The following is a 70737-nucleotide window of genomic DNA, read 5'->3' as shown; positions in this document are numbered from 1 at the left end:
ACCCCAGTCCCGCCCTGGGAACCATAGCAACAGCCGCAGGAAGTCTCAGCGCCGCCGGAAATACGCGCCCCGGAGCCGGGGCTGGCCTGCGACTGGCGGGTTCCGGGCCTGCGCGTCGGCGACGGGTGAAGCCGGTGCCAGTCTCGCTCTCGCTGCCCGTCTGGAGGATTCCTTCCCTCCTCTGTCGCCCCCTGTAGGCTAAGGGGTGGGACCGCTGATGTGCGGGACCTGAGGCACGACTGCCCCGGTCACCCCGGCCCCCCCACGCTCGGGACCTGTAGGAACGCGCTGTCATTCTCCTCCCGCCTCTCACGTGGCGCACTCACGGTCTTCCTCTCAGCCCCCCTGTCCTCTGATCCTTCCTGGCGAGCTCAGCGCCCACGAGGCTGGCCAGGCCACCCCCGGAGACGCTAGGGCCTCGGGGATCTTCCCCTCCGCACCTGAGTCTCCCCCGCCCGCAGTCACGCCCTGGGCCCCAGGGGAGACCGCGCTCCTCCCCGGTGTCCGGTGACGCCCAGGCGCCCTGCCTGTAACTGAGCACCTGAACATCGATGAGAAAAACCTTAAAGCCCTACTGAATTATCTTCCAGGGGTCCACGACCCTGAGAGGATTGCTTCTCACTCGACTCCCGTCCTACCTGTGCCTCTGACTAGTGTACAACCCTCCTCCATTCCAATCACCTCTCCTGACGATTCATCGAGAAGACAGTAGCACTCGGGGGGATTCGCAGAGCTCCCCAAATCCAATCTGCCCGCGCCTGCCCGGGCATTCCCTGCCTCCCTCCTGCACACAGTGCTCCTCACGGAAACCAGCCCCTCACCTCACCCAGGATCCCAGGCCTCCCACCTCCTAAGGGTCTTTGCTCCTACAATGATCACTTCTCTCTTCTGAATCTTCAACTGCTCCCTCTATATCGGGGCCTTCCACAAACAAAATCGGGCCCGGGGGGGGGGGGGCGGGGGGCGGGACTCACCTTCTTCCCACATGTGTCCTTCAGCAGCTCCTGGCACATAATGCGTCGCCCTTCGATGCAAAATTGCTTCAACTGCAGAGAACATTTGCTCCTCAACTCCCTTTGATAGCGCTTCTGTCCCTATCACGGCAATAAAACTGGTCTTGTCAAGGCTGCCGGTAATCACCACATTGCCTAACTCCTCTATGCACATCTGAGCCAACCTCCTAGGTGTCTTTGGCACAACTGACCATTCCTTTCTTTAGCTTTCTTTTTATATAATATCTTTTTTTGAGAAGGAGATATCATAGCAACATAATCTCCTGGTGTTCCTGACAAAGTACAAATTCCAAAGTAGGCCCTTTTTGACCTGGATATAGTGTGGCCAGCCTGGGGTCAGCACAATAGATAAGCCAAAGAAAGTGACCCATTCTAGTCACAGGGGGTAGGAGGTCGCCAGGGGCAGTGGCAGACAGAGGCAGCCATTTCAGATGAGGAAGGCGTGTCAGAGAAGTGGAGAGGAGCTCCAGGCAAAGGAGGGATTTACCCCAGGCATGTTTGGGCCCCAAGGCAGTTCACTCTGCAGAATGACCCAGTAGCCGCTTTGGGCGGAGGGATGGCAGGAGTTTAGGAATTTAGCTTTCTGGAGCTGATCTTGGTGTATGCTGTGTTGTGAGTGAGACCCCAGGGGGCTACATTCCCTGAGGGGGGTATGTGGGAAGTGGCTGATTCAAGAGCCCGGGGTGCTACCGTGCAGGAAGTCTAACCTGGTTAGGAGCTAGGTGACCCTGCAGCTGAGGCTGTGCAGTGGACAGCCCTGGCCAGGGGCAGGGTGGAGGATGAGACCCAGACTCAGAGGGGTCTGCAGGTGCCTGCACAGGTGGGCTGAGGCTGGGTGAGCCAGGGAGCCAGCATGAGAGACAAAACGCAAGTTACACCAGCGACACACACGGCTGAGCGGGTCAGAGCCACCAGCAGGACCTGGGAGACAAGAGTCATCCTTTCCCTAGAGACCAACGAGAATGCGGCAAACAACATAAGACGTCACAGACCCCCTGTCCCCATCTCCAGGGAGACCCATTCCCCATCTCGGAAAGGAATAGGGAGGTGGGGTGTGTTTATACAAACGGACCGGTCACATGACTGCAGCAGATGACACCAGATTAGAGAAAAATCCCATGGGGTTTCCCCCTTACTATCCAGTCCAGAGGGCAGACACTCACGATGAAGACCCGATCAGTCTGAGTGAATAAATGAACCTAAAGTCCCCGTGGGGTCTGAGGGGCACGAGCGACTGTGTGGTCCCTGGACACCGTCTCCTCCGGCTCCTCTGCCTGCCGTCTTATCAGTCCACGTTAGAGGGGGATTGGGGCGTCCTAGCCTCCTCTTCTCCTTTAACCCAGGACAACTTGAACCCCGCACGCATGGACCTCAACAACAGAGCACAGCACGAGGAGAGGACCAGACAAACGGACACACGCTAGAGTAACTGATAAGAGTCGTCGGTGAGGTGAGCAGGGCTTCCTTGAGGCCCGTCATTGCTGTCCCCACACGATGCCAGGCTCCCGTGTCCCTTAGCAACACAGACACCATGTCCCAGGGTCCGAGCCCTACAGCTGGGAATCAAAAAATGTTTCAGAGCCAGAAAAGGATGCTTGCAAAAAATGCAGTAAGCCAAAATTTCTTATTAAAAGAAGGAGGCCTTTTGCTTCTTATTTCTTTTGAAGGACAAGAATGCCAGTTTCCTCCCAAGAGTTGAGGAATGGGTGAGAATTCCAGGCGTTCCTGACAGATGCGGAATTGTCTTCCAGATCTCCTGCCCATCAAGCTGTGGTTTGTCAGGTAACCTGTTCTTCAAGGCAGAACCTCCCCATTTCTCCTAGATGTCGCGTGCCCTCCAGGGGGACACTGCCCTGGGTCCCTGGGGGAGAAACAATGAAAGGCTCCTAGTCAAGGACACGTGTCTGGGCAAGTTCACTGTTTTGGGCCCTTTGAGTGTGTTTTCCGTCTAGGAGAACCCATTGGATGATAGAAGCAACGACAGCAGTTAGCAGAAACAACATCAGCAATAACATTCTTTCTTCATATGGAGCTGTATGATTTAGAAACATTTATATAACCATTGCCCCCTTTGGTTCTCGAACCTCCGAAAATCATGCCTTCTGCCCCCACTTTCTCCTGATGGAACAGCAGCGCTCTGAGGCCCTCGAGTCTGACAAATGCCAACCGGGGACCAGGCCCAAAGAGGCTACCAGGGCTCTCGTGTCTCCACCAGGATCCCGAAAGGGGTCACTTTGGAGGAAGGGCTTGGTTCTCCTCTTGTCACAGTCACGCCCCATCTGGTCTCCTCTCCTCATGGGGGCTCCCTCTCAGATCGGGCACCCTGACACCCACCGCCACCCACACAGAATTTAAGGAGCTTTGCAACGATGGGGTTTCCTTGACAAGGACCTTCGTTTCCTGATAGCGCCGGGGCTGTGGCCAGGTAGTCACGGCAGGACTCTTCTTTTAGATTGGACCCCGCACCTTCACTGGGGAGCACACAGCTGTTATTTTATGGTGGCCTGATACGGGTGGCCCGATGCACGATCACAGAACCTCCAGACTCGGGCCTCTCCTTGCACATGCAAACACCCCCCGGGCACTACAGCCCTGGCATCCCCTTCCTGGTGATCTGAGGACTGAGACTCTGATGTCCCAGCTTTGCAGAGGCATAATCACTGGGGAGTTCTATGACGTCGCTTTGTGGCTCAGCATGTCTGATCCTGTCCTGAAGGGCCCCAAAGCACGGCCCCTCGCCCCCAGATATGAGACATCGAGGCCGGTCTCACTGCCAGGGCTGAGTTTCACAGAGGCTTCCGATCCATCCTGGGTGGGGCCGCACACAAGGCCAACCTCTCCTAGCTCCTGGTAGCTCCCCACGCTTCTATCGCCCTGGACGAAGAAACATCTTTGCACCAGACATGCGACCTGATCACCAGCCCAGCCAAGGTCCCACATCCCCAGCCCCGGTCACCCCAAACCCGAGCCCCTCACGTCCCCCCTATCACAAGAGGGCTCTGTGCCCTGCCAGCGGCCTCTTCCTCCCTCGGATACCTGCTGTGACCCTCTCCCAACCCCTCCCCTGGGCGTCAAGCTTTGTTGACTTAACTCAGTCTTGGACTCTCCCCCGTTACCACCCATTTAGGCCTTGTGCATGGAAGATGTTGTGTCTCCCAACCCATCGCACCATGGGCCACAGCGATGAGACCCGGGGCGGGAGAGGGATGACGGAAGCCCTCCCGCAGCTCCGCAGGAGCTTGGGAACCACTGCTCCTCGATCCTCAACTTAGGAGAAACACGCCTGCGGCTGGTGCCCCTCTCCATGACACGGTCACCTAGTGAGCAGTCCTCGCGATCATCACGGATTTCTGGCACCTGCTTCCTGTTGCTTTCCTCTCACATTTTGAGGGGCCAATGACACACCCTGAAAAGTCAGCAGCCCTTTGCTGTGACCACCCTGTGTCTCTGAGGCCTTTCAAGCCGAGCTTGTCCAAAGTGTAGACTACACCAGCATACTTAACTGGGATGCCTCTCCCTCCTTCCTCGATGTACCCCACCTCCGTGGAATGCTCCCCAGCTAAAATCTCTGGCTAGTTCCGCCTTGCCAAACCGAAGTACCTCATGCCATCTTGGCCACAGTCGACATCCCTTCATTCAAAACACTCTGCTTTCTCGGCGTCTGTGACAGCCGCCCCCTGGCTTTCCTCCTCTGCCTCAGACTATTACTTCTGAGTCTCCTTCTTGGTCCTTTCTCTTTGATCACCTCAAAAATCGAGTTTTTTTCCTGGCTTCCAACCTCTTTCCTGGGCTCTTCTCGCTCCATATGTGATCCTGGGTATGAGCACTGCCAGCCAGAGCGATTGGAAACCAGTCCGGCCTGTTTCTGTCCTTAGCCCCTGGTATGAGGATGGCTTCCGTCATCATCAGCCCTACCTGGGAAATGTCAGCTGAGCCCCGCAGCCCCCACAGGCCGTGGCTTAGAGGGCACCTCCACTCAGACGTCCACGAGCCCTAGAAACCAGCAGGAGGACCACGAACCCGTGTGCCCTGACTCATGGGTGGACACTGTCACCCACACAATTCCTCTAACCTGCGAAGGCTCCTAGGTTTGACCTCGCTCACCCCACGACTCCCCTGCAATGCTCCGGAAAGGGCCAACCACGACCTCCACGTCACCACGGTCTCGCAGAAAGCCTCCGTGAGGGCTTTGTTCCTGGCACAGACACTCGAAAGGCCTCCTGAGTAGAGACGTATGCCCTGGAATGGGGGCCCCCCCACTAGGAACTCGGAGGAGAAGACCTGGGCACTGTGATGTATGTGAGAGGGTACAATCCTCCTCTTCTCCCAGATGTCACCAGATAACACATAACTGGATGCACGAGGACATGGCGGTAGGAAACCGCCATTCGGAAACACAGAGGTGAGTATCCAGCAGAGACGGCTACAGAGCAGCAAGTGTGGGGAGGCGGGTCTGCGTGGCTGCGCGTGTAACAGCGCGCCGCTGAATTTCATTTTGCATCGTACATTTCCTAGTGCCTTCAGGGCTTTTATCTAAGCACAAGAATTCATTTGATCATACCAGTTAGGGCAATGTGAGAGAACGCCACTGGACACATTTAGCAAAGAAGCGTAAGAGCTGATTCATCCACACCGACTGATGCAAACCTGAGCCGTCTTTGATTTTGAAAGAACTACTGTGCTGTGTCTCGTGACGGCACCTACCAAAGAGCTTGCCCGGCTCTGAGAGTCACTCGAGCATCAGGGATCGTCGCGAGAAATAAGAAGTGGTGTGCTTCATTAGCAGATGCAGGGGTTTCACATCAACATTTTGAGTCAGGAAGATTGAGAATGAACCGCAAGTACGGTGTAAGATTTCAAACACACATTTACAGTGATTTGAAACTGTCCTTCTCCCTTAGCCCGAGAAACCTGTCTTGGGACGGCAGGGGACGATGGAGACCTGCCTTCCCCTGTGAAGAGGGGCCTCCAATTTCTGATGTTGGTTTCCCTCCCTCAACGATGGTTCCGTTTCCGCAGCTGCAGCCCAGGCCGCCTTCAGGAGAGGAGCTGTAAAATGATACTCGTGCCAGGGCCACGCTCCAGACCTGCTAAGGGGACGGTGTCCGGCATCTGTCCCTTTAGGAATGCTCCCCGGGAGCTCTGATGCACAGCTGAGGTTGAGGGACATAGGCACACACTCCACTTCACCTGTCCTGTCCTGTCTGTCAATACAATCTCAGACCGTATAGCCCTGTCTGTTGTTACTGAATGAAAAACACTTTTCATCATATTCCTTGTTTTCGAGAGCTGTTTGTGACATATCTATTCTGCAGCCCTGTGTGGAACAATTTCAAGGCCTCAGGGGCGTGTGTATGCCACGACTTCCCTGTTCCTAGTTGACAGCCCGCAGGCAGCCGGGAGGGAGAAGGGCCTCACAGCTGGAAAGGGATCTGCAGTTCCGTTGTCTTGGAAACCGCACTCAGCTCAGGCAGGGGCCCTGTGGGTGAGGCACCAGCCCTCCCCACTCTCCATGTCTTGCTGCCACCAGAGGTGGAAGCTGAGGGCGGAGGTTGGTTACCAGGGAAACCGAAGCTGAGCCCTTGGGATGTGTGAATAGAAAAGCAGGCAAGCGGAGTTCAGGGCCAGGAGGGATTATCGGAGCCGCCCACAGACGTGGAAGGGTGACTCAACAGGGATGTGCAAGCGCAGGGTGCCTGCGCACACACGCCGGCGCACACACACGCGCGCACACACACACACACACACCCACGTGGACACGTGCACTGACCAGCACTCCTTCTGCCCAGACGTGCACAGCGGCCCTGGCCGGTTGGAGCGTCACGTCCACACTCGGGAGGCCGGCGACGAGGCGGGAGACGTAGGCAAGACCTAAGACCACGAAAAGGGTGGGGAAACCTTACTGTTGGAAAGCAACAAACAAAAACAGAAACAGAAACACAAAAGACACGGCGGCATACCTTTTCGTCCATGACTTACATTCACATTTGCATTGCATTTTAAGAACAGCTTTACTGAGGTCTAATTTCCAACCATGAAACGCACATACCTAAAGGGCACAGTGAATTTTAGTCAGTTCACACAGTGGTGGAACCCTCACCGCAGTCCCGCCGAGAGCACTGTCATCACCCCAGAAAGACCCCGCCTGCCCACCGGCAGTCGGTCCCCATTGCTACCTCAGCCCCAGGCCAGCACAAGCCTACTTTTGACTGTGTAGATCTGCCCTTTCTGGGCATTTCCTAGAACCTGACTCAGGCAGTAAGTGGTCTTTTGTGTCTGGCTTCTATCACTGAGCGTAACGTTTCTGGGATTCCAACATGCCGTCCACGTATCAGCACTTTGTTCCTTCCTGCTCAGTAACGTCCTGCTGTGTGGCTGTGCCACATCTTGTGTAGCCCTTGACCTACCGGGGGACGTTCCCACTGTTTCCACCGTGGGGCTTCACGCATATCGCTGCTGTGAACATCCCAGTGGGTGTCTCTGTGTGGGCAGGTGTTTTCCTTTCTAATTTCTCTGTGCTTACACTTCTTTTCCTTGCATGCTTGCAATGGCCAGAACCTGCAGCGCGATGGTAGACAGAAGTGGCGGGAGCAGACACCCTCACCTTGCTCTGGATGTCAGGGGAAAACAATGCATTTCTCCACCAGGAAGTATGATGTGAGCGGGACTATCTCGTAGATACCCTTTATAGGTTCAGGACCTTCCTTTTCTGGACATGGTTTGTTTAGTGCTTCTGTCGTGAACGGGTCTTGGATTTTGCCAAATGCTTTTCCTTTGTCTGTGAAGACTGGCTCTCATATTAATAGAGTGTATACCTAGACCGTGTTTTGAACGTTGAACCAATCTTGCACGGCTACGATAAACCTCACTTGGTCACGTTGCACGACATTTTGTACAGGCTGCTGGATTTGGTTTGCTAATATTTTGTGGAGATTTCGTGCATCCATACGCATAGGCGGGATGGATACTGGTCTACAGTGCGCTTGTGAAGTGTCTGTCCGGCTGTAGCGCAGGGTAGTAGGATTCCCAGACAGTGTGCTCGGGAATGGGCCCCCCTCGTCTACATTCCAGAAGAGCCTGTGGAGGACTGGGAGTATTTCTTTTGCAAACGTTGGGTAAAATTCACTAATGAAGCCAGCTGGCCCCAGGCTCTCTCATGGGATGGTTTTTAATGTACTCCTTGCTTTTCCTTACTTCCTCCGGGTCTACCCAGATTTTCTAATTGCGTATCACATTGGCACCCTCCTCCCTCCCCACATTTTCTGACCCCCCGGTGCCTTTGGTTGTGTCTCTGGTTTAGAATTTGAAATCCTGGACATTGCTGGATTTCAGCTTCCTGTCTGCAACCTGGGATAGTATGGTGTCGTGGCTGTCACCCCCGCGTCCCCTCCTACACTGCACACATGGGAAAGGGGGCCAAGTCGTCGAGGTGGGCGTGTGGAGGGCGTGCTGCCTCCCCCAGTTACACCTGCCCAGCCATTCTCCAGGCGTCCTCTCGCAGACCACGGGTCACTCTGCAGCTATGACCTCCCTCAGCAAAGCCCCAGTGTCCACATTCTCCGACCCAGAGTCTTCTCACTCGTCTCATCTCCCGGCAACTCGGGCCATGCATTTGGGTCAATCACCTCACCTCTGACACGTCTACGTGTGTCTGCTATGGTTCGAATATTTTTGTCCCCTCCAAAACTCAGGTGGAAAGCTGATGCCTGATGCCACAGTGGGAGGTATGGCCTACCGGCAGGTGCTTCACTCATACGGGTGGTGCTCTCATGAAGGGATCGATGCCACTTCTGTTGAGGGCTGGGAGGAGTGGGGGTACCCTGTCTGTCCCTCTTCTGCCCTGTGAGGACACAACGTTCATCCCCCCTCGCCCTTCGGCCTTCCCCCACGGGAGCACACTGCAAGAAGGCCCTCGCCAGACACCAGAAGCCGCTACCTTGATCTCGGGCTTCCCGGCATCCAGAACTATGAGAAATAAATTTCTCGTCATTATAAATTACCCAGTGTCTTCGTCTATTTTGTGTTGTTGCAACAGAACGCCGGAGACTGGGTAATACATAAGGAAAATGGGTTTCTCTGGCTCACGGTTCTGGTGGCTGGCACGTTCAGACTGAGCATCTGTACCTCCTCACGGCCTTAGGCTGCTTCAGCTCACGTCGGAAGGTGGAAGGGGAGCCGGCGTGTCCCAAGAGATCACATGGCGAGAGGAAGCCAGAGAGGGAAACTGAGGAAGGGAGGCTGTTTCCAACAACCTGCTCTCCTGACACAGAATCCACTCCTGGAAGAGCGGTCACTGCCTCACCCCAGCAGGAGGGGGCTTCAGAGGATGCTCATCTCTTCATGAGGGATCCACCCCCATCACCCTAACACCTCCCACGGGGACCCCCCCTCCCAGCACTGCCACACCGGGGATCCAGCTTCAGCACGAGTTTTGGGGGAACACACAAACCATATCCAAACCACAGCACCTGGTCTGCGGTACCGTTACAGCAACACAGAACGCACTGAGACAGCGCCTGGTCTCTCTCCCTGATGAAATGCTCAAATCACAAGGGCAGGAACACCCTCTGCTATTCCTCTTCCCTTCCCCACGACAGCTAGTACAACACAGAACGGGGGGAGGCAAAGTGAGCGAACTGAAGCCGTTACGATTGGTTCAACGATTACTGTCACTGGCAGCGTGGGTCGGAATCGACTGGGGAGGTCGCCAGCAAGCAATTCGGTGTTTGGCGAGTCAGACCAAGGCCTGTGTGTCTCTGGGCACCACTTCTCGGCTTCCATGAAGCCTCTGCAACGTGGGGATGCGTCCACCAGCCCCGCTGCATGGCGGCAGGGATTCAACGATGTGTCTCACTAGGATGTGGTGCCACCAGCTATGGCAGGTCCGCTGGAGCCCCTGGCGCTTTGCCCTTCACCCTTCAGCCTCCCGGAGATGAACCGGTGAAGGGCGCCAGCTCTGACTCCGGCCTGCCTGGGTGTGCACGGCACTTCCACCTCCTACCGCCTGTGTGACCTTGGGCAAGTTCCCTGCCTCTCTGTACTCTGCTTTCCAAATTCCTAAGAGGACAGAAAATGTTACTAGATGATGATGGGTCTGTGGGAGAGGACAAAATGAGCTAAACCTCGGAAATACGCACAGAAACCTAGCACACATCAGGCGAAGTGCAATGCCATGGTACCCCTTCTAAACTCTCCCTGATTCGCCAGTCTGAACTGAGGCCCTGGAGTTTCAAGAAAGAAAAGCCCTGCTTTAATTTCCTTCACCCCGGAGCTGGGAGGGAATCCTGGCAGGGTCGGTTTAACCGTCAAGCTCTCCCACGAGATGGATCCCAAGTTCAGAATCGAAGAATCGTACCTGTTTTCAAGTCCCTTCTGTGGGCAGGAGACACGAAGATTTTTGCGGCCAGGCAGCTCTGGGGTCCACCTGAAAACAGACTGACACAAAGCAGAATTTGCTTTCAGTTCAGCAGAATCGCACGGTCACTTGCTGGGGACACACGTCAGGATTCTGCAGGGGGAAAAAAAGGTAGATTTAAACAATGGTGGCTCTTGAAAGTACAAGACCGTGTCTAAGTGCTAATAGGATTGTGAAGTAAGTCAAGGATGCTCTGGTTCTCACAGAGCAGGTACGAAACCGCTGTTCACGGCCACCCACCCAGGCACCCCACCAGACAGCAGAGAACCGCCCCGGATCCCCTAAGCCAGGGCATCGGCACCAGGGGGCAGGGGCTCCCACAGTGGGCAGCGGACTCTGCTTCCACGTCTCCCGCGAGTAGGAGGACCCTCTTCCGTTTGCGCCCCCTGGCTGGCGTGGTTGCTGGTCCTGTGGTCCCGTCGCGGGGCCTCGGCGACCGGACTGTGTTCTCTGGTGGCCCCTCCCCTGTTCCGCAGCCCCCAGCGCAGAGCTCCCCTTGATGAACTCTTGAGCCGCTGTTGGGCATTTCAAGGGAGTGATCTCAGATCCGACAGGAAACAAACCACTACTGATAAACAAACCTGAATTCTTCCGTTACTTTCTTTCACACGTACATTTATTTGGTATTGATGATGAGGTGCCCCATCGGAACTCCCGCGACGGGGAATACAACGCGACTGTTAAGGAGCAGGGAAACGTTTACTTACATTTAGCTTATCATATTCAGAATAGCTTACACACACAGTACAATGGGGAGCCACCAAGGTCTCATTCCACGTCCCTTCCCCACACTTTGTTTAGCCTGCGGTTCTTGAAACTGGACCTCAGGGTGGCGCGTTGCATTTCAACAGACCCAGCGCTGCTTCTCAGAGGCAGTCAGTTAAATGGCACAAAAGCACAGGGACAGCAACACGGCATTGACACTACACAGACATTTTATCTCTTACTGACAGCAAGGTAGGGAGCAAAGACGGAGATCCGGGGTGGCAAAGTGACAACATGCACCACGGAAGCCACACGAGATGAGGTGAGGACCATTGGTACGCAGTCCCCGTTGCCACAGAACGCCTCGCAGCGATCCAGGAATGACAGGCACGAGCGAGCAGGACCTTCCTTCCAAGGTCATACTGGGAGGACTGCGGTGATGGCACAGGCCTCGGCAGTCCCCCGACCAGAGCTCACTGTCTGGCCCCCGCCCCGGAGCCGGCAACACCGCGTCTACGTCTGAATCCCTTCCGACCTGCGTCGCGTGACCGGCAGTGCCTCAGTTTTCCTCTAACCACTGTTTGAGCAGCCTCTGGAACACTCTCTTGCTCTCCTGCTGCCTCTCCAGCTGGCGCTTCTCCTCCCTCTCCTGCTGCTGGAGCGCCCCTCCGGGCAGGAGGCCGGGCTGGCTGCCGCCCAGGCTGAGGGTCAGGCCGCTGAGGCCCTGCACCAGCGCCTCCCAGGAGGACGCGGGAGGGGCCCCGCTCCTCTCCCCAGGGATCCCGGCAAGAGTGGGCCTGTGGCTCTGGCAGTATCGACACTCGCATCGGAATCGATTCTGATCCCTGCTCCCTGACGGAACGAGCCTGGGTTCCCGCTCAGCCGGGTAAGGTGCCATGTGATCCCGGTGTCTGCGCCTCAGGTGGCCCAGGATTGCTTTCTTCTTCTGCGGGAGCGCCAGCTTCTCCCACCGCCTCTCTGGCAGGGTCTTCTCCTCCCGGTACCGCTGCTGGAGCAGCCCCTCTGGCAGGGGCGCAGGGTGGCTGGTGCCAGGGCCGGGGCGTGGGTTTCCCAGGGCCCCCGTCAGCTGCTCCGAGCAGGAAGGCCGAGGGGCTGCTGGGCCCGCCTGCGAAGTCTCTGCCGCCGGCATCCGGGAAGATCCCGAGATCATCACCGGATTCCATTTCTGGAGTGGATCCATGGAGGTCTCGTCTGAGCTGGACGCTCCGCTCGGGCCTCGGGTCTGGGCAAGAAGCTGCAGCTGGAGGTTCTCAGCGATCCAGAAGGTAGCGAGGAGGGTGTGTGGCCGGACTGAAACAAAGGGTGATGAGGGAAGAAAGGAGAGCCGTCATTATACACCTCACTTGACCTCTCTGTCCCTCCACTTCCCGTGTGTAAAACAGGGACAATCAGGAGACCCCCCACCTTGTCTTCTGGGGATCAACTGAGATAATACGGGTCTAGAACGTAGACTGTGGCTGGCATATAGCAGAGGTGTTAGAAACGACACCAATCATTGCATCCCTGTCACATGGTATGCAAAAGGGTGCAACGCATTCAGCGATGCCTATTCTTTGCCGACACTTTCCACCCCAACCTCTAGAATAATTTTAAGAACAATCGATGCGTGACTAGCACGTGCTCTTCTCACAAGCGTTCATCTTCTTTCGTAAAGGAGACTTTTCCTAAATTTTATACCCTGGTGGCACATTCTTTTATATTTTCTCCTTTTTGGTCACTGATTTTACGTCTAGTCAAAATGGCTGCTCAAGCTATGGACATCATTTCAAAACTCCCAGCATGTGTACAAAATACGAGCCACAGAAAACCAGGAAATTTCCAACAGATGCAAAATAGATAACCTCACTGAAACCAAAAGCCTGTTCTTTGAAATGATCAATAAAATTCATCCACCTGTAGCAACGCTGACAGGGGAAAAAACAGAGAGAAGCAGCAAGGTACCAATAGCAGGAATGAAAGAAGAGATTTCACTATAGACCCAGAGAACATAAAAGGGACAATGTAGTCATAGGGCAAACAACTCTCTTGTGTGAATTCTACGGCTCAGATCAAATGGACCACGTACTCGAGAACCATAAGCTACCAAAGTCACGCAAGATGTCGTTCAAACATCAAACGGTGTGCACAGTCCTGTATCTCTTAATGAAACTGAACTCGCAGTTTAAAAGCCTTTGCAAAAAGATCCCTAGGCCCAGGCAGTGTCGGCAGCGTATTCTGCCAAACGTTAAATGGAGAAATAACACTGATTCTACACAAGAAAATAAGGCTGAGGGGACACTTCCAACTGATTTTATGAGGCTAGCACAGCACTGATACCGAGAAAACTACAGCCCAGTCAATACTCTTTCTCAATCGGGCACAAAATTCTTCAACGACAAGCTCGCAGTTCAAATCTAGCAAGATAAGAAAAGAATAATAAATCACGATCCAGGGGGTTTCATACCAGGAACTCAAGTGATGTTCCTTCTATAACTGAAAATCCATCTACCTCATCCACAGATTGAGACATCAGAGGAAGAAGAACAACAACAAGATCACATCAACATGTGCAGAAAAACCATTCGATGAGATTCAAAGTCCACGGGTGATATAAAAACTCCAATGTCACGAACCATTAGGGGAATATGAATTAAAACGGAGACGAAGGCCGGGCGCGGTAGCTGACGCCTGTAATCCTAGCACTCTGGGAGGCCGAGGTGGGTGGATCTCTCGAGGTCAGGAGTTCGAGACCAGCCTGAGCAAGAGTGAGACCCCATCTCTACTAAAACTAGAAAGAAATTAGCTGGACAACTAAAAATATATACAGAAAAAATTAGCCAGGCATGGTGGCGCATGGCTGTAGTCCCAGCTACTCGGGAGGCTGAGGCAGTAGGATCACTTAAGCCGAGGAGTTTGAAGTCGCTGTGAGCTAGGCTGATGCCACGGACTCACTCTAGCCTGGGCAACAAAGCGAGAATCTGTCTCAAAAAAAAAAAAAAAAAAAAAAAAAAACAAAAACCAGACGAGAGACCCTGTGGCCCCTGTTAGAATGGCCCAGGTTTAAAGGACTGTCGGTATCAAGTGCTCGACAACTTGCCGAGCAACTGGAACTCTCACCGGTAGCTGGTGGGGAAGCGAACAGTATGGCCAGTGTGAGCAGCAGTCTGGCGGTTTCTTTATGCTCCACAGACATTTACCATAGGACCCAATAATGCCACTTCTGGTTCTTTACCCTAAAGAAACGAAAACTTAGGTTTGCACAAAAGCCTGTCCATAAGTGCTGAAAGCAGCTCTTATTCATGATCACCCCAAACTAGAGACAACACGAATGTCCTTCGAAGGAAGAATGGAGAAACAAACTTGCTGTTGCATACAGTGGAATACTGGTCAGCAGGAAAATAGAACAGACGATCAACGGAGGCATTGGAGATTCACCCGAGATGTTGCATCATAAAGAAGCCCACCTCGTAAGGCTGGAAAGTGTACGGTTTCATTGCTGACACTCTCCACAAGACAAAACCTCAGAGAAGGACACAGATCACTTGCTGGCAGGCAGCAGAGGTGAGGAAGGCATAACTGCAAAGGGGTGGCTCCGGATGAGTGTTGTGGAGTCTGGGGACTGTTCTGGATCTTGACTGGGGTGGTGGTTACAAGAATCTATGTGTGTGTTAAAGCTCCTAGAACTATACCCCCAGAAAAAACGTCAGATCAAAACCCCCGGTGGTAGCGTCTAGAATAAGGGCCTCTCTCTCTACAGTGATTCTTTCAATAAACACATCTTGGATGAATCTAAAAATAATTTATATTAAATGCTAAATTGAAACGTTACCTCACATCCCGGGCTCTGCTCTTTTAGCAAACTTGGAAAGCGAGAATTCACTAGTTTTATTCAGAGGATACCGGTACTTGGAAATTTTTATTACCGCGTTGTGTCCACCGGCACACACCAGGGCAGGAAACACAGAAAGATATTAGAAGTATTTCGAATCATATGACCGGACTGTGCACACATCCAAACACATCCATCCCAGAAAGAGAGTCTCTGAACATTTCAGTGAGTGAAGTGTGTGTTTCCAACTAGCGAGTTCAGTGACATCCTTTGGGCCATCACTAGCCTACACAAACACTCATGTGGGAAAGAAACATTTGGAAAATGATCTTCTTAACACAGCTACCTCCCAACCAATTTTCACACGTCACAAGCTCTCTCTCAGGATCGTATTTCTTCATGCAAGCAGCTAATCCTCAGAGAAAGGAAAAAAAAAGCCTCACAAACACTTTTACACGAAGAAATATCGAGACTTTGGAGATATCGATTCACAACTGGCCCGTGTTTTCAACACTCTTTTCTCTCCTTTTCCCTGCATCCACTCTGTGAAATGAAATACTTTGCTGTCCTATCTCGAGGTGCACCACGAGGTTCTCAAACCACACCCGTGAAGCCACTCAGGCTCCTTGACAGAGACATCAAGGACAATGAGGCCTGGAGAAGTCCCGTCTGCGGGGAGAGGGGAGCAGCTGGGGCAGGAATGTGACTTCCTTTCCTTCATCATCACCCCATTTCACTCCTTCAGCGGTCACCTGCCCCCGAGGGATAACAATCTTACATCAAACCCGCTTAATACATCACGGCCTCAAATTCCCGGCATCAAACGCAGCTTCTGAACAGAAGGAAAAGATGCTAGGCACAAGGGAACCCGTGAGTGAACCCAGAAAGAGCAGTCACCAGAGCTTCAGAGAGGGAGGGGATGTCCCTCGGTGCAGGGTCTCCCCACTGTGATGGTTAACGTCACAGGTCAACTCAGCTAGGTTACGGTGCGGGTCACTTGGTCAAACACCACTCTAGATGTTGTAGAGAAGAATTTGTGGATGTGGTTAACACTTGCAAACAGTAGACTGTAGGCAAAGCCCATTACCCTCTGGGACAGGGGTGGGCTTCCTCCAACCAGTTGAAGGCCTTAAGAACACAGACCAAGGGGTCCAAGGAAGAAGCAATTGGGCCAAAGACTGCGACATGTAAATAGAAACCCTGCCTGAGTTTTCAGCATGTTGGCCCGCCTGCAGCCTTCAGACTCGAGACTGCAAAATCAACTCTTACTTGAATTTCCAGCCGTGCGACCTGCCCTCTGGATTTCCGACTTGTCAGTAACCGCAATCCCATGAGCCGCCTCCTTTAAATAAATCAACCTCTGGAGAGATAGAGACAGAGAGAGGGAGAGAGAGTTGTATAGATGTACAGATATCCTATGGGTTCTTTTCCTCTGGAAAAAACCCTAGTACACCCACAATATACCACAACTTCAGTGGTCCAAAAAACATTTTCCAGGGAACCACAATATCACATGCCCAGTAATTTGTATTTAAACCAGCGTGACAGAAAACAGCGTATGTGCATTTAGTACCTTCCACGTGCCAGGGAATGTGAGCTAGGTGTTTTACATCCCTCATCTCACGTAGGTTTCCCTCTGAAGTAGGTAGAGTTATTGTCATTTTACCAATGAGGAATTTGAGGCTTAAGGAGACAGAGTTCATTGGCAGGGTCCATGTTGGAAGCCAGCGTGAGTGACAGCTCTGGGACCTGAAGCAGAGGGACAGGACTGTGGAGAGACGAGGTGGGAGCAGGTCACGCACGGAGAGCCTCCAATGGCACGCAAGAACAGCCAGGAATCACACACTCTGTGACTTGCACCGGGGCATCCCCCAAACCAGAAGCGGCACCGACCTACGTGAGCACAGAAATGGAGCTGACGTGGATGGATCCGCTCAGTATATGACGACGTGTACTGATGGTTCCCAGATGGGGAGCCCGCGGGGGAACAGCCAGCATTCTGGGCAGAGGTCTTCGGTGCATGAGGGAAAACCGGGTAAGAGTATGGCAGAGAATGAAAGAAGCTCTAGGGTTGGCCAGAGAAGTCTAATGAGTTTGTCACATATTTCTGCTCTGGGCGATGATGCAGTTTGTAAGGGCCTTCCTCCCAAGTACCCCATGGCCTTAACAGTAGTTGTGATGAGAGGTGACATCTCAGGCTCCTTTCTACAAACTTCCCTTGCATATCTCATTACTTACTCACAAACATACCCCTCTTAGTTTGGCACTGTTAGTATTCATGATAAAAATCCATTTCACGAGTGAGGAGGGCGATTTTCTCAAGATGATATGCCTGCAAGCGGCAGAACTGAGTTGGAAGGAAGGTTGTCTAGAATCACAGCTAGTGTCCTTAACCACTACACTGTATCGCTCCTTCCAAAAACATGCCACAGTGCTCCCTGTAGCAGGAAGTCTGCTTTTGCCTGTGAGGACAGAGAAAATTCCTCCTCCATCGGGCCGAATCAGAAAGGCAAATCAGCAGGAAGGGTGGCCTAGGCACGGTATAATCTGTGACCCACTGTTGCCACCAAGCACCATCTCTCTGATGTGTTGTTTTCTGCTACATTTGCTCCAGGACTGACCGACAGGCAGATATGGCAACAGCCGAGTGCAGAAAGGCACTCTCTATTCCTGTAGCATTCCTGTGAGCAAGGAGCTATGCCAGAAGTCCCCAGCAGACACTTTCTTCCCTTCCCATGGGCCAGCGCTGGGGCACAGCCGCGTTTCTCAATCAGCCTGCGACACGTGGAACGGGATGACCACGGTGGTCAGAGACGAAAGGCTCGGGACCAGAGAGGCTCCTCGCAAGACCTGCCCCTCTTATTCCCCCTTCGGGGCTCAGCTTAGATAGCACTTCCCCCAGGAAGCCTTCGCTGACCTCCTGCACGAGTCCTGAATGGGGAACCCTGCTCTGAGCTCCCATAACGCCCTGCGGTTCCCCTGCCCCCGCCCCAGCCCCACTCAGTTGTCAACAGACGGTTATTTGTCTGTCCCACCCACCAGGCTGGGAGCTGATGTTACCCAGGGACTTTGTCTTCTTCACCCATCGGAGAGACTAGACCCCAGTGGACATTCACAAACATCTGTCAAACCTAAGGTGGAGAATCTGGGGCCCCTTTAGAAGCATCTCAGTATGTCAACCCTGCAGAATCCACACTTTCCCATGTTGCAAAGGTGGACATTCCTGCGTTGAGAGGTTAAGTAATGTCCCTAAGATCACACAACCAGCCAGAAAGAAAATGACTCCAGATGCAGCCACCCTCGCTGGCACCGCCTCACCGGAGACTCTCAGCCTGCTCAGATGCCTAAGGCAGAAAGTGATCCTGAGGGACAGCTTTCACACAAGACAGTCCTGGGGCTGGCTCGGGTGTCCAGAGCTGGTCCTGGTGTCAGGTAACTGATTCTGCACCCATTTCCTATGACGTTCTAGTGCTGGGCTGCGTTCTCAGTGCCGGGAATGCCGCACAGAACGAACCTCACAAACTGCTCGCACTCCTTAGCTTGATTCTCACGTGGGGAAGGAGAAAGAAAACAGCCAAACAAGGAAAAACACGCTATGTCCAGGTGAGGCCCCCTACGGATAGCTTTGCACTCATTTTCACAGTTAAGAGAGCGACAAGTCACAGATTTTTCAATGTTGCTCAATGATGGGAAATACCCTTATAACATGAATTTATTTCAGGGAAAAGGAACAAATTTCATTTAATAACATCCCTTAAATAGTAGTTTGACGCTTTTCCAGAAAGGGCAAAACCCTACAGCTAAGTGACTGGGGTCTGTGCCCGGTGGCTGGGTGCTGAGAACTGTGCCCCTAGCCTTGGGCAATGCCGGGGAAGAAGGAGTCAGAGTCCCAGCCATGCAACGCCACTCACATTAATGAAAGCATTTGTCCCGCACCTGGCACACGCGATCTCTCTCTGTTATGCCCACCCACATAACCTGCATCCTCCGGGTCTACGATGGAGGGGACGCTCCTCTGGGCAGCCTCAGTACAAAGCAACAGTGAAGTCACTAAACACCCAGTGATGCCCACTTTTGAGTGTGAGAGGCCAAAACGAACAGACCAAGGAAACATGGTCCCTGCCTTTGGGGTCTCACAGCAGGTGGGACAGAGACACACAGTCTGTGGAAAAGCAGCGGGAGTGCAAGGGAGGGCACGGGGGAAGGGCCACGAGGAGGAGGGGCCACAGCAGCAAGAGGCAGCCAAGGAGAAAATGTCCTGCGAGAGAAGAGCTCACATGCACTCACCCGAGGTCACCTGTCACTGGGTTCACGTCATAGATTCTGCAGATCTGGGCCAGAGTGACCGCTACACCTCTCACCTACAAAATAAAATAGGCTGACTGGGTGGGCTCCGTTCATCCCACAGGTGTGCCCGAGGGCCCCTCTACTCAGCCATCCCTTCAGTGACTTATCCAGAGCAGCCCCGTCCCCAGGGCACATCTAGTCTGAGGAAGTAAAATCTTGACCAACGTATAGCATGAAGGGAAAAAAGGCAGGAAATACACTGATACTATTAATAGACACTGGCAGCCAGAGTGGGAGTAGAGGACACGATGCTCCTCGCGGCCCTGGATGAACAGAAATTTCAGCACAAGATCGGCCGTGTTCGATCATTCACACTACGGTATTTCCAGCGGAGAAATAGCAGGTATCACAACAGCTACCCACGGCGAAGGGGACAAGATGGGTATGATATGGTTCTGGACAGTGTGGGGGGAAAGGACACACACATCCTTAGGACAAACGGAAAATTAAACCAAGATATTCGCTGCATCCACTCATTTACAATACCGTGGACCCTCGGTGTCTGTGGAGCATTGGCTGGGACCCCTGTGGAGGCCAAAATTCTCAGATGGTCACCTCCCTGCTATAAAATGGCACAGTATTTTCATGCAACCTGCGCACTTCCTCCCATATATTTTGCATCATCTCCAGATTACTTATAATACCTAGTGCAATGTAAATGCTATGTAAATAGTGCTGTATTTTTAAAAATTTGTATTATTTATATTGTTTCAGTTCTAATCTTTTGGATCTGAAGTTGGCTGAATCCTGGGATTCGGGACTTGGGGTATGGAGGGCTGACTGTGTTGTTTCCAGTGAACAAAGTGCCGGTATAACGATAGCTACACTGGGCCGAGCGGGTAGCACGGGTCATCGTCGCTCACACAAAAACGTGCCCCAGCCCCTGCTGAGCGCCCGGCTCCAGGATCTGTGCTTTGGTACATGTGGCCCGCGGGAGACCATTTCCTGCAGGATAACGGTCCTCAGGGGGTTCACAGTCTGGGGGACAGGTAGCCCTGGTGAAGATAACGACAGAAGTCGCCATGAGAGCCATGGCTGGCCTGAGCCAGGGGAGGTGTGGAAAGCAAAGGAGGGCCCCGTAGTCCGGGTGGTTGGGAACAGCCTCTCCCAGGGCCTGCTATGTAACATAATGTTATCTTGCCCACTTGCAGATGAGGTAACTGAGGATCAGAGAGTTTCAGCAACTCACTCAAGGTCACACAGCTCCCTAGTGATGGGGACCATTTCTCATTTAGGTCTGTTAAAATGCAAAGTCTCTGCACTATTCAGTACACCAATCTCTCCCTCCCTCCCTCCCTCTCTCTCTCTCTCTCTCTCTCTCTCTCTCTATCTCTCCATGTTGTCACCTGTTTTAATTCACATCCACCATCATATGCTTACCTGTGGCTCTCCTTACCTTCAAATTCTTATAACCTGCTAAATACAGTATAGATTCGTTTTAGCACATCAGGCCTTTTACTGGGACAAAATGTAAATTTCCCTTGCCACGCACGATTGCCCAGCCCAGAACTGGACATTTATCTTGACTTTGTATTCCACCCAAAGGCTGGATAAAGGAAATGGATCACTGCGATTCAGAGTTTTAACTTAGCTATGCCACCCAATCCCAAGCACAATTTTACATGTAATCGATATCCAACTAGAAACACTACAACCAGTGCTTCCCTATGAAAAGTATTCACAAAACATTTTATCAAATGCCAAAAAGTTCCAGGTAAGAGACGCTGTCCCTCTGACAGGCAACTGTTGAAATTCTCCTCCTAAAAATATCGAAATCCCTTCTCTTTGTCCTTCTTCTCCCTTGCTGGGGCCCTGAGAGCCTCAGGCAAGCAAGTCCATTCACTATTTCTTTTTGAAAACACAAACTCACAAAAGAACCCTCTCACACACACATTCATTACACTCAATAGGGGTACGTTAATATAGGGAAATTGTATTGGAAATGCAAACGGAAATCTGTGACTAATCATAAAACCAAATTTTGCATGGCATAGAGGTCTGCTGCCCTGGACTGGCTGCATGCACTGGAGCAAAGTGGACGAGCAGAGATGCCTTCCTTCTCTAAATTTTCGACGCTGCAGCTTGGACGGTTATTTGATTAAAATAAAAAGGTCTACCTAATTAATTGCACACTAATGAAGGAGTCACAGAGCCTACCCAACGCAAGTCTATTCCTATGCCACATCAGGACCCGTCTCTCTCACACGTCCTTGAAAGAGTTTCTCTGATGGTTTCAATACTGGCCGTGTAGTTTTCCTGGAAAATGCTTCAGTCATTCTGTCTCCTACTGTGGGGTGGGACACGGGGGAGGGGGGGAGGGAGGTGATGCAAGGAAACAGGTTCTTTCTGAACCTGTTGAACACTGATTCCTGCCCGATTACATCCCGATGCCCGACAGCGCCCACAGCAAGTTTTAGGATGGGATTTCTCCGCTTCAAAACGGCCATCCCCAACTAGGCAAGGAGAAATACGACACACGCAGACTGTACCACCGCCATTCTCACGCTGAAGAGAGAAGGGCGTCGGGGACAGCAGGTGTTCTCTCAGAAAGCAGCCTTCCCCGCTGGCCAAGCACAAGGATTCTAGTCCCGGGCCACGAACGCACACCTGCCCCGTTCCGGGGAGACTCTGTCCGCTGTCTCTCTCCGAGTCTCTGTCCCACCCCCCTTCTCCATCCGTCTCTCTCTCCCGCTCGCGCTCTCCCCCTGACTCCCGGGCTCCTTCTCTCTCTGTCTCCCTCTCTCGGGCTCTCTCACGCGCGCGTTCTTGCTCCGGAGCCGGTTCCCGCCGTCCAGACGCCAGCGCGCTGCCTTCCTTCGTCTGCCCTGGGACGCAGCGCAGCCCGCTCGGAACTGAAGGGTTAAGACCAGGGAGAGGAGCCCTCCTCCGGCCGGCTAGAGAGGCCACCCCGGGGAAGGCGGTGCCTGGCGCGGGGTGGGGGGGCGCCGTGTGACGGCACAGGGATGGGACGCCTGAGAGACACTTGGCCTTCGATTGGCTGCCGGGGCCGCAGTGCACGCCGGGAGGGAACGGGGATCGGGTTTCTCTGCTGGGGCGCCCGGTGAGTTCTGTTTTCCAGGTTGCCCTGCTCTGCTCCGCGGAGGCATGGCGTCGGGGCCGGCCCTCCTGGCGGCGTCCCGGAGCGGCCCTGCCGTCCTGGACGCGACGAATGCTTCCTGAGGCCGTGGGAAGAAATTCCGGGCAGCGGAGGTGACTTCACAGGCGAGACGCGTGGGAGCTGGCTGGGGGGATTGGAGGGGGCCGACTTCTCTGGTGATTGGCTGGGAGTTCTTGTGTACAGTGTACAGGTGAGAAGTGGCACCCGCTCTTTGGATTAGTTTATTTACTAACTGTGCGTGGGCGATAATTGGCTGTAGGCGGAGGGTTGGTCTGGCTTACACTCGAAAGGAAAGACAGAAGGCAGACATGTCAGGAAATTGGATTTGTTCAGCCTCCTGCCCTAGGGAGAGCGCACCTGTCTGGCGATCGGAGTGTCTGGGCGGGGTGCTTTTGCCTTGACTTTCATAGGGAGGAGTAAACAAGTGTTAGTGGGGTGGCTTACGGAGGAGGGTGCTTTTGTGACCAGGGGAGGTCTCAGTCAGCAGAACAGGGAATGTTTATCCCTGTGGTAGCTACTTTCCGGAGGACAAACTTCCCATCTCCCTGATGAATCCTTCATGAGAGAAAGAACAAGGGCTGGGAGGGTGTGTCATCCTCCAGTCTGGTGAGAGTCCTGGCGCAGAGTGACCACACAGCACCCCTTATCTACGTCCCGTGGAAAAGAGTGGTCCTTTGTGGGCAGCCCTTTTCCAGAACAGGAAAGCATGTAGAGATTTACTTGCTGCGGCTTATTTGAGGAATCAGGTGCAGTTCCCCATTGTCAACAGGTCAAAATAAGCAAGGCATGTTTCCTGCCTGTCCAAGCAGGTACACGAATTACAAGAGAGGTTCTGTTTTTTCCCTGGAAATATTCGACCTGTGAACACCGTTTTACAATTTTGGAAACTTAATGTTTTTGTGGTCTAAATGAAGGCAGCAAAAATAACTAACTATCCCAGAATATTATCATCATCCTGATTTTACAAGTGAGCTAACTGAGTCAGAGAGAGGGTAAGTAACTGCCCAAAGTCACACAAGGAATAAAGGGTGGAGGCTCGGTTCAGATCCAGGTGTCTGCGGCTTCAGCACCTCTCTGCTGTGCAGCCGTCACCTCTCATTTCCAAACTCACATATCCGGCTAAGTCCTCTTTCTGAAACTACAGACAATGCTGAGCCAGCTGACACTCCAACGACAGACTGCACTCACAGGGTCCCAGACATCTGCCTGGGCAGCGGAGGTGACTTCACAGAAAGGAGTGTTAGGGATGCAGGGTCCCAAAGGCCCTAGCCCACCCTCTGGAGGGAGAGATGGGCTACAAGAGGAAGATTAGCATATTGGAGGGGTTGGGGGTATCTCTGAGAGACGGGCTGATGGACTCTTACACTGCACACATGTGATAATACACACTTCTTACTTTGAATTTATTTATTTACCTATTTTTTTTTTTTTTTTTTTTAGCATTGGCAGTACCTGTCCAATGGTTACAATACCCAAAACAGGTAGGTAAAATCAAGCCGATACCTGGATAGAGATTCCCATTTTACCTGGGAGGACCTGACAAGAAAACTCCAGTCTGTTGTATAAAAAGACACATTCTCCTCTACCAAAAGAATGCAGCAAATTCGTCATTATTCGTAATTATTATTAGCATTCTCCTGCTACAGATGAGGCTTCTTAGGCCTAGAGAGGTTAGGTCCGCTCCCCTGAATCATTCAGGTTTCAAGTGCCTGAGTCCCAGAGCACCTAATACTCGACATGTCCCAAGCTGAACCCATCCACCCCCAGTCTCTGGACACCTGCCCCTCCTCAGTGGTGCCTAACTCAGTGAAAAGCAGCACCTTCTGCCCAGCAGTTTAGGCCAGGGATCTTTAAAGCCATCCTGACTGCTGCCTTTCTCTCACCTCCCCCACAATCACTAAGTCTGGCCACGTTGACCTCGCGCGTCTAAGTAAGGTCTTTACATTTCTCTCCATTCCAACACGAAGTTCCCTAGTCCAGTCACACTCATCTCTCTCCCTGTCAACCAGCAGGGCCATCAGAGGTAGTCTTCCCGCTGCCAGCCTTGCCCCCTTCCCACGCATCCTCTGCCAGTGCCTTAGGGACCTTTCATAACTCCTTGTGGGGTCGTATTGTCCCTGCTCAAACTCTGCAGGGGCTGCTTGTTGCCCTTAGGATAACTTCCGGCCTGCTGGCCCAGGCACATCTGGCCCAGGGTACCTCAAATCGCCTCACCTGTAGCAGACACCTGCTGCTGCACCCCACACTTAATGTTCCAGACAATCTAAACCTTTCTGTTCATCAGATGCCCACCCATGCCCTGTCTCTCTCTGCTGTCTACAGCCTGATACCTGCTGTCCCTTCCGTCTGGCTTGCCCTTCCTCCCTCCTCCTCTGCCTGATGCCTGCTTACCTTTAGCCCTAAGGTTAAGGAGAGCCATTTCTATTTTACCTCGGCACTGCCTGGACAAAAAGGCACACTTACCGGTTCGATATTTTTACTGAGGAGCACGTGTTGGAGATTCCTTTTAAATCCCCCAGTGGACCAATGAATGGGAAATACAATCTGAGGGCAGGGTTTTCTGGGACCCTGGCATGCTTGCCTCCTCACTCACATGTCCCTAACACATGCCACAGTGTGAATGGCTCTTGCTGGAGCCTGGCTGGCGAGGACTGTGTGTGCTGCGCGCGTTTGGCTTTTATTTCCCAAAGACCTAGAGAGGTAAGTGTCAAACCCTGCATCTACAGACAAGGACCCAAACTGAAAGAGGTTAGGTCGGCGATGCTGAAAAGGCTGCGTGTGGGAATCACACCCTGGTTCTGTCTGACTCCAGAGCCAGGCCTCCGTCCACTCCACTCCCACACTTTCCGCGGCAGACTTTGCTTAAGTCCCCCTTGACGGGATGCAGATAATTGCCCCATGATGGGATAGCATCGTTCCAACACCGTGTCCACCTGTGAAAGGCAGGACAAAGACAGCTTGAAAGGCCCTCACGTGCTGCGTGTCTTCCATCTGAGGCGCTGCCCTGGAGTCCCCGTGGTGTGAAGGGCTTGCCCGGGAGCTTGCAGCTGAGCAGGACTTTCCCTTCTAGGGCTCCCCTGGGGAGGAATGTGCCATATGAGAGAGACTTTTGCAGTGCCCCCCACCCCCAAATTATGTCTCCATTGGCTTGACCCTGTTTAACAGATAAGAATATGGAGGGAAACAGCCAGAGAGGGTGTTTTTAGTGGCTGCCACACAGCTCTGGAGTTGATCAGACTCAAGGTGGTTTGGAGCCCCACAGTCCAACCAGGAGTGGCAACCTGCTCCTCCTGCGTTGATCTCTGTTCTCCGCGCTCTCGTGTAAAGTGTGGATGACCAAAGGGTCTACCGCACAGACCTCCTCTGCTGACCAGAGAAGTCTCTCCTGACCAGAGCCTCTCACGCACACAGCCCTCGGGCGAGGAGGAAGGTGCTCTCCTCTGCGTCCCGAGGGTGCCCTGAGTTCTGCCGTGGCTCGCCTCACCCCACCTCAGCGTGGCGGTCATCTGCTCACAGGGGATGGCGCAGTGCGTCCCTACGTCCCCGCGTCCCCCACCCGTGTCCAGTACGTAGAGACCTCCTGTGCATTTGGCTCTTAGGACATGTTCACTCGGTGGATGCAGGACCTTGGTGCAGGGCGCTGGTCTAATGGGCAGCTGTTACTGTAGCAGTTCTTGCAGCGCCAGAAATGGTATAGGAGAACTGAGCGGGCAGAGGACGTCTCTGCAGTCACATTCTCTTCTGTTTGGGTTGAGGGAAGAGGATAGTATCTTTCATCCCGTCCCTAATTCCGGAACTCCTAATAAAAGAGCCTGCTAAATTCTTTAGACATGAGTTGGCTAATCTGTTCCACTACGAGTCTCAGGTCTAGCCTCCCGGTGGAACCGCACTGGTCAGTCACCAAAAGTTTCCCGTGTCCCTGTGGCCAGTGCGCATAGTTGCACTGTTCGTTTGGAGGATGGTTGAGTGAATTCAGGCCTGCTAATTGAATATGTGGTTCTGTGGCTACAGCCCAGATGTCCACGGCGACCAGGACATGAAGACATGAGACAAGTCCGGGTGGGCTGTGTGCCCACCACCTCACCTGGTGGTCTTGGCTGTGTGCCCAAACCATCCTGTCTCAGACTGGTCTTCCCCTGTGTCCCTGCTTTGCCTGAACTTGGCTGGTGCACCCAGGCGTGCCGTCAGTACTTACGTCCCTCGGTTGTCCTTTCCGGTCTAGCTGACTGACCAGAAGCTTACTCGGCCCAGCAGGAGCCTGTCCTGTTAACTCCTGTCCCTGTCAGCCCTTACTCCTGCTCCCAACTGCACTGACATCCTTGTGGCATCTTTGCTGCGCTGAGCACGCTCTGCCTCTTACGCTTTTCCCCCCTGTTCCCTCTGGAAAGCCCTGACCCCACATACCTGCTTGGCTGACCCTTCTACCCATTCACGTCTTTATCAAAATGTCACCTTCTCAATGCAGGCTACCCAGGTCACTCTGTTTAATAATTTAACCTGCAGCTAACCCAGTTCCTCCGCACATTCCTGAGCCTGTTACCACGATCTAAATACGTTCTTGTTTTTTCACAGCCCCCATCACCTTCTAACGTACTGTCCAGTGTATTGAATCACCACGTGGAGCGTTTACCATCTGCCACCTGCAACTTCTCCTTCAGGCGATGTGAGATCCAGGGCAGGGCTTTCCGTCGATTTGGTTCGCTGATGTATGTGTCTCAAATCCTCAGGCAGTGCCTGGCACGTAGAAGACCCTCGGTAAGGACGTGTTGACGAGTCTGCTTCCCCCACCAGGCTCTGGGACCCTGTGGGCCTGGTTCTCCCCCATGTGACGGAGCCCTCTGTGCGCTCAGGCACAGTCCCCCTCTGGCTGCAGCTGCATCAGTTTCAGGCACAACTGCTGTCCCGCAGCTCTGATCTGAACTAGAGGGCCTGAACTTTGGGCCTGATTTCAAACCCAAATGCTTAGTCGGCAGGAACTGAGAATTATTCAGTACTGTGGCTTTACTTTGGAGCCACAGGTTATTTCTTGACATGTTAAACTGAAAACAAATTGTGGCAGTTTATGCAACACTTAAGAGATCAATGTTTGTGCTTAATTTGATTAGGCCAGTGTGAAATGCTTGGATCTCAGTGTGTGTATAGCTTCCTTTTCCTCCGGTTCTTCCCACTTGCAAGTTTTTCTTTCTCTTCCACAGACAAGGAGAAGGGTACCAGGTACCCGGTGCCCGCCACACACACCCAGTGTTTCAGCTGACTTGCCCCCCATGTGGTGGACAGCCCCCTGCCTGCCACTCAACAGTGGGGTGATCGCCATGTCTGTTAGCAAGCGTAGGCTCAGCATGCGTTGATTTAAAATGTTGTGAAGAAGTAGCATGGGAATAACTCATCAACCTTTGCTATATCCCTTAGGGCATTTTAGAGAAAGCTTCAGGAAAGGCTAGAAATGCCCTGATGTTGTCCCTTGGGGAGTGACCTCCCTTTGTCCTGCCCCCTCAGGTGAGGAGACGTCCCAGACTTCACATGGCCAGAGAACTGAGCAGTGGGGGCTGTGACCGTGACCACAGACAGGGCTGAGGCAGGAAGGAGAGTTTCTGAAGAGCACACATGTGAGCGAGAAGGAAGTTTTCCCGCCCTGGGGAGACAGGGGTGCTCTTGCTTGACAGCCTTGGTGCAGAGGCGTTGATCCTTTGCAGGCTTGGGGACACCTGAGGATGAAGAGAGGGGTTGCTGTACCTCAGCCAGAGGGTATATTAGAAAGTGGCCCTTAGTAGGGCAGACAGAGCTTCCTGCTGTATTGAAATCAGACTGAAACGCCAGCCCCAGTGGTTGTGGAGAAACTCACCTCCGCCTGCCACGTGATCCCAATGTGTGCAATTTATGCAAGAGCAAGGGAAGTTACAAACCCGAGTGGATTGTCCCAGGCTGTGTGGAACAATGATTTTTCTCACTCTGAATCCTTGCCTCGTGGCGCAGAGTGTGTCACACAGGTCCTCCCAAGATAATAGAAGTCATCTGTGTGTTTGTTGGAGATGGAGGTAACATTCTGGGGTAGTTTACTCTTTCCTCAGCCCAACTCCCATTTCTACTGAATGTTCTGGACACGTTGCTCCTCCATTCCAGCCGAGCCGGTCTCGGGCACATACGTTCTCCCTGGCTGGAGATGGCGTTCACCTGTATCCCCTCCCACCTCTGCCACCTGCAGCCCTGAATTCTGCTCTCACAGGATGTGTGTGACTGGGGGAAGGGGCTGCGATGCAGGCTTTTAGAATTTCGTCAGGCTAAGGTTTGGAAAGGTGGTCCAAAGAGCTAGAATCTCCTACCACCCCAGCATGGCGGAGGGCATCCAGGCTTTGAAGTGTGTGTTCTGTAGAGTCACGTCCAGGTTATTTTTGGACTGTCAGTGAGGTCTGGCGGGACACTAACCACACAATGGAGGACAAGATGTGTGGGTGCTGACTGTCCCTGAGGGACGGGGTTCCTGCTCTGTGTCTTTTGTCAGAGACACAGAATATACTCTTCCCCACGATGAGATTTCTACAGGTGGGGCCGAGGGAAACCCTGTGACTTTCAAAACAGTGGCCTGATTCCTGCCCCAAGGGAGGGTCGTAAACTCAAGGGACTAGACAAGGACGCTGGGATGTGGGGAGCTGCGGTGGACACATTCTCAGATAGTCGATTCAGAACCACTTCCCACTGTGTTTCTGCACAGTTGTCAGAATGAAACATCAGAAGGCGGTCACAGACAACTTGTGGCTGAAGGTTGCTGTGTGACGATGGTTCTCATCTTGAGATAACCGCCCAGATAGCTCAGACGTTTCAAACCCTGAAACACACAACACAGACAGACCAGAGCCTACCGTGGGACACAGGTCTCCTACCAGCTCTGAAACGTCCCACCCGAACAGTTCAATCACAAATGGAACCCAGATACCAACCTAGGAAAGGGCAGCTCAGAGGCGTCAAGACTGTGGACACACAACAAGGAACAATCCACGGAACTCAGATTCCGCGGAAACTCGATGAATGAGAACAGAGACACCAAAAGAGCTCTGAGACACCAGATTCGAAAATACAGACCCACATGCGTTTTAGCAACTTCAGAACCTGTGAGCCCAATCACCTCACACCCCTCACAGCCTGGACCCAGAAGCCCATAAAATCTCAGAGCACACACCCTGGGAAGCACACACACAAACAGTGGAGAGGACTGTGACGGGGAACACAGAGGCCTAGGGTACAAGGTTACATGTAGCGTACACTTAGAGACCTGGCAGTGCGGTACACAGGTGCCCACACAGCCCTCAGTTTACAGTCTGAGACACAGTGAACCCCTCTGAACATCAGCAGCCTCCATCCCTGGGCTGAAGACTTATAACCAGGCCAGACAGGTCACACTCGGGAGGCAGAGCCCCAAACAGTCAGATACCTCTTCTCTTTCGATCAAGCTCTGTGTGATACGGGGCCTCAGAGGCTGAAATATGTCACATCGTCGACACAGACCCTCAGGAGAGCTCGAGCCCTAATTCCTCAGACACAGAAGGAGAACTGCACTGATCCCTTGTGTTCTAGACACAGCACCGGAAACGATCAGACACCTCGCGCTCTGGGAGACAGACCCCTCACCAGCCCAGAGAACTGTCACCCTGGACACAAGGCCCCACAGGTCAGAGACCTCACGACCTGTGCCACAGACCTCCAAGTAGGTCAGAGCTCCCAAGTCTGGACACAGACCCTGCCTGAAACAACTCGGAAATGACATCTTGCCTTAGAGACATGCCAAAAGTCACCCCATCTGGGACACACGTCAGATAGAGCCACAGCGAGGTATGAATACCACCGGGCCTCATGCGTGAGACAAGGAGGCAGGCAGAATGACACGGAGCGATGGGGTGCGGGGAGAGGGTGAGATTTTGGGAGACCCTTTCAGGAAATCTTCCATGTTCAGTGAGTGAGACCGTCCCTCAGGCACCCGAGTAACAGCCTCTTCTCTTCCAGGAAGAGAAGGAAGACCCCGGGCTCTGCCATCAGAGGCCGTTTCTGGGCAGTGACTGAGCCGCTCTGGGCCTGGGCTGCGCTCCGGACGGAAGGACCTGGTCCTGACACACAGTGGAGCCCTCTACTCATCAAAATGGACGTACGTTCTAGGTTTGGGGGGCCTTGCCGTCCTCCAGGGGGGCTTCCACTCGCCTAAGGGCCCAGCAGCCCTTCTGCTGAGGAGCCGCTGCCTCGGGTGGGGAAGGGGAGTCTGCCGGGGTGCAAGGGGAGCATGGGCCTGTGCTGCCCGCAGCAGTGCTGGGGGCCGCTGGGCCAGGCGTCCCGCAGCCCCATTGACTGCTTGGGGACATCTACCCGCCTGCCCGGGACAGCACTGCTACAGCCTCCTGAGCAAGTGGGCCCGGGAGGCACTGCGGCCACCTGGCTTCCTCTGCCTCCTCTGCCCTGAACAGGACACCCGCAGATCCCGGAGAGAGAGTGTACCAGGGGCAGGCGAGGACGCGAGGAAGGGGTTTGCAGTGTTGTACTGGGGGGTATGTCACAGCCGCCCCTTCCCCTCATGTTCCCTGTCCCAGAGGAGGTCGAGACCTGTCCCCCTCTTCTCCATGCCTAGTTCAGCTTCACAGGGGACGGGGGCCTGAGGGGCTGTACACTTGCCGTGGGGCTTTGTGCAGACTGAAGGAGCACAGACATCTCCCTGCCTCTGTCCCCAACCAGGAGACCTGGGCTAGGACAGGGCTGTTTGCTCATGGGCAAAACGGGCTGCAAGGCTGTGGAAGAGGGGACTGAGGCTGTCTTGGGCCCAGCTGGCGGTCCGCGGCGTCCTGGGGGACACGCGCACTGGCCCGTCTCTGATGGCCTGGTGGCGGTGTGCTCCCCCAGGACATACAGAACCCACTCTTGCATCTCCTGCACTTCCTGCAGAGCTCTGAACACAGTCAGGGCTTAATAAATGCCTGGTGAGACGTTCACTGTGTTAAGAACCCACCTATCTCCTACTTACCTCACTCCCCCAAACATCCCCCCTTGTCTAAGGCCTAAAATCTCGTGAGTTAATCGTTGACTCCTGTTTTTTTCTTCTCGAGCAGGTCACTGTCTCCGTGGAGGAACCTGGGTCGCGGAGGGGTCACCAGCCCTCTCTAAACGGTCCCTGCCCATCGAGGACGCACAGGTATTGTGGTGGACAGACGCCAGACATTGGCAGTCTTCTCAGTGCACTTGTGAACTCTTCCTGGGCTCTGAGATGAATATAATGGGGTCCTATATGGAATTGTTAAGAAAGAGAAAGGGTGGATAGAGTAGAAGGCGAAAAAGACCAAGCCGGGGATGCCAGTGGCCCGGCACCTCTTTCGCTGGTGATTCTGCCGAGTTCCTGGGCAGGCACCTGAACCCTCCGCCTCCAGCTCCAGGTCCACTGTTTGAAGCCCCACCTCCACAGCACAACCTCCCAGGGTAGCACAATGGCCGCCCCTGCCCATGAGAATTCTGCCCCCGGAAGATCCTGCCTGAGCGGGCAGTGCCATCCAGACTAAACGGATTTTAGTGCCGTCCTTACCGTCTGCCCTGCTCATCCATCCTGGAAGCATTCACTTGCTCCTCTGCCCTCGTCCCTGGCTCCCACTCGAATGTGTGGAGCCGACGGGCTGGGGCCAGAAATGGGAGGATGGTGACCTCCGGGGAGGTCGCAGAGGTGTGGACGTCCCTGCTGGTGGTGAGCCCCGTGCACCTGGCACACAGCGATTGGTTTTGAAAGACGAGGCTCCCCTTCCCAGTGGTCCCACCCAGAGCAGACTGCTTCATCTGGGCATCCCATGGCACATTGCGGTAGAGGAGGGCACCACCCACCACTCATCCAGCCTCTCCCCTCTCCTCATGTCCCCACATTCTCTGGGGACTTGCCCAACAGGGCAGGGTCACAGCTATATCCAGTGGGTCGTTTCATCCCCAGCTTCCCCGTCTCCCAGGACATCTCAGTGGGTATGGCCTGCGTGACCCCGACACTCCTCAGTGGCCCGTTCCATCTCCTTCCCACTTCTACTAAAATCTAGTGGATCCTGCCAGTCACAGACTGTGAGGATGTTCTGGAGAGCTCTGGATGGACTCCAGCCTCCTGCCAGGAGCGCCTGCCCCACAGATGGAAGCGTGAACTGGCAAGACAGCTTTGCAGGGTTCCGAGGCTGCACCTGTCAACATTACTGTTGGAGCACCTTCCTCCCTCGGTGGCAAGGGTGACATCAGTGGGTCTTATTGTGTGATTTCTCGTCAGCACTCAGAACGGTGTCAGGCCCAGAGGAGGTGCTCCATTGATGGTGGTTTAAGGAAACCATCCTTTGGAGTAGCAATTTCACCACTGAGAAACATTCCCACCTGCACAGAGCTGTGTGTACAGTGACCGTGGCAGGAAACCGCTGGGGTAAAAATGCTAAGTGCCCGTTACTGGTCAACCACCATTGGAAGGTTAAATGGCGGCTGACGTATCCGTATTATGCCCTGGAGCCCCTCTGGCCTTGACGCAGAATGAGAGGAAGCAGTTTGTTCTGGCCACGGAGGTTTTCTCCAAGCCTCGCTGTTCACCAGGGTAGTGACTAGAAGTGCTCATACTCGCCCCATGTGCGTGTGTCTCTGCACGGGCGCATGTGTGTGCTCACGTGAAGTTTGTAAATGCAGAAAACACAGGCACAGAAGCCCCTAAACTGAGTCCGATGGTCACCTCCGATGATTGTACTGATGGAGGTAAGTTTCGTGCTGCCTGCTATGTCTTCTCAATCAGTCGACTGTATTTGCCAAAGCGGCCAAAAATATATCCAATTGTATGTGCTCTTCTTTTTGTAAAACAGTTTACTTTTTAGAGCTATAACTCATGTACATTAAAACTCACCCCGTGAAATTGTATAATTCAGTGCTTTTTTAGTACATTCGCAATGTTGGGCAACCATCAATATCTAATTCCAGAACATACCCCATAGCATTGGCAGTTCCTCCTCATTCTCCCCACCCCTCAGTCCTTGGCAGTCACAGACCTGCTTTCTGTCTCTATGGATTTGTGCATTCTGGACACTTTATGGAAATAGTGTCATACACCATGTGTCCTCCTGTGTCTGGCTTCTTTCACTTAGCAGAGAACATTCAAGACTCATCCGTGTTGTAGTGTAGCACGTATCAGTTGTTCTTTCCTTTTATGCCTGAATAGTATTCCATTATGTGGATATAGCACCACATTTGGTCTGTATAGTCAGTAGCTGGTGGACATTTGGGTGGTGTGAATTGCTTGGATGTTATGAAAGATGCAGCTGTAAACATTCGTGTATAAGTTTCTGTATGACTGATGTTTTCTGTTCTCCTTGGTATATACTGAGGAGTGGAGTGGCTCGGGTCATACAGTAGCTGTCTGCTCAACTGTGTGAGGAACTGCCAGCCTTCTCCACGGCAGCTGCATCATTGTGCGCTCGCATCAGCAGTGTGGGAGGATTTCAGTTATTCCTCATCCTGCCTAATACTTGTTATTTTTCATTATCAAAATTATATCCATACTAGTGGATGTGAAGTGGTGCTGCATCATGGTTTCAATTTTTATTTCCTCAGATGACTGCTACTGTTCAGCATGCTTTCATGTGATTATTGCCATTTGTGTGTCTTATTGATAGAAATATCTGTTCAAATGTTTAGTCCATTGTTTGTGTGTGTTTGTATCTTTATTTTGATATGAACACTTAACAGGAGATGTACTCTTTTAATAAATGTTTTAGCCCATTTTTAATTTGGTTGTGTTTTCATTGTTCAGTTTTAGGAGTTCTTTATACATTCTGGATACTAGGCCCTTATCAGATACATGATTTAGAATTTCTTCAGGAGAAGAAAAATGATATCAGAAGGAAATCTGGAGGTACACAAAGCATTGAATAGCGCCGAAAAGGTAAAATTATGGATCGATACAAAATTTGAAACATATTATTTAATCTCTTTAAATGAGAATTATTTAAACCAAGAATAGTACAGTGTATGGTGGCATTTATCACATATGTAGAAATAAAATGTAAGGCAACCATAGCAGGGTAAGAAGGAGGAAAGGGAAGTATACAGTTGTAAGGTCCTTGTAACATGCGTAAGGTGGCAGAATAGCATTGTTACCTGTAATGTATTGAGTTAAAAATACATATTGTAAACACTAGAGCAGCTGTTAGAAAACAATATAAGGGATGTATAACTAGGAAGCCAATAGTGGAGATAAAATGGAATAATAAAAAAATGCTTACCTAATTGAAAAGGAGTCAGAAAACAGGAAAACTGAATACAAACAGATGTCATGAATAGAAAGATATAGCCAGATTGTAGATATAACAGTGAACTATTTATATATTATATGTGAATTGTTTAAAAGTATCATTTAAAAGGCTTTGCTTTTCAGATTGGATGAGATTACAAGACCAGATTCTTCATGCTCATAGAGAATTCCACTTTAAATATAACTGAATTAATAAAAGTATGGAAAATGCTGTGCCCAACAATCCTAAATGAAGTGAGAGATGCAGAGGCTAAATTAACATCGTACGCTGTTTACATCAGAATGAGGATTTTACCAAGGGTAAAGAGGGATATTATGTAACGATAGAGAGTTCCATTCATTGAGAAGACATAGCAGTCATGAATGCGTATGCAACTTCAAAATACCGGCACGAAAACCTGATCACCACTAATTGCAGAACATACTCCACACCATTAGCCGTCCGTGCCCCTTCCGCCCCCGCCCCCGCCCCCGCCCTTTGGTATTCACTAATCTACTTTCTGTCTCTATTTTTCAGAAAACTGTCAAAGAATGTTTTCTGTGTCTGCAAGTTTACCTATTCTAGACATTTCATATCAATAGAATCAAACAATACGTGACTTTTGTGTCTGGCTGCTTTCACTCAGCATGGTGATTTTCAAGTTTCACCATGTCGTAGCATGTATCAGTACTTCATTGCTTTTCTGGCTGAACAGTGTTCCATTAAGGGGACATACCACCCCTTGGGTTTATATATTCATTAGCTGATGGACACTTGGGTTGCCAGTCCTCTTTGGCTATGATGAATAATGCCCTACGGACATTTGTATGAATGTTTTTGTGTGGACTTACGTTGAGTGTTCGGCATATACCCGGGACTGGGGTAGCTGGGTCATATGGTAACCCCACGTTTAAATGTTTGAGGAAATGCCAAACTGTTTTCCAAGCAGCTGCACCATTTTCCATTCCCACCAGCAATGTATGAGGATTCCAATTTTTCCAAATCGTACCCCAACACTTATTAGTTGTCATTTAAAAAAATTATGTCCAGACACACTTACAGTCAGTTTTGCCCTGCTTCCCTCCCCCACCCCGGCCTGCTGGTCATGCGGCCACTGGCGGCCCTGACTGCCGAGGCAACGGTAGCCTAGGACAGTTGGCTGTTAAGTGACACTGATTCTCCACTCCCCACCTGACCCCGGAGAAGGAGGGACGTCCCCCGCTGCGTGAGGGGGTGGGGAAGTGGGTAGTGAATTCGGATCCACGTGGGAGTCGGGGGGTGGGGGGGCGGGGCACGGTGTGTGTGTGTGGGGGGGTGTGGAAGTTCTCGCCCAGACAGGGGCTAGGCGGCAGCCACAGTTGATTATGGAAGATTCCCACAAGTGTAACACTTCAGAGACAGCACCTCAGCCTGGTTCAGCAGTTCAGGGAGCCCGCCTTTCTCAGATTGCTCAACAGGTATCTTTATCAGAAAGTGAGGAGTCTCAGGACTCATCTGACAGCATAGGCTCCTCACAGAAAGCCCACGGGATCCTAGCATGGTGCCCATCTTACAGAAAAATTTTTAAAGACCTATCTTCTGAAGATACACGGGGCAGAAAAGGAGATGGAGAAAACCCTGGAGTTTCTGCTGTCACTTCTATGTCCGTTCCGACTCCCATTCATCAGACTAGCAGTGGACAGTACATTGCCATTGCCCCAAATGGAGCCTTACAGTTGGCCAGTCCAGGCACAGATGGAGTACAGGGACTTCAGACATTAACCATGAAAATTCAGGCGATACTCAGCAAGGTACAACTATCCTCCAGTACGCGCAGACCTCTGATGGACAGCAAATACTTGTGCCCAGTAATCAAGTGGTAGTACAGGCCGCATCGGGAGATAAACAGACATACCAGATTCGTACCACACCTTCAGCTGCTTGTCTGCCACAAACTGTGGTGATGACATCTCCTGTGATTCTTACATCTCAGACAACTAAGACAGATGACCCCCAATTGAAAAGAGAAGTAAGGTTAATGAAAAACAGAGAGGCTGCTCGAGAATGTCGCAGAAAGAAGAAAGAATACGTGAAATGCCTGGAAAATCGAGTTGCAGTCCTGGAACTAATAGAAGAGTTAAAAACTTTGAAGGATCTTTATTCCCATAAAAGTGTTTGATTCTTAACAAAGAAAGTATTTTTGTGGACTTGCCTAAAAATTATATTTGATTTTTTAGTGGAGTTTTATAGATTAAAAGGTCAAAAGTGAAGCTTTTTATTTAGGCTTTTGCAACTCAAATATCTTTGCAAGGTATCTGGTGACAGAGGATAAAGTGGAAAGTGACCTCAAGGAAGCTACTGGCACAACTGGAAGCTTTGTAAAAATGAAACATACTCCAGAAGCAAGAAACGAACTTTCAGCAATTTGAATTTTCTAAGTAACAATAATTTTCAGTCCAAAAATGGCAGATAAAGATGAGATTTGGTAAATTGGATTTTTAGAAGTAAATCAGTTTACCCTATAGGTTTGCATTTCTTACTGTTTTTCTGAAATTTACCTTTTTCATTTTGTGTGTGTGCGTGTATTTTATTTCTGCCAATAAATTCTAAATTACAAATGTAAAAGAAAACCTAACACATTACTAAATATATAAATTATGTATTCTGATTACATACACTTGTTCTATTGTCAAGTCTTTTAAATGGGCTTTTAAAAGTTTGTTTGTTGGACTTGAGAGGGTTTTTGAGACTGGGTTAATTATTTTTGAGGTCTTATCCTAAAAGGCATCTAAGGTACATGAATGGAATATGGTGATTTTGTAACTTTTTTTTATCAGAATGGAAAGAGAACTGTTTAAAAGTTTGATACTTTTAAATAGTTTGTTTTTTGCTTACTCTGGTAATGGTGATTTCCTACAGATATATAATAAATTGTTTTTTGATTCTATATTCTGTGTGTAGTTGAATATCTATTACTTATTCTGTTGTGCTTTAATAGAATGTAATATTTCAGGCCCTTAAAATATTATTTTTAAAAAAACTTTCTGAAGATGCATACTAAAGTTTTTCCAAGAAGATTTTACAATCAATTTAAGGTTTATCAGATTCTAAAATAGTATAGTTATTAAAACAATTTTATCTTAGAGACTATTTTGTAATGTAGTACATGGTACCTTTATAAAAAAAGTGACTGCCAATATATTTTTATAGCTACTCTTTATAAATTCTAACGTTGAGTTTTTAATGATTATTTTAAATGTTTATATAGTTTGTTTAGTAAAAACTGTTTTTGCACTGCAAAGTATCATTTTTATATTACGGGAAGTAAAGTTTTCAGATTGGCTCATATTTGAATTGTAAATTTTATATAGTTTAAGGTTCTAAAATGCTATCAGTACACCGTGTTTAACCTCTGTATTCCAATTTGTATACACTTTGAATTTGTACTGTAAAACTATTGTGTGCTTCTTACACAGTACGTATCATATTTTCTATGAAATTAAAAAACATTTGATAAAATTTAAAAAAATTATGTCCATACTGCTAGGTATGAAGTGGTAATTCATTGTGTTTCCAATTTTTATTTCTCTAATGACTAATGTTTTTGAGCATCTTTTCCTATGCTCTTTGGCCATTTGTATATTTTCTTTATAGAAATATCTGTTCAAATGCTTAGCCCATTTTTAATTGTATTTTTTTTTTATTTTTGAGAGTTCTTTAAACATTCTGGATACCAGACCCTTTTCAAATACATGATTTATAAATATTTTCTCCCATTCTGTGGGTCATTCTTTGACTTTCTTATGGTGTCCTTTGAAGCAACTTTTTTATTTTGATAAAGACAGTTTTATCTAATTTTTTTCATTTATTGCTTTAGCTTTTAGTGTCTTATCTAAGAATCTGTTGCTTAACCCAAAGTCAGAAAGATTTATTCCTATGCTCTCTTATAGTAGTTGTAGCTCTTACATTTGGATTTTGATTCATTTTTACTTAATTTTTGTCTGTGGTATGAGGTGGGGGTTCAAATTCATTCTTTTATATGTGGATTCCAGTTGTCCCAGAAGGATTTTATGAAAATTCTATTTTTTTGCCTTTTAATTATCTTGGCATCTTTGTCCAAAGTTAATTTATCATATATGTATGAGTTTATTTCTGGAGTATCAGTTCGATTCCATTGATCTGTAGGTCTATCCTTATGCCAGTGTCACATTGTCTTCATCACTGTAGCTTTGCATTAAGTTTTTTTAAGCAGCTACTGATAATAATACGCATTAAATTTTGAAATTGGAAAGAATGAGTCCCCCAACTTTGGTTTTCTTTTTCAAGATTATTTAGGCTATTTTGGGTCACTGAATTTCCATATGAATTTTAGGATGAGCTTGTCAGTTTCTGCAAAAACTGCAGTTGTAATTTTGATAGGGAATGCACTGAATGTATATATACATTTGGGGAGTATTGCCATCTTAACAAATTAAGTCTCCCAATCTATGGACACAGAATGTCTTTCCATTTGTCTTTCCATATGTCTTCTTTAATTTCTTTCAACAATGTTTTATAATTTCCAATATACAACTCTTCAACTTCCTTGGTTAAATTAACTCCTATGTATTTTATTCTTTTGATTCTATTATACCTGAAATTGTTCTCTTAATTACTTGGATTTTTCATTGCTAGTATATGGAAATATTACCACCCAAAGGAATCTACAGAGTCAGTGCAATCCCTATGAAAATACAAAAGATATTCCTCACAGAACTAGAACCAACACATCTTAAAATACTTATGGACCACAAAAGATCCCAAATACCCAAGACAATCCTGAGCAAAAAGAACAAAGCTGGAGGAATCACACTACCAGACTTCAAAATATACAACAAAGCTGTCATAACCAAAACAGCATGGTACTGGCATAAAAGCTGACACATAGAACAATGGAACAGAATAGAGAGCCCAGAAATTAACCCACGTATCTACAGCCAACTGAATTTTGCCAAAGATGCCAAGAACACTCATTATGGAAAGGATGGTCTCTTCAATAAATGATGCTGGGAAAACTGGATATCCATATGCAGAAGAATGAAACTAGATCTCCACTTCTCACCCTATACAAAAATCAATTCAAAACAGATCAAAGACCTAAATGTAAGACCCCAAACTGTAAAACTCCTAGAAGAAAACATAGGGGAAGCCAGGCACAGTGGCTCATGCCTGTAATCCTAGCACTTTGGGAGGCCAAGGCAGAAGGTTGCTTGAGGCCAGGAGTTCAAGACCAGCCTGAGCAACATAGCAAGATCCCATCTCTACAAAAAATAGAAAAATTAGCCAGGTGCAGTGGCACATGCCTGTAGTCCCAGCTACTTGGGAGGCTGAGGCAGGAGGATTGCTTGAGCCCAGGAGTTTGTGGTTGCAGTGAGCTATGATGATGCCACTGTACTCTAACCCTGTATCGAAAAAAGAAAAAGAAAAGAAAACATAGGGGAAATGCTTCAGGACATTGGGAAATTATTTTATGAATAAGAGCTCAAAAGCACAGGCAACAAAAGCAAAAATAAGCAAATGACGTTATATCAAACTAAAAGGCACAGCAAAGGAAACAAGAGAGTGAAAGAGAAACCTACAGAATTACAGAAGTTATTTGCAAACTATTCATCTGATTAATATCCAGAATATACAGAGAACTCCAACATCTCAACAGCAAGAAAACAAAAATTCCATTAAAAAATGGGCAAGTGATCTGAACAGACATTTCTCAAAAGACAACATACAAATGGCCAATAGGTATATGAAAAAATGTTCAACATCACTAATCATCAGGGAAATGTAAATCAAAACCAGAATGAGGTGTCATCTCACCGCAGTTAGGGTGGCTATTATCAAAAAGTCAAAAAATAACAAATGCTAATGAGGATACAGAGAAAAGGTAACTCTTATACACTGTTGATGAGAATGTAAAGTATTAATAGCACAGCCACTATGGAGAACAGTATGGATGTTCCTCACAAAACTACAAATAGAACTACCATCTGATCCAGCAATCCCACTACTAGGCATTTATCCAAAGGAATGGATATCATTACATTGAAGTGACATCTGCACCCCCATGTTTACTGCAACACTATTTACAATAGCCAAGATATGGTATCATCCTAGGGGGTCCAACAACAGATGAATGGATAAAGAAAATGTGAAGCCAGGCACAGTGGTTCACACCTGTAATCCCAGCAACTAGGGAGGCTGAGGTGGGAGGATCACTTGAGGCCAGGCGTTCAAGACCAGCCTGGTAACATACCAAGACCTCATCTCTAACAAAAATGAAAAATATTAGCTGGGCATGGTGGCATATACCTGTAGTCCCAGCTGCTTGGGAGGCTGAGGAGTGAGGATTGCATGAGCCCAGAAGTTCAAGGCTGCAGTGAGGTATGATCGTGCCACTGCACTCCAGCCTGGGCAACAGAGCAAGACCCTGTCTCTTAAAAAAGGAAAAGAACATGGGGTATATAAACACAATGGAATACTAATCAGCCATAAAAAAGAATGAAATCTTGTCATTCACAACAACATGGATGGAACTAGAGGACACTGTGTTAAGTAAAATAAGCCATGAACAGAAAGTTAAACACCATGTGTTCTCACTCATATGTGGAACCTAAAAAAAAAGTTAATCTCATAGAAGTAAAAAGGAGAACAGAGGATACTAGAGGCTGGGAAGGGTAGGGGGAAAGGGGGGTATAGGGAGAGATTTGTTAAAAGATACTAAATTACAGCTAGATAGGAGGATTAAGTTCTCCTATTATTATATGTCAATTAAAAATAATTTATTTTTGTATATTGATCTTATATCTTACAAGCTGAATCAGAAGTCTTATGTTATATTGAAAATAACTATAGGAACAGTACAACTGAAGTGCCACTCAATGGAAAAGATTGATTTAAGAACTAACACCAATGCCCTGAGGAAAGAAAGACAAGGAAAAATGATACACTATGTACTGAGGAACAAATTTAAGGTCATCACACTTCTCATCAAAATCTATGCAACCACCAGGTGGGGTGGCTCACGCCTATAATCCTGGCACTTTGGGAGGCCAAGGCAGGATGATCATTTGAGGCCAGGGGTTTGAGACCAGCCTGGGCAAGATAGCAAGATCCCATCTGTAAAAAAAAAAAAAAAAATAGAAAAATTAGGCATGGTTATACAGGGGAGGCTGAGGCAGGAGAATCACTTGAGCCCAGGAGTTTGAGGCTACAGTAAGCTATGATCATACCACTACACTCCAGCCTCAGTGACAAGGTGAGACCCTGTATCTAAAAAAAATATCATTATCCAGTGACCACTTAACTTTTCCAGCATTATACAAATCACATGAAGAATTCATTAGAGTTCTAATTTCCTAGAGAAGTTTCTATTCAAATGTTCCATACAAGCTTATAATGATGAAAGCCCAGCACCGCATTTGGGATTCAAAATAACCCTATCAGCAGAGTTGAATATTCATTAATGCTAATAAAAATATGCCCTCCCCCAAGTCCCGTAGACCCAGTTCTTGAGTCCCTGATGAGCTGAAGTGATAATCCAAAGATCATGCAATGAGTCAAAGGTAGTCTTGACATCATCTCTCTGGAGCATGCCCCAAGGTAATGTGGGAACAGCAACAATATTAACAACAATAACAGCTAGAATTGATTGGGGTCCTACCTTATGCCAGGCACTTTCCTGACAACTTTACATGTCTTAACATAGTGTTCTAAAGTACTCCAAGAAGTAGATGAATTCGGCCGGGCACAGTGGCTCAAGCCTGTAATCCTAGCACTCTGGAAGGCCGAGGCGGGAGGATCGTTTGAGCTCAGGAGTTCGAGACCAGCCTGAGCAAGAGCGAGACCCCGTCTCTACTAAAAATAGAAAGAAATTATATGGACAGCTAAAAATATATACAGAAAAAATTAGCCGGGCATGGTGGCTCATGCCTGTAGTCCCAGCTACTCGGGAGGCTGAGGCAGGAGGATGGCTTGAGCCCAGGAGTTTGAGGTTGCTGTGAGCTAGGCTGATGCCACGGCACTCTTGCCTGGGCAACAGAGCGAGACTCTGTCTCAAAAAAAAAAAAAGAAGTAGATGAATTTACTAGTAGTATTTCCATTTGACTAATGGAGAAATGAGGCAAAGAGATATTAAGTCACTTGCTCAGTGTCGCCTAGCAATAAGTGGCGGAGCCACAGGTCAGAGGCACTATGAAAATTTCTACTGTGCCCTATGTTTATTCAATCAAGGGTAAGATCCAAAGGCTATTGCGAAATATTTAGAATTTTACAGCATGGGACTGCAAAGTCAATAGAAATTTGATTTCTTCAGAAATCCTTTAGAGATGCAGACTTGAAAAGATTGGAATCTGGATATTATTTGGTGACAATCATCTGAGAGCCTCCTTAGTATGACAGGCAGCATGTCAGTCTCCTAACCTGAAGGTCTTGGGTCTGTGCATCAGAAAATGCACCAAACCTGACATTTCTACACCCTCACAACAGATTTTTAAAAAGTCTGGTAGCTGGGAAAATAAGACTATTCCCCTGTTCTGGTAGTTCTCAGACAAATTTCCATTTAAGTTGGAAGGCAAGAACTTTATAAAAATGCAGATTCCACCATTCACACCAGTAAATCTCATTTAGTGTGGCCACAATGGTGCCCTAGAATCTGGGATTTTCAGTGCCCAGCCTAGGAAACTTTCAGGAACTTTATTAAATCCCGTTGGTAGCAAGACTGTCTCCAGTATACCGACTCTTCCTGGACCAGATGCACAGTTGAGAAGACCAAACTCACAGCACACAGGAAGGCAGAATATAGTGAACACAGGGTGAGCGTCACAAGGGTAGGCCAGTGGCTCTTCCGAGAAGATACCACAACTCCCACTGGCCTTTCTCCCTGAAGGCTTCAGTTTATCTCAAATCCCTTCTCTTCAAGGATAGTGGATGAAGGTGGTGATAGGAAATGACCTTTCAGATGCCCAGAGGGTATGGGCTCTTCTCAGGGACCATTAGCACATAGGATGTGAGGTGATGCAATCTATTGTCCCAGCTCCCACTAGCCTTTGTTCCTTTCCTGCACCACCAGTCCATTCCAGGCCAGCCTGGGGCAATACCAGGACTTGGGGCCAATGTCTTCCCTTCACTCACAGAAACCTGCCCCTCACCTGAGGAGATCATCTCCCCTCTTCTCCTCTCAGCTGTCCTTCTCCCGACCCCATCTGCTATCCCACATCAGGCAGCTTTCCTGGTAGCCTAAAGACCTAGCCTGGCTCCTTACTCTGGTGTCCCAGGCTGGAGAGGGCTGTCCTCGCTGAGAAGGACACCAGTCCCAGGAGCCAAGAGCCATGACTACCCCAAAACCATCCTGAGCATCAGCATCCCATGGCAGTGGTTACCCTTTGAAATGAAGCTTCACCACACACCCCAGCTGTTCCTGAACCACTTTCTTATCACAGAAAGCAAGATGGAGGAGGAAGGTGCCCACAATCCTTCCTGGGGAATATCATGCCCTCCTCCGCTCTGCCAGATTATTTGCTCTGCACCAAATCCTGGCACCAACTGTACCATTCCTATCCTTTTGATGTAAGAAGTTTTGGGGTACTTTTTAAATCCTAAATTTGTGGTTTATAATATTAACTGAAGAAATAACAGGGTCATACTTTGGAAAGGAGAGCTTTCTTTCTCATAAAGCATTGCAGCCTGTGGGTGGTCATTCTAACAGGCTGGAAAGCCAAGCCCCAGGGCAGAAACCAGGAACGTGCTTGAAGGCAAGGACAATGGGAACAGGAGTTAATCCTGAGCAGGACAGTCAAATATACATATTTAACAAGCTATGGGAGGAGTCATGAATATTTATGAAAAGAGAAACGTGCCTGCACAGTGCAGCTTTCTGCCCTTTTATGGGGTTCATGTTCAGAAATGGCCACCCTCTTATATCAAAAAGGTAAAGCAAAGACACAAAAACCCTCTCTATGCATGCAGACTGATTAAACTCACTTCATCAGTGGTGGTCTTTTATCAGGAAAGAATGCTGGTCTAGATCACAACACTGGTTTCTGTTTAGCCCTTAGAAAAAAGCCTAATGGCTGTTAGCATGGAAGGAGGTAAAATGATGCATGTCTGACCTTCCATCCCATCATGGCTGGGAACTCAGTTTTAAGGTTTCTCTGGGGTCCCCTTTGGTTGAGAGGGGGTCCATTCAGTCAGTAAGGGACTTAGGATCTTATTTTAGTTCACAGTAACCAGAAATATTACTGCCCAATTTGGGCATTTTGGAAATTTCAAAAGGCAGTTTAGGTTGTTGGAATGATTGGAGGCATTTGGGGGCTGAGGGTTACAGGGATGTAAACCTTTTTTTGTAGAGACTTAAACAAACTGGATTTTCTACACATACATGTACCTTCCCTTGAAATGGAGGGAAGCTTGTATGTTGCCTCATCTAGAAACATATAAAGACTTACTGACCGCTTTGGAAAATCACATGACTGAAGGCAATTCCATTCATGGATTCCAGTCTGATACAACATCCCAGTATCAGTTTCCTTTGTAGCTGTGCGTGCCTGGAAAAATCAGAAGGAAGGGAATCCAACTTACCAACCAGAAGGATATTTTCCAGGATAAGCTTTTAAATGATGGGTAAAATTAAGTGAGAGATGTTCACAATCTGATCTCTCATGAGTGGGTGACCAAAACCAGCTATGCCCATTGCTGTTACTGTGCTGAAGTTCTTCTGTTTCCAGGTCTGTCTCCCTCACCAGACTCTTAGGTCCTTCCTGCAAGGTTGGAAACAAACCCAGTAGTACCCTGTGACCTCAGGATACAGCACAGGACCTGATACACAGAAGAAAGCCTGTCAACACTTGTGGAATTGGAGGACTCTCTAAATGGTTGGATGACAAATCCAGTGTCATAATGATGAGCTGTATGGATGTCAGTGTGCAGAGGGTGGGAGGAGAATGCCACAGGTCTCTGTCTTAGGACCCATATAGCAGAATGAGACCAACCTGTGGTACTGATCTCAGTTATGCCCTTTGAGGGTCCCAGATTTAGCCAGTATGTAAGTTAGGATTGTCATGTGTGGGGAAAGCAGGGAAGGGAGGGAGGGAGAGGGAGAGACAGAGAGAGAAGAGAGAGAGAATGAGAATGAGTTATTGATTGATTTTAAGGATCTGCTTGCACAACTGTGGGGGTGGCAAGTCCAACCTTTACAGAGCAGGATGTCAGGCTGGAGACCCGGGGAAGAGGTGATGTTGCAGCCTGAATCCACAGGCAGTGTGAAGGCAGAAGTTTTTCTTCATGCAGGGACAGGGACTCCAGCCTTTTTCTTTTTCTTTCTTTCTTTTTTTTTTTTTAAGAGATGGGGTCTTGCTGTGTTGCCCAGAGTGGTCTCAAAATCCTGGCCTCAAGCAATCCTCCCTCCTCAGCCTCCTGAGTAGCTGGGATTACAGGCATTAGCCACTGCGCATGGCTCACAGTCTTTTTTTTCTTAAGGCCTTCAACTGACTGGATTACTCCAACATTTGGGGGGGCAATGTGCCTTGCCCATTCAGTAGAATTTACATGTTAGTCTCATCTAAAAACACCTTCACAGAGACAGCTAGCCTGGTGATTGAACAAATACCTGTGTACCGTGGCCTAGTCTAGTTGACACATTGAATTAACCATCTAATACAAATCCCATTAACCATGAAGGTCTATCTTAGAAAGGCAGGCATCTTCCTACAAAGTTTCTGTATTAACCTTTTTTGCCTGGCCCAAGCCGCCAACGCAAGCTCAGCACATTCCGGCCACTAAGCTGAAGCTGACCTGAATGCCTACCCGGGCTGAGGCAGTGCCAGGCTAGTCAGGGGCACACGGGATGGCCCTGGAATCCAGGAGTTTATAACTGTTAGGGCACCCCTGCAGGACGTACATTGATCAGGCAGGACAGCTGGCCAGTCCCCCCAGTGTGGCCTCCCACTGTGGGACCTCTCACGCTGGGGTTTCCCATCCTGACCAAACAATGCATTTGTGTCTTTGGGTTCAGAGGGGCCACCAGTGAGGCAGTCAGTGCCAGTCCTGTTAGTCACTGACGCCAGTTCTTCCTCTTTACAGGTGTGGATGACACCCATAGGTGTTCTACGTGGAAGTTCAGGAGCTGCTGTCCCATAGTCAGAACTCTGTCAGGTGTAATGATGGGCTCAGCAGTCAGTGTAGTTTCAAAATGCTCACAGCAGCTTGGAAAGGCTGCAACGGAGAGTATTTCTTTAAAATAAGTGGAAAGTTTCCAGGAATTGTTTTCTGTTTCTTTGGTTTTTTTTGAGGCAGAGTCTCACTCTGTTGCCCAGGCTAGAGTGAGAGCTGTGGCGTCAGCCTAGCTCACAGCAACCTCAAACTCCTGGGCTCAAGCGATCCTCCTGCCTCAGCCTCCCGAGTAGCTGGGACTACAGGCATGCACCACCATGCCCAGCTAATTTTTTATATATATATTTTTAGCTGTCCATATAATTTCTTTCTATTTTTAGTAGAGATGGGGTCTCGCTCTTGCTCAGGCTGGTCTCGAACTCCTGAGCTCAAACAATCCGCCCGCCTCGGCCTCCCAGGGTGCTAGGATTATAGGTGTGAGCCACCGCGCCTGGCTGTTTTGAAAAACAGAGATAACTAATGTCCTCTCTCCCTTCCTTGCCTCTTCAAAGGTTTTGTGTTTTTCAGTGTGTACCATTCTGTGATCAAAACTTACCATTTGTTTAATCATCCCGTTTTCCTCAGACCTTTTGTCTAGAAGGGTTGCGTGCAAGAGAGACAAAAGCATTTTCATAGAAAAACATGTTTATATAATTTAACTACAAAGATACATCATGTTTAGGAAATGATCAGGAAAAAATCCTGAATTCATAAAAGTTTAAAAAATGGGTTTACATAACCTCGTATCCCTTTTGTCTCTGTCACTGATCCAGGGAGCAGGCTGGGCAAGATCAAGCCCTTGCTGGGGGCAGCAGCACTGACTGGTCAAACTGCCGGTATCTTTTATCAATATAATTAACGTTATACGACCAGATACAAGAGTCACCAAATGTAAAGCCATTTTTTTAAATTCCCCCTTCTTTCATCTCATGGAAAATTCCTTGAAACCTCTAGCAGTAAATCTGGAGTCAGAGGGTCCCCATGACCGTGGCCAAGGCAGACGCTGGCTCTGTGCTGGGAGGGGCTGCAGCAGCCGCCAAGCTGACAACAAGGCTGGAGTGTGTTTCCCCCTTTTTCCCTTTGGTTTCTCTAAGGCTGTGTTCCAGCCCAGGGACCTGATTCATTTTTTTGCCCTCTCCCCGGGGGAGGGAGCAATTCAAAGTTTTAACATTTTTGGCCTCCCCAAAGCTCACCTTTGGGAGCCTTTGGATCCTTTCTCCTCCTGCCCGGAGGAGAGAACAAAAGCCACAGTCAGCATCTGGCTGCACTTTCCCCCTCACATCACCCAGCATGGAAAAGCAGCTGAGGGGTCCGGGTAGCCGACTCTCTTGCAGTCGGATATATTATTTTTAAACTCTGTAACATGTATTTCTCATAAGACAGCAATCCAGCTGCTGCTTCATATTATGGGGAAATCCACAGCGTCCCAGGTGTCAAAGGCACATCACCTCCCCCTCCCTTCTTCCTTTATTCACACAAGGCTTTCCCCATATTTTAGTGAGTCAGGGTCTTGCTAGTGAACCACACTGCTGTGTCACGGATCGCTAAGGCCACCCTCACTTTCAGTGATGCCCTAGCAGGACAAAAAGACTCAACGTATAGTCGTCCTCAAAGCTAAGACTTATTATAGCAAAGGACACAAAGCAGAATCCACAAAGGGGAAAGGTGCACTGGGCAAAGTCTGCAGGAATCCAGTCCAGCTTCCAAGAGCCGTTTCGCAGTGGAGTCTCACAATTTGTCCCTCCAATAATGTATCATGACAACACATGTGAAGTGTTGTCTACCAGGAAGCTCACTGAAAACTCAGTGTCCTAGTTTTTATTGGGGACTGGTCACAAAGGCACTCTCTGTCTAACGTGCACCGAGACTGCAGATTCCCAGAAGGAACGCTGGTGTTCAGCATAAACATACCGCCTGAACAAAGGGTTTAGGGAGATTAAACCACTCATCAGGTAGAGATTGGTGGAAAACCCCCTGAAATCCAGGTTCCCAGATGCCAGGAAAGGTCCAATCTTGCAAGCTGGCCTTTCTAAGGGTAGTAGTCTCAGGCTTGCTATGTTAACTCTTTTCTGCACAGAACTCAATCACAAAGCTTCAAAATACATATCCAAATCAGACAGAACCAACAGCAAAAAATCAGCAATATGCAGATGAACTGAACAACACCATGAACCAACTGGATCTAATTGAGATGTGCAGAACACTGCACACAATCCACAGCAGATTATGTATTCTTCTCAAGTGCATGCACAAGTTTCACCAAGATAGACCATATCCTGGCTCATAAAACAAATCTTAACAAATGTAAAATAGTTAAAATCATACAAAGAGTGTTGTCCAACCAAAATAGAAAAAAAAAAAACACCAATAAAGAAGAAAAGGTTAACAGGAACATCTCCTAACACATGGGAATGAAGGCATACACTTTTAAATAATACATCAGTCAAAGGGCAAGTCTCAAAGGAAATTAGAAAATATATTGAAATGAATGAAAATGAAAACATATCAAAAACTGCAGGACACAGCTAAAGCAGTGCTTAGCAGTAAATTTATAGCATTAAGGTCTTATATTAGAAAAGATTAAAGGACTCAAGTCAATGATGAGAGCTTTCACCACAAGAGTCTAGAAAAAGAGAACCAACATAAACCCAAAGCAAGCACATTGAGAGAAATAAATAGTGAAGCAGAATGAGGGGGAAAAAAGTGATAAACAATAAAACCAAATGCTGGTTCTCTGAAAAGGTCAATAAAATTCAAAAACTTCTACCAAGACTGACAAAAAAAAAAAAAAAAGAAAGATAAAATGCAACTTTCCAATATCAGGAATGAAATAGGCTATACACCCCACAGAAATTAAAAGGATACTACAAATAGCTCTTCCCATGTACATTTGGCAACTTAGATGAAATGGAACAATTGCTTGAGAGAGACAAACTACCATAGCTCATCCAAAAAGAAACAGATCATCTGAATAGATGTATATCTATTTAAAAATCAAATTTGTAGTTGAAAAACTTTCAACAAAGAAATCTCCAGGCCCAGATGTTTTCCCTGGAAAATCCTACCAAATACTTAAGAAGAAATAACAGACATTCTACACAATCTTGTCAAAGAAATAGAAGAGCAAGAATACTTCTCAATCATTTTATCAAATCAGCATTACCCTGATACTAAAATCAGACAAAGACTGAACATAGATGCAGAAAATCCTCAACAAAATATTAACAAATTAAACCTAATAATATAAAAAATAATAATAACCCATGACCAAGTAGGGTTTACGCATGAAATGCAAAGCTGGTACAAAATTCAAAAATCTATCAATGAAATCCACTATATTAGTGTACTAAAGAAAAAGAACCACATGATCATATCATTTGATGCAGAAAAAGCACTTGATGGCAAGGTGTGGTGGCTCACACCTGTAATCCCAGCACTTTGAGAGGCCCAGGCAGGAGGATTGCTTGAGGTCAGGAGTTCAAGACAAGCCTGGGCAACATAGCAAGGCCCCATCTCTACGAAAAAATTTTAAAAATTAGCCAGGTATGGTGGTGCATGCCTGTATTCCCAGCAATTCAGGGGGCTGAGCCAGGAGGATCACTTGAGCCCAGGAGTTTGAGGTTACAGTAAGCTGTGATCATGCCACTGCAGTCCAGCCTGGGTGACAAAGCAAAACCGTGTCTTAAAAAAATTTTTTTAATTTTTTTAAAAAACCATTTGACAAAATTCAACATCCAATCATGACTTTTTAAAAATTCAGCAAACCAGGAGTAGAAGGGAACATTCTTAATCTGATATAGATCATCTACAAAAATACACCTTCCATCATACTTCATGGAGAAAGACTAAATGCTTTTTTTCTCTCTAAGATCAGGAACGAGGCAAGGATATCTACTCTCACTCCTGCTATTTGACATTGTCCTTGAAGTCCTAGCCACTCCAGTAAGGCAAGAAAAAGAAACAAATGGTTTACAGATTGGAAAGGAGGAAATAAAACTTCTCCAATTCATAGATGACATGATCATCTACACAGAAAATCCCAAAACTATTTCAAAAACCTCCTAGAACTAATAAGTGAGTTTAGCAATGTTGCAGGACACAAATTCAGCATTAAAAAAATCAAGCACATTTCTGTATACTAGTAATAAACACCTGGAAACAAAAATGTAAAAAAAAACATATACACATACCACTTACAATAGCTTCCTCAAAAAGCCTAATGTGCAGGATCTGTATGCTAAAAACTACAAGAAGCTGATGAAAGAAATAAAAGAAGATCTGAACAAATGGAGAGACATACTGTGTTCATGGGTTGATAGACTCAATATAATTAAGATATTAACAATCCCCAAATTAATTTATAGATTTAATACAATTCCAATCAAAAATCTCTGCAGGATTTTTTAAATAAATACAGACTAATCGATTTAAAAAATGTGGAAAGGCAAAAGAACTGGAATAGCCAAATAGTTTTGAAAAAGAACAAAATGGGAGTAACATTGACTTACTATGAATCTACAATAATCAAGACAGTGTGGTATTAGCAAATGGATAGACACACCTTTGCAAAAATCAATTGGACATATTTGTGTGGAAAGAACTGTAGAATTCTCTCAATTTATTGGAGAGAAGACAGTCTTTTCAACAAATGGTGCTGGAACAATTAGAAATCTAGAGTATTTATCCAGGAGGAATGAAAACTTATGTTTACACAAAAACCCCTACACAAATGTTATGGCAGCTCTACTCATATTGCCAAAAACTGGAAACAATGTAAATATCTTTCACTGGATGCAGAATAAACAAACTGGTACATCCATACAATGGAATATTACTCAGCAACGAAAAGAATGAGTGAACTATTGACACACTCAACAACTTGGATGAAACTCAAAGGCATGCTGAGTGATGCCAGTCTCAAAAGATTACATGCTGTATTATTCATTTATATGACATTCATGAAAAGACAAAAGCATAGTGATGAAGAACAGATCAATAGTTGTCAGGGTTTAGGAATGGGGGAGGATATGACTATAAACGGGCAGCACAAGGGAGTTCTTGGGGTAACAAACATTTCTGTATTCTGATCATGGTAGTGGTAATATGAATCTATAGATGTGTTCAAATTTATAGTACTGTATTCCCCAATATCAATAATTTTTTATGATTTAAAGAAGATTCCATTGACAAATAAAAATTATATATATTCAAGGTATACAACATGATGTGATATATGTATACATTGTGTAATGATTTCCAATCAAATTAATTAATACATCCATCACCACCCATAGTTACTATTTGTGTGTGTCAATGTCAGGGGGTGAGGACACTTAAAATTTGCTATTTTAGCAAATTTCAAGTAAACAATACAGTAGTATTAACTATAGTCACCATACTGTAAATTACATCTCTAGAACTTACACATCTTATAAGTGAGTTTGTACCCTTTGACCAACATCTCCCTATTTCCCCCTAATTTTTTTTAAAAATTAAAAATCTACCAATCAGGCAGGTGAGAATTCTTGCTTTCTGTAAAACTGTTTTAACATAGGTGTGTGTATGCCTAAATACTAGTTTTGTTTGGTTTTGAGCCATATATAAAGAGACTCATATAGGGTGTCATTTTGTATCTGGCTTCTTTCACCTAACATTATATTCTGTATATTCCTTCTCATAGCTGTGTGGTACTCCAAGGTGTCAATATAGCACAATTTAGTTATGCATTTTCTTATTGGTGTGTAATTAGGTTGTTTCCAGTAATTTGCCATTACAAATAGTTTTACTATGTGAACATTCCTGTATCTCTCCCAGTTTTACATGCATGGGCAAGAATGCTCACCACGGTTAGTTTATGAAGGCAGAAAAGTAACTCAAACACTACCTAACCATCCAATAGGAGACACTGAATAAACTATGGCTACAATAAATGAAGACATATCATCAAAATCATCTCAGAACCTGTGAGCAATTATTTGGATAAATCACACAAGCATTAATGCTGGCTCTGCCGATGGAGCTTGGCTCTAACAATTGCATGTGGGTTGTAGTAACCAATGGGGCAGTGAGCTCACTGAATCATCTTGGGGCCGACTATGGGCAGAGATGAAGACACACAGGAAGGAGCTGGTGACACCGGCAGCTGGCCACCCCAGAGCACTACAGAGATGACTTTACCTGTCTCCAGGACTCTGGTTCTGATGACAGGCTCAGAGCTTCCTTGGTCTGACTACCCTGAGCACCTCCAGGAAGGCAGCCCTGGCCATGCCTAAGGCGGCCCACATCAGTCCTCCCCCACCAACTCTGACCGGCTCCGTCTGCTCTTGGGTGAAATCTTTCTCATCGCTTCAGCTCCCCTCCATTCACGAGCATCCCCTGCACGCCGGGAGCGTAACTGTGCCCACCGTGCAGGTGAGGAGACTGAGGCCCACAGAGGGCAGGAGTGGGGCCTGCAGCTGCACAGCAGGGCAGTGGGCTGTGCCTGGCCCACAGCTCTGCACCCCCACAGCCATATGGACACTTTCTGGTGCCTCCCGCTCTATGGGCCCCCGGCCTGTGTCTCCCCCAGACCACCAGGCCTGGGGCATCGACTCACCCCAACTGGGTTCTAGACCCAGCGCCCAGGCCCTGGGAGGGGACTGGGTGGACGCAGAGCTGGCAGCTGGCCAGGATCAGGATGGGGGCTTGGTGGCCTTTTCCTAAAGCCCAGGCTCTGTACGGGGGTGTCCCCAGTGTCTTCAGGATCCAGGTCTGTGCCCTCAGGACTGGCCAAGATGTGGCCTGACTTCTCCAGGGTCCAAGTTGCTCAGCCAGTGCATCTTGTGGAGAAGCCTATAATACTACCTTTAAGTGAGAAAAAACATTAAAAATAGTGGAGGGCCGGGTGTGGTGGCTCATACCTGTAATCCTAGCACTCTGGGAGGCCGAGGCAGGAGGATATCTTCAGCCCAGGAGTTTGAGGTTGCAGATGACGCCACTGTACTCTACCCAGGGCAGCACAGCAAGATTCTGTCTTTAAAGAAGAAAATAGTGATGAAAATGAGCTCCTGGTAGGAGGAAGAGAGGAAGAGGAGGGTCATGTGCCAAAGACCTGGAACAGCACTGACTAAAACCTGGGCCCTGCAGGAGCAAGAGACAGTCCCAGTCCTAGGCTGCCCCCACCTGTGGACACGCAGGGAAGGAGACTCCGAGGGACACCCCAGCCTGGGGCTCATGTACTCAGAGGCCAGTGACCCCACCAGCTATAAACATAGAAAACTCTGTCCCTCCTCTGTCTTCCCCCAGGTCTTCCTTCCCGGTCTTGGAGATGAGTCTCCCCCTGCTGGTAACGGCTGGTATTGCTGCAATGTGGACAGTCCATGGCTGACCTGCACCTGGTGACACCAAGACCTCACCATGGGGCCACAGGCTTCAGTCATGCTTCCCTGACTGAAAGTAAAAGGTCACTTTAACTTTGCAGGAAGCTCAGGCTTGGACCTGGTCTCAACCTGGACCACAGGCTCCCAGAAGGGGAAGTGGAGGGGGTGTAGGATGTTGGCAAGTGACAGTGGGCTGGGGGCTGAGGACAGAGAACAGAGGCCACCGTGAGATTAAGATGCTGGGCCTAGTAATGAGGAGGAGGAGGAGGGAGAGGAAGATCTGGAAGGTTCCTGCAAAGGACTGTGCTTAGAACTCATGAGAACACAGAAGACCCCAGGGCCTCAGTGTCCTCATCTGTAAAGTGGTGATAAAAGTAGAATTTACACTCCGGGAGTAGGTATGAGAAGAGCATGATTTCTGTGACGTGGTCAGCTGGTGCCTGGCGCAGAGTACGCGAGAGGTAAATGCTGCGGTATTGTTCTAGTCAGGGTTAGTCAGGGTTGTCTGGAGAAACAGGACCAATAGGGTACATATCTATAGGTGCAGATATGTAAGAGGGGACTGACTCACTATGGAAATTGGCTCGTGTGGCTATGGGGGCTGACAAGGCCCACGGGCTGCCGTCTGCAAGCCGGAGAACCAGGGAAGCCCACACTGCGATTCAGCTTCAGTTCAAAGGCCTGAGAACCGGGGGAGCCAATGATGTAAGTCTTGGAGGCTGAAGGCCTGAAAACCTGGTGTTCTGGTGTCCAGGGGCAGGAGAAGATGGGTATCCCTACTCCAGAAGACAAAGTACGTTTGCTTTTCCTCTGCCTCCGTGTTCTGTCCGAACCCTGAAAGGACAGGATGACGCCCGTTCTCACTGGGTGAGGGCAGATCTGCCTTACTCAGTCCCCTCATTCAAATGCCAGTCCCTCTGGAAACGCTCTCACAACACAGCCAGAAAGAATGCTCTACCAGCTATGTGGGCATTCCTCAAACCAGGCGAGTTGGCACCTAAAATTACCCAGCACGATAGTGAAATCAGTCTGTCAGGGTTAGGGATCAGTCTGGTCACTGACTGCTGACATGTTGTTGTCCTCTGCAGGGTGGGCATCTTGCTCCCTTGGAGGGTAAACCCCACCCGTCCAGCTCTGTGGCCCCAGTGTGGGGACGTGACAGTTACCAGAAAGGCTTGCTGAGGGAGAGGGTACGTGGTAGGTAGAATAACGGCCCCCAAACACGCCAACACCCTAGTCCCTAGAACCTAGTCTATCTAGCGAGGGCGGTAAAGGCGGGCACACACTCAGTGTCGCTCTGGGCCAGGGACTGCTCTCGGTGTCTGATGAGGCGTCTCCTTTCTCCCTCACATAACTCTACGAGGAGGGGAAGCTATTACCCCGGTGACAGAGGAGAAAAGTGGGCACAGAGAGCTTAAGTCACTTGCCCACTGTGTGGCACAGGGGCAGTGTGGTCCTGGCCTGTGTCACTCCAGTCCCTACTCCTGCCCACCTGGCTGCACCATCTCAGCCATCAGATCCATTGCATGTGTGCACGGGCAAGGAACACGTCCTGTGTTCTCCCCCGGGCCTGCACCTACCATGCCTGGTGGGCGATGGCCCCCTTTTATGAATGGGGAACTGAGGTTGAGAGGACAGGAGTCTTGCCAAGGCCACTCAACCAGGGCTTGGGGTTCCAGGCTTTTAACTGAGGTCTGCCATGGATCAAAGCGCACGTGCCCTGGGCTGTTGTGGGTGTGAGTGAGGCCCAAGGGGAGCTGGACCCCAACATCTGGGGACGAAATGGGGAGGTCCTGTCCATCCCCAGAGATGGCTGCCCCTGCTGCATAGCTGGTGTCAGGAGACACAGGATGAACAGTCCCCACAAGCTGATCTCCACGAGCAGGGCTGAGGGAGCCTCTGCAGCCCCCAGGCTAGAAGGCAAGAGGAGCCCAAGCCCAGGCAGGTTGTGAGGGAAGTGGCCACCCACACTGCGGGGTCTAGGCCCGGGGGCGGGGCCACCGGGGGCCTGTGGGGGGGAGTCCGGAGTTGCTCCCCTTTCTCGCTGTACTTTGTTTCACTTGTGGGTTTTTTGCCTTAGAATGTATAAAATATAAATGTACATGTTAATTACAATTAATAAGTTGCACATTCCTGTAAGAACCATCAATTTCAAGGCCCATCATCATCCCAGAAGTCCTCAGGGTCCCCTCCCAATCAGTGTGTTCTTCCTCACTGTCCCCTCTTCCCCTCTCTGCCTCTGTCCCCCACCCCAGTTCCTTTCTCATTCCTGAAGTCCTGCCCTCCATCTAAAGTGGAAATGCTGTCACAGCCGTGCTTCCCTTAGTATAATTTATAGTTTAGACTGGCTGTGGCTGACATCTGGTATGGGTGGCATCCTCCCTCTAGCTGTGGCGCTCACGCCCTCTGTCCCCCATGGGGCACTAGGTCACGCATCCTTTAGGAATTTCAGCTGTGAGCAGGAGAGCAGGCTCAGGGCACTTCTCTGAGCCTCGGTCTTTCACCTGTACCAGGGGGACAACCCCACCTCCCTCACATGTATTGGGAGAAATAGAGACGGGGACACCAGGCACCTTCCAATGAGTGCTTGGTGCCAAAACCTGGGATGAGGCTATAAGAGTATCACAGGACTCCTTGATATCCAGGAACCCACCAGGCGCTGCTCCCCCGGGGCTGTTGCATCTGCTGCCCCTGCCTGGACCGGTCTTCCCCCAGGGAATGCCTTGGCCTGCTTCCTCACTGCCTCCAGGTCTTTGCTCAGTCACCACCTTTTCAAGATGCCTTCTCTGTGTCCCCTAAATAAAATGACAACATCCTGCTCACTTACCCTTTACTCTGTCCCTGTCTTAGCTTTTTACATAGCACCTGCCATCCTGTGATGTGCTATATATTTACTTACCAACTCTATGAAATCAGGGACATTGTCAGTCTTGATCTCTGTTGTATCCCCAGAACCTAGAACAATACTTAGGCACATAGCAGGTGTTCAGAAAATTCTTGTTGAAGGATAGCTGGGAGTGGAGCCCTTTACACAGATTGCTAAGTTACACAGATACCCTTCAGGAGGGACATTGGCCCTGTTTTATTAATTATAATATATATTGAAGTTCAAGGAGACAAGTGACTTGCCCAATGTAACATAACCAGAACTTGGGGGCTCCAGGCTTTGGAATCATGTCTGCCAGGCTCCAAAACTCACAGTTCCTGCACAGAGACCTCATAACCAAAAAGGTAAGAGATTTCACACCTGAGGCATGGACCACCAAACAGCTCAGATACTCAGAGATATCAAAAACAGCTCACTGAATTCACAACTTAAGATAGACTCCAAAAATCCCTTCACAGAGAGCTCATAACTTGAGACACAGACCCTCGAACAGAACAGAGACCACACACACTGTGATAAAGACCCCCCCACACAACAGACCAACGTTCTCACTCCCGGGAAAAATAGTAACACTGTTTAGATACCTCACACCCTAGAGACAGACCCCCAAACCACTCAGACACCTCCCAGCCTAATACAAAGACCCCCAAAACAGAAGTACAGAAGTTCAAATAACTCAAAAACATCATATAACCTTAAGATAAAGTCCTCAGACAAATTAAGGAACCTACATCCCAGACAGAGACCCCCAAACAGCTCAGATACTTTACAGTTTACATCTTAACACAACGTCGTTCCTGGCACCCTAGCAGCTCAGAGACATCACAACTTAGGACCCAGAATCACAAACAGTTCAGAGACTTCATATTCTGGGATGCAGATGCCTACATAGAGATCTCACATCTAGGGACACAAATGCCGAAAAAGCTCAGAAAACTCACACCCAAGGACCTCATACTGTGGCACACAAAATTCACTCAGATGAAATATCCCACCCAGACACAAACTGGGCCCCAAACGGCCCAGAGTGACCAAATATACCCAAACAGATTCTGAGATGCCATACCTAGCGATACACATCCCCAAAACCGCCTTACTCACTTTACTTCCTAAGCAGATAGCAAACAAGCTCATAGACCGCTACCTGGAAGTTAATTGAGTCCATCTGTAGGAATGATGGTGCCCTTGCTAAAAGTGCCTGACTAGGTTTGTGACCGACCGACAGGTAAACAAGACTTTAAGAGCTCACGTTAAAAAAGCACCCGTCCTCCCGGGGATTCAGCGTCAGACTCTGGGTACAAGCAAGTAACTAGGGCGAAACTTGCCGGGGTAGCATCTTCAGCTCCTTTGGGACAATTAGGGGTGAGTTGTCCAAAAAGTTCTAAGTCTAAAAGGCCACACACACCTCCGTCATCCCACTGCCTGAACTCCAGCTCGGCAATCATAGTGCCGCCCAAAGCCGACTGCCAATGGGAACGAGGTACGTAAAGAGGGAGGCAGGGACAAGGTCCTCCATCCGGGGCCGCTCCGTACCCCGGAAAGGCTTAGTCCGGCACTCCCGCGGTAACCAATCACCGCCTAGGATGGCATTGGCCCCGCCCTTTACATCCCGGAGCCAATCGCTTGCCCTGTCGCGGTCTCGGCTGGATCCACTATGTGGAAACGAAGGGGTGGAGGTGGAGAAGTGATGGCCGCACCAGGCTCGAATGGGCCAGGTCTGGAGAACGGAAGGTGGGAGTAGTGATGGACCGAACGGGGCCATTAGTGCCTCCGTTGTGAACTGTGGTTGATGCCCCATTTGGATTTAAGGAGACCCACACACACAAAGGATTATTCCAAAATGGACGCCCCCCTCTCCAGTGGTACGTCTCGCAGTAGACTGTCCTACCTCTGCGCCCCTCAGTGGTATGTCCCAGCACAGAACGTTCCCTCCCTCACGCCCCTTGGTGGTGTAAACAAGGAACTACAGGTTGATGCAGATACCCATGGACCATTCCAGGCTGCTCTCCAAAGCTTGAGAATGCAAAGACAAGACGAAAACTCTGACTGCATGCCTACTGCAGTATTAAACACGGGAAAAGCTCTTCCTAAGCTGAAATGTGCTTCCCTGCAGCATCCACCATTAATAATAGCGCTATCAAACAGGTGTTGGGCATGGTACTCACTTGCGCCTCCCTAGGTAACACAGAATAGGTCCAATAGGGGGGTCTCAGAACCCAGCTACAGCCCCCCAAGAAGCAGGAGAAATAGAGCACCTGACTGGGGTCAGAGGCCTGATGCGGACCAGGCCTCTTTTTGACAATAATAGGTGAAGGAGACAGCAAGACGTCTGGGTTCTGTTAGGGAAAGGGCTGTCTCCCAGTGGCCCCAAAGACACTGAGTAGGTCAAATAAATCCTGTCACCCCCTGAACACGTTCCCTAGCAGAATTCTAAACCTGTCTAACTATGTCTCACCACAACTTTGCATTTTTTTATTCATTCACTCATTCTGTCTAAATTATGTGCCAGGACGCTCTTATGGGTGTTAGGAATACATCTATGTGGAAAGAAACAGAAAACAACTCTGCCTTCACGGAGCTTACATTCTGTTGGGATCATACAGCACAAAAATGTAAGTACGTAATTTGTCAGGTGGTGATAATTGCTGTAATGAAAATTAAATCAGGGTAATGAAATAGAGAGGGCAGGAGCATTTCCAGAAAGAGTGGTCAGGGAAGGTCTTTCTAAGAATGTGACATTTGAGCGGAAATCTATAGGAGATGACTATCTAGGAGAAAAGTGTTGTTGAAACCACAAAGGGATTTCAGTCTAGGTCCAGTTGCTCATCGCACAAAGATCCAATTATTGAGACAATGAGGACTGCCAGGGATTGCCAAGGAAGACCGGAATTTTTAATATGACAGACATCTTATCAGGAGAACGGGAGAAGCTGCCTCAAATCTGTCTCTCCAACTAAAGGAGATCATGGGCTTTTAAAGGAGGGGCCACATAAAGTATCTCACAAGGTGCTGCATGCATTGGGGGCAGGTTGTGGGTGATGGTGAATCTTGGTGTGAGGAAGTCTGCCCAGGGGCCTTCAGAATCTCAGCTCCTTTGTCTTGCAGAAAATCTACCATTTCTGGGAAACAACTCAAAAGGTCAAGCAGTTAGTTAAAGAAGAGGATTATATAGGGGTTATTGAAACTTGTTCAATGGGGGGCCTGGTTACAACTACCTCCTTTTTAGTTCATTCTTCAGTCTTGGGGCATCAGGACATCAGTCTATTTGACTGCTTCCTGCTGAAATGGGACATAGTTGGGGTATGAAGAAAAATGAACATGTTGGGCCTGTAACTGAAACTGTTTAGTACATGTTGCTGAGTTGCCACCCTTTCCCCACCAAGGTAGTAAAGTCTATCAGAAGAAGTACCCATCCCTGTCTGGGATCCCTCCCAGGAAGTATTGGCCCAGTGTTCCCCAGATGGAATCCCCTAGTCATTTATGAAAACAGTTTTAGGTAGCTGATCCAGCAGAGAGATAGGTTAACAGAAGAGGCAATAGATTGAGAGATCTTAACTAAAGAATTGTCTTGCCATGCAAATGAAAATCCCCAAAGGACAAGCTAGGCATACAATGTATATGTTTTCAGGCATCCCAGGGAGTAGGGCTTGTGCCTCAGTTACCTTTTGGCCACTAACCACAGCATACCCAGCTTTGTATTGTCCCTGTTCCTTAACACTGCTTCCATCTGTAAAGAGCTCCTTATCTAGGTCTGAGGGGCTTATCAGTCAAATCCTGGAGACTAGAATATAATTGGTCCATAATCCGAATGTAATCGTAGAATGGGGAATGAGACTTCATAGGCATCAAGGTGGCTGGATTTAACATGGACACCAGCTTCAGAGTTACATTAGGATTATCTAACAAAGTAGCCTGATATTTACCCGTCTGGCCACTTGCCTGGTAACCAAAAGCCTCCCTTTTCTTCTAGTAGGGGTAATACATAATGCATGGTGTGAATAGTCACCAGTTGCCCAAGGGTAAACTTTTCAGCTTCCTATGAAATATAAGTAGCAGCTACTGCTCTCAGACAAGTGGGCCATCCTTTTGTTATCATATCCAATTGCTCAGAGAAATAAGGTACAGCTTGCTTATGATCCCCACAAATTTGTGTCAATACCCTGAGTCCAATACCTTGCCTTTCTTGAATGAACAAATCAAAAGGCTTATACAGGTCCAGGGGGCCCAATCCAGGGGCAGTCATTAATTTTTGATAGTCAAGAAAGCCTTGTGGCATTCTTCAGTCCAAATAAGCAGTTATTTTTCTTGCCCTTTTAAGGTTTTATAAAGGGGTTTTGCTATTAGCCTGAAACTAGGAACCAAAATCCAGTAAAACCCAGCCATAACTCAAGAACCCTCACAACTGCTTATGGGTGGTATAGATTGCTATTCAATTTACAGCCTCTCTCTGTTCTGGAAGAACGTTCTGATTTTCAAAAGACAATTTAAACCCCAAGTATTTGACAGAGCGAAGTGATATCTGAGCTTTTTCTGAGATGCTTTATGTCCTTTGTCAGCTAGTAAATTTAATATGATTACAGCCTGTTTCCTTGATTCAGCTTCAGTCTCACTGGCTACTAGGGTATTATCTACATACTGTAAAATCATTTCCTTGCCTAAAACTTTCCCTCGAATCTCTGGCCAGAATTTTCCAGAGATTGTTGGGGAGGTCTGTTTTTTTTTTTAACCCCTGAAGAAGTACAGTCCAGCAGTACTGGCATTTGGCTTTAGACTTTAACTCTTCCCATGCAAAAGCAAATAGTACTTGGGATTCAGGAGCAAGAGGAATGCAAAAGAAAACATCTTTTGAATATATTACTAAAAATCAGGCAAAATTTCCAAATAAAGTGGTAAGGAGGGTGTAAGGATTAGGTACTATAGGAAGAATATCCTCCACTACGTGGTTTATTGCCCTTAGATCTTGAACAAACTGGTATTCCTGGGTTCCAGATTTTTTTTTTCTTTTTGACCTACATAATGGAAATATAAGTGTCCAACCTCCCTTCCGTTCATGGCCAGGAACTCAGTTTTAAGGTTTTTTTCCTTGGGGTCCCCTTGGGAGTGGGAGAGGTGCCTAGGATTTTATTTCAGTTTACATTTATCCTCTTTGGCCAAGATTTGCCAGAGGCAACATCAATAGCCAAACTTTTATTTTGTCCATCATTGCTGGGGTGGTGTGGCTACCTGCCCCAGTTTCATCCTGTCTCTTGGTGAGACCCTATGGCCAAAGGACTTACCATCAAAAGACTTAGAGCCAGTTAAATGTTCTAGGCCAGATGAGAATGGAGGTGGACAGGTATTTATCAAACTTTAAAACCTTTTATGCAACATAAGAGCAAAGAAAACCAAATGCCAAAGACAAGGTTATAAAATTAACTTATCTATAACATCAAGCTACTGTCAGAGGTGTAGGAATTTGTTATACAAAATATAAGCATCTGTTAAAAACATTTGAGCTAAGGATTTAGAGACTCTTATATCAGAGTGAACAAACAACATTGTAAACAAGAAGGTTGTATGTCCCATCTAGTTCCAACAATGATAGGAAAACGGAAGCCTACAGGTAGCTAAACATTCTAATTATCTAGATTTTGTGGATATTTGTCAAAGATGTTAAAAGGCTCAAAACATTTGATCAAAACAGAATCACAGGTTATTGTAAAATAATAGCAATTCACTTAACCGAGACTGATAATCAGAAGACTTTAAAGGCAATACAGGGCCGGGCGCGGTGGCTCACGCCTGTAATCCTAGCCCTCTGGGAGGCCGAGGCGGGTGGATCGCTCGAGGTCAGGAGTTCGAGACCAGCCTGAGCGAGACCCCGTCTCTACTAAAAATAGAAATAAACTATCTGGACAACTAAAAATATATATAGAAAAAATTAGCCGGGCATGGTGGCACATGCCTGTAGTCCCAGCTACTCGGGAGGCTGAGGCAGTAGGATTGCTTGAGCCCAGGAGTTTGAGGTTGCTGTGAGCGAGGCTGACGCCACGGCATTCACTCTAGCCCAGGCAACAAAGTGACACTCTGTCTCAAAAACAAAAAAAAAATAATAAAGGCAATACAGAAAAAAAAACCTTAACTTTTTAAAGCATAGTTTTCCCAAGTAATCAAAACCCTAATAAGGATAACATAGGAATTATCTTGATAAAGAAAATCCTTGTTTTTTAGGCCAGTTACAAAAAAGTAAAGAAAAACTTTCTTTAGTGCAATTGTTTTTTCTTATGGGAAACCCATTTAGACAATTTGGAAGCCAAACCTCATGAAAAGGGTACCAGAATTTATCAGTCATAAGAAGACTATGTCCAAGGTCATGAGTGAGCATTATATTATAAAGGAAACAAGAAACCCTAAAACTAATACCTTGAGGAGGGGAATATACAACTCTTAGTAACAGCATAGGAAGATTTTTAACCATGTTGAACAATTCAGACATATCAAGAAGCTAAGAAAAAAAAACATTACTTTTCAGACCTTTAAGGTAGACATTTCAGTGTCAGATCTTAACAGCAGACTTAGAACCAGAGAGGGAAAAATGTTACAGGAGCCTACAAAAAGGTTGAAGGAAAGGGTTATCATCTCGGCCTTCTCAAGGGGAGGAAGAGCTAAAAGCAGTAAGACACAGCAAAAGTTGAACTTTTTTTTTTTTTTTGAGACAGAGTCTCGTTCTGTTGCCTGGGCTAGAGTGCCGTGGCTTCAGCCAGCTCACAGCAACCTTAGACTCCTGGGCTCAAGTGATCCTCCTGCCTCCAGAGTAGCTGGGACGCAGACGTGCACCACCACACCCAGCTAATTTTTTCTATTTTTAGTAGAGACAGGGTCTCACTCTTCCTCAGGCTGGTCTCGAACTCCTGACGTCCAGGGATCCTCCTGCCTCGGCCTCCCAGAGCAAAGGTTGAACTTTCTGAGATATAAATTTGAGAAGTTTCAAAAGAAGCAGATTATAGAAAACCTCTTGCAATTTTATTACATTTATCTCATTTACATTTGCCTAATTTATTTTATCAATTTACTTAACCATTTTGATAGCTTGTGAATATTAGATACACAACCAATGTGATTAATTGTGCCCTCAACAAAGTCATTTAATGTCTAAATAAATTTAATATCTAAACATTTTTATAAACAAAATTGGGAGAAAAGAAAAGGAAATGAATTTTTAAAAATAGGCCAACAAACAATCACAAAATATAGTTTTAACTATTACTTTTAAACTTAAAAAAAAACCTACCGGCTGGGCACGGTGGCTCACGCCTGTAATCCTAGCACTCTGGGAGGCCGAGGCGGGAGGATTGCTGGAGGTCAGGAGTTCGAGACCAGCCTGAGCAAGAGGGAGACCCCTGTCTCTACTGAAAATAGAAAGAAATTAGCTGGACAACTAAAAACATATAGAAAAAATTAGCCGGGCATGGTGGCTCATGCCTGTGGTCCCAGCTACTTGGGAGGCTGAGGCAGGAGGATCACTTGAGCCCAGGAGTTTGAGGTTGCTGTGAGCTAGGCTGATGCCACAGCACTCTAGCCCGGGCAACAGAGCGAGACTCTGTCTCAAAAAATAAATAAATAAATAAATAAAATAAAAAATAAAAATTAAAAAATAAAACCTACCAAAATAACAAACGTAAGTATTTTAGTAAGACTTGCTATTCTGAATAATGTAACATCTTTAAGTTCTATAAATATAGTAGAAGTTTTAGAACACATCCTGCTTAAAGCTGTTAACTAATTTGATCTTTCTAAAATACCAATATCCTAAAACAAAATTTATTGACATGACATCACCTGAATGTAGACCAAACAAACCTCTAACATTAACCATTAGCATCTCAAATAATGGCACAAAGTCATAATATTTTTTTACATAAGAATCAAGATCAAGCTATTTTAAAAACAATCTAACTCGTCTCAAAACATTTTTCTAGTTAAGTGCAAATTCAATTACATGTAATACTTCCAAAGAATAAGATTGTTTTGAGATTCTCTTTGGTTTCTAAGAATAACCATTTTGTTCATTTTGAAATAAATTACTACACAAAAATTAACAGTTCAAGGATTCTTTTAAAAATTTTTCTAAGCAAAAGCCTTTGCTATGGCAACACAATGTAGACATAATAGGCTGCCTTGCAACCAGTATTCAGAGTAACCAGAACCAAAATATCTTCATAAAACTTTGACCCTACGTTTGTTTTGTCCTATCATTTACTTAAAGTTTTATTTATTCCAATTTACTTGCACTTAAAAACCAGCTTGTTTACTAAAGATTATTAAATTCACATGAAATTGAAAAGCATTTGGGCTTATTTATTTAATTTATGAGAGCCCCTTTTATTTATAAGCCAATTTTGGTACCATGTAAACATATAACACATGTATATATGCAAAACACATCTAAACATATACACATGCATGCAAGGTTTCAGTAGCTTTTATCTCAGAACTCTAGCCAGGAGGTACTCTGAAGTTCCACCTAAATCTGTATACATTATGTTTCTGTTCCTGTTTCCCTGTCTAACAGTGGGTGTCCCTGCATCTTGGCCAGGTTGCGTCTATGGATGGAGATGTTTTTTGGTCTCCTAGACCTTAGGACAGAGATGTCTTTTAACCTCCCAGACCTTAGGATGGAAGTGTCTTTTAACCTATCAGGCCTTGGACTGCACTTATAATATCATCAACGGCAAATTTAAAGGAGACAAAAAGAAAATAGAGACAAAGAGCTTAACAGACTTTATATTTACATGCCACGCACCAATACAGATAAACACTCAACATAAAGAGAAATTCAAGAGATTCCAAACAAACGAACTGCAGTTTCACCTAATAAGCGCTGGGAGTGCCAAATCAAAGCAGGTTAGTTACCACTCTCACAAACGGTTGGAAGCTCATCCATGAGAGGGGCATCCCCCACTGTGCAGTACCTTCAATTCCCCAAATTGAGAAGGACGTCCCCCACTCTGTAGTACCTTCAAATAGCACTCACTCGCCCAGAGGCAAATGTCAAAATCCAAATCTAGAGTTCCTTTCTTCTTAGGCAATCGCCAATGTGACAGAGGCCAGTAATGGCAGAGCTGGCGGGTGAGTCCAAATCCACCCTCTGGCAAATATGACCAGGTAACTGCTAAAGGCAGCTCTTGGTGTCTACCTGCTCTGCAGCCACCGAACCATGAGCAGCACCATCCTGGACAGGCCCTGTCGAAATTGCTTTTTGGTCTAGGTCCGGTTGCTCTTTGCACAAAGATCCAATTATTGAGACAAGGAGGATTGCCAAGGCAGAGGGGAATTTTTAATACGACAGACGTCTTATCAGGAGAACGGGAGAAGCTGCCTCAAATCTGTCTCTCCAACCAGGGGAGATTATGGACTTTTAAAGGAGGGGCCACGTGCCTTGGAGCAGGTCATGGTGCTACATTCACTGGAGGCAGATTGTGGGTGATGGTGAATTTTGGTGTGAGGAAGTCTGCCCAGGGGCCTTCAGAATCTCAGCTCCTTTGTCTTACAGAAAATCCACCATTTCTGGTGGTCCAGTAGTTAGTTAAGGGAGAGGATTATATAGGGGTCATTGAAATTTGTTCTATGGGGAGCTGGTTACAAAAGCATTCCAGGTAGAGGTAAAAGCCAGTGCAGAAGTGCTGGGATGGCACAGCTCGATCAACGGAGCGAGAAGTAGGAGATGAAGTCAGAGACGTGATGAGAGCCAGATCATACAGGGCCTTCTGAGCCATGGTGAGGACTTTGACTTACTCTGAGTGAGCCAGGGGAGGGCTTTTTTAGCAGAGAAGCCCCTGTGCTGCTTTCAGAGGCCAGAGGCCCTGGTCACTCAATGTATAGGGAGGAGCTCCTGGTTTTCCCTCAAGGAAGGCCCTCTTCTCCAGCCCCTCTGCAACTAAAATGCCTTCCCTGGACAATCCCTTAGACTCAGGTGGGATCCCCCCAACTGCTCCCCATGAAAATCCATGTCAGAGGATGATACCCTTAGGAGAGGCTGATCAAGGGCCCTCATAGCATACATGAGGTCACACCAAGCCCCGTGTGTGACAGAGACAAAGCAACAAACACAGAGAAAGAAAAAGAAAGAAAGAAAGAAAGAAAGAAAGAGAGGAAAGAAAGGAAAGAAAGGAAAGAAGAAAGAAAGAAAAGAAAGAAGAAAGAAAGAAAAAAAAGAAAGAGAAGAAAGAAAGAGAAAGAAGAAAGAAAAAAAGAAAAAGAAAGAAAGAAAGAAAGAAAGAAAAAGAAAGAAGCAAGCACTAGAGAGACAGGGACAGGGAGACTATTTCTGGCAGCCCACGGTCCCCACTGAATTAGCACCCACAGCTCTGGACCCCAATCTGTGCTACTGGGTGCTGTGCCTGTCTCTGCAGGGGAAAGGAAGCCCCTCCCCAGGGACTGTTTCTCGGGATTGACACAGCTGCCTTTGGTCTGGGCCTCAGTCATGATGGAAGACCCTCCCCACTGCCTTGACACACATGGGACCCTCTGCCCATCAGGCCAAGGACACATTCCAGTTAGGGGGAGGTTCATGCTGTATATAGAGTCCCCCACAGCCCCTAAAGCCCTTGACTGGTCTCCTGGTGACTCTCAGTGCTGAAAAATTCTTTGAAGGGGGAAGGGGAGTCAGAGATTTCTACATTTTTCTGGGGGGGCCTTGTGCAAATTGCTGAATCTGAGGTATCTCTCCACCCGTGTGGAGGCTTTTATCTCTACCTTACACCACCACCTCCATGGTAATGGGAGGATTGCATTCTGTATCAAGTGCAAAACAGGGTGTGTGACAGAGAGACAGACATCCTGACAATGAGTCATTTACAAGGTCCTTGAGGCCCTGTGCAAACCTTTCCCTTTCCACTTTCCTTGTCATCCCCCACCTGGCCTCAGCTGTGCCTGAGCCTTCCCCTGACTCCTGCAGTGAGTTTACATCTGGTTCCTCCCTTCCTCATGAGCTGAGGATTGTGAGCACATCACCCATCCTCACTTGGCTTCAGCCTCCTCATCTGCAAGTGGTGGCCTCTTCACTGGGTGTTTGGCAGATTAATTGAGTTAATATGCATACATGGGTTTGTCACAGGGCTTGGCCCTGAGCAAGGATGAGGTTGATGTCAGCAGATATTGTTATTCTTATTAGTCTCATTACCATGGGCTCCTACATGCTGCACATGACTGAGGACTTGCCCTCCCTGAGAATGAGGATCCTGTGTTTTCATCTCTGTGGTGCCAGGGCACATGTGACATCATAGGCCCTGTGAGAGAAAAGTCCATCCTGCCTTCCTCACGAAAACATCATGGCATGCAGATACATGAAAAACTCAGAGACCTAACTCTCTGGACAAAGATCCTCACCTCAGATAGTTCAGAGACCCACAGACAGTTCAGAAATGTCTCTCCCTAGACACCAACCACCAAGCAGCTCAAGGATGCCACACCTGAGGACACAGATCCCCCAATCAGCTCAGAGAATGCCTACCTCTAGGTAACAGCTCCCCGGCAGCTCAGAGACCTCACACATCAACCCACAAAGAGCTTACAGGCTGCACCCTGGGACACAGACCCACAAAGATTCAGCTCAAGGCTGCTGTGTGGGCAGTGACACTGAGTCTCTGTACCATCCAATCCTGCTGGGGAAAGGCCTGGGGTCCTGCAGTTCCCCGCTATCTGCAGTCACTACCATGTTGTCATAAGGAAGGCAGGTTCACACCAGGAATGGGGAGGACTCTCTGGGACTGAGGGGTTCTGAGAGTGAGCTCTCATACATACATAGGTCCCAGGAATGGCCATGATCTGACCAATCCTGGTCACCTCTGGTCATGAAGACTTTTGTATCCTGCCCCATCGGGGCTTCAGGGTGAATCCCAAAACATAGTAGGAGACCCATGGACCTAGTCATCTCTGCCATCTCTTAGCACCCACTATGGGGTACTGGGTCCTAGAGAAAGAGGAGAGGTCTTCCCTTCACACTGCAGATGGCAACCCCCATTACGGCTCCTCTGAACATCCTGATCCTAGCCCCAAACCCTCTCTCCTGGTAGCAGCTGCCACACCTCCTCTCTCTCCCCAAATCCCTGCCCTTGTGGGTCACTAAGCCTCCTCTTCCACCCTAGTGAACCCTGTACCAGCCTATCCCAGCCCTAGTCACAGGCCTCAGTTACACCCTCCCACCCCCATTTGGAACCTGTCACCTAGCACCCAGGTCTGCCTCAGAGGACCCCCTAGGACCTTTCCTGCTCCCCGAAAGAGCAGATCATTGTGCGAGACAGAACTCCCTCCTGCCTCACCCCCTGCAGGGGTCTGTCCCTGTTAGGGCAGAGTGGAAAATCTCTGCTGGCTCCAGATGAAACCCCAGACCCGAACTGGGAGTCCAGGGCCATTCCCCTAGGGCTGAGAATCCTGAGGAAGGAGCTGCGGTGTGTGTCCCCTCAGGAGATGGGTTGACACTGCAGAATTAGGTCTGTGGGGACAGGAGAGGGACCCCGGGAGGGACTGGGGCAGCATGAACATGGGGAGTGCCCCGACTGCTGCCTTCTCCGTGCCTCGGTGTCCTCATCAGTAATAGGGAGGACAGGGTTTCCTTCCAAGGGTCCTAGTGAGGATTAGGTGAGATAGTATACAGGAAGTGCTTAGGACACTGCAGATCTAGGATTACCTAAAACTTAGAGCCCCGCGCATGGGGTGCCAGCTGACTCCTAGCGAGTGATCTCACTAAACCCTGCCTGTGAAAGGGGAAGCATCATCAGCTCTATTAGTAAACAGCAGACCCCGTCTCAGAGACTGGATTCAACTGGTCCTCTAGTCCTTGAAAACCGTGCCCGCATCAGGAACTCCCGCCCGTCAACCACTGCGCCCGACTGCATGCAGCGCAGGGACCTGGCTTTGGGGGTCCCTCCCGCTGCACCCTCTGAGCGCTGGAGCCGGCAGTTTCCGGGAGAACCTCCCAGAGCGGTCCTTGACTCTTCACCTTCCCGGTCCCACAACCAATCCACTGCCCCTTTGCTGGCTCCCGGTTTATTCAAATCCGTAAAACGGATAGGCGTGGCCAAAAAATGGGATTAGAGGGGTCTCTGGGAAAGTCCGAGTATGGGTCCGCTTGAGGCCGGGTGGAAATCAGGCGGACGGATTGCCGGCTGTGGCGGTCAACACGGCGTCGTCCATACTTCTGTCAAAGGGTGGGGCTGATCACGCCGGGGTGGGCTGGGCTTTATTGTCCCTCCACGCACAGTATTTGTATTCTTGCAAAACAGAACCTTCCCTCCCCTGTGGTACTTGCCGTAGTGGTGTGTTCATTCCCGGTACCCGCAATGGTATGTTCCAGGAGGGGACCGTTCCATCCTCCATGCCCCTCGCCCCTCCCACCGCGACCCCGCACACTCCGTGGAGGTGAGATCCAAGGGGCTATTTCATACTTATGTCCTGCGGATTATTCTGGTGTTTATCAAACCTTAGCGTGCATTAGAATCACCCAGAGGGCTTGTTATTAATAAAACACCAATTGCTGGGCCCCACCTCCCAGAATTTCTGATTCTATGGATCTGAGGCGGAGCCCAGGAATTTGCATTGCCAACCACACCCAGCCTCCCTCTGCACAAGTAAGTGGACTCTTACTCCCATCTCCCTCCACTGTAACACTA

The 70737-nt window shown here is 48.3% G+C and overlaps 2 protein-coding genes and 1 long non-coding RNA gene across 8 annotated transcripts; 1 reads left to right on the top strand and 2 right to left on the bottom strand.

Annotated features, from left to right (window-relative positions):
* Positions 1 to 11022: 11022 nt before the first annotated feature.
* LOC123628047 (protein FAM156A/FAM156B-like) lies at positions 11023 to 22275 on the bottom strand. Of its 6 annotated transcripts, none has more exons than XM_045537657.1 (4): positions 22066 to 22275; positions 21467 to 21596; positions 19250 to 19323; positions 11023 to 12444 (listed from the first exon to the last, which is right to left on the bottom strand). In XM_045537657.1, exon 4 carries the CDS (start codon positions 12332 to 12334, stop codon positions 11693 to 11695), a length of 642 nt encoding a protein of 213 aa, XP_045393613.1. In that variant the 5' UTR covers positions 12335 to 12444; positions 19250 to 19323; positions 21467 to 21596; positions 22066 to 22275; the 3' UTR covers positions 11023 to 11692. The 6 variants fall into 6 exon arrangements, with proteins under 6 accessions (XP_045393613.1, XP_045393612.1, XP_045393611.1 ...); XM_045537656.1 differs by lacking the exon at positions 21467 to 21596 and adding an exon at positions 16232 to 16855; XM_045537655.1 differs by lacking the exon at positions 21467 to 21596.
* Positions 22276 to 36042: 13767 nt separating this feature from the next.
* On the top strand, positions 36043 to 37191 carry LOC123628046 (cyclic AMP-dependent transcription factor ATF-1-like). The gene is given in 2 exon segments (XM_045537653.1): positions 36043 to 36448; positions 36451 to 37191. Coding segments are annotated over 2 exon segments (792 nt in total). The 5' UTR covers positions 36043 to 36048; the 3' UTR covers positions 36843 to 37191.
* A 4611-nt stretch (positions 37192 to 41802) lies between these two features.
* On the bottom strand, positions 41803 to 53779 carry LOC123628045. The gene is made up of 3 exons (XR_006731583.1): positions 53743 to 53779; positions 45146 to 45240; positions 41803 to 41815 (listed from the first exon to the last, which is right to left on the bottom strand). It is a non-coding gene; the product is annotated as an uncharacterized LOC123628045 (long non-coding RNA).
* Between the last annotated feature and the right edge of the window lie 16958 nt (positions 53780 to 70737).

This window comes from Lemur catta, chromosome X (assembly GCF_020740605.2).
Source record: "Lemur catta isolate mLemCat1 chromosome X, mLemCat1.pri, whole genome shotgun sequence".
NCBI lineage: Eukaryota > Metazoa > Chordata > Mammalia > Primates > Lemuridae > Lemur > Lemur catta.
Note: the sequence above shows the minus strand (reverse complement) of the source record. Positions and strands in the feature narration are given on the sequence as shown.

Coding starts and splice junctions, on each gene's coding strand:
- LOC123628047 (XM_045537654.1), bottom strand. CDS start 14,326: ATGTCTGTGGAGCATAAAGAAACCGCCAGACTGCTGCTCACACTGGCC. Junction 12,445..14,250: donor CGCTTCCCCACCAGCTACCG/GTGAGAGTTCCA, acceptor CCTTTGTTTCAG/TCCGGCCACACACCCTCCTC.